Source organism: the organism of the source record quoted next, unplaced genomic scaffold (genome assembly GCF_019419815.1).
Source record: "Pyrus x bretschneideri cultivar Hongxiangsu unplaced genomic scaffold, Pyrus_bretschneideri_v1 Contig45, whole genome shotgun sequence".
Lineage (NCBI taxonomy): Eukaryota > Viridiplantae > Streptophyta > Magnoliopsida > Rosales > Rosaceae > Pyrus > Pyrus x bretschneideri.
This window is the reverse complement of record NW_025999779.1, coordinates 157,444-222,971: the sequence shown is the minus strand read 5'-3', so window position 1 is coordinate 222,971 and position 65,528 is coordinate 157,444. Positions and strand designations below refer to the sequence as shown.

The window sequence follows — 65,528 nt, the reverse complement described above, 5'->3', positions numbered from 1 at the left end:
GGAACGATCATATTGATTTGCGACATCCATTTTCAAAGACTACATTGATTGATTTTCAATTTCAGGGACCATATTGATGGTGTGGATCAATTTTAGGGACTATCTTGATGGTGTAGGTCAATTTCAGGGACCATTTATAATAAAAACTCGTAAATCTTGTGGGGTCCATTTGTGTGCCACATTAGCACTTAACAAAATTTTTAATAAAATTGTGATGGAATAACCACATTGATCACCTATTTTTAAGGACTACATTGATTGATTTTTAATTTCAGGGACCATCTTAATGGTAAGAGTCAATTTTAGAGACCATTTATGATAAAAATCCTATTTATTTAGATATGACATACTTGAAAATAAAAGTATGGGAAAATGATTGGGGTGTTTATCTCTCTTACTCATTCCTTCTCATAACATCACCGGGTAGTAAACATGTCGTGCACTGATTCTAATTACTTTTTCTCTTTATGCACATGCATGTTTATTTCTTCTTGTTAATTCTCTAATCAATTTATTCAACTCCAATGTCCAAAAAATAGCCAAATGTCTCAACTTCAAAGTCCAAAAATAAGTAAATGTGTGCAGGTGACAAAAGGGGTTTGCAAAAGTCATTACTTGTTGTAAAAGAGACGATATACGTGTGGTGATACATAAATTAAATAAGACACAATACTTATGAGGTTTGGCGATTGTATCTACATTTTCGGAATTTTTTTCATTATCTGAAATAATAGGAAGACAAAGATAACTCTCACTTTAGTGTATATAATATCACTAAAGTAGCTCATAATTTTTCCCTCCTCTTTGGCCTCGAGTAGCACTCTTGCTCTCACATAGAGTTGATGAAAATTGGTTTGTCTTCCTTACAAACCAATCCCTTTATATAGGGAATTACAATGGAGTCATGAAATACTTTTTTCACCTAACATATGTATACTAATCACATTTATTTTAGTGGACACTTTCTCGTCCACCACTTGTTTTGTCTTCTTCATCTTCATGTTCTAAAAGACGCTAGGCGTTAGTCGAATGGTGGATTGGGGCCTAACGCCTAGGTGCCTAGACGAGGCTAGGCAGACTAGGCAAATTTAAAAAAAAAATTTAGTACAACTATATATTTTACACTATGGGGAGGGGAGAGTTCGGTTTAGCCACACAATGGACAACGTAATTTGGTATCGGATTTGCCGTCAACGAGAATCGAACTTGAGACCTCTCACTTATAAGTGAAGAAGAATACCACAAGACGTAGTACTGAGTGGCACTAGACGGATTTAATTCAATTTGGTCTGTAATATATATATATATATATATATATATTTAGTACAATGGTGAATTTAATAAATCCATATGAAAGAATGGTTACTAATCTGTAATATTTTATGAAATATTTTGTTCAAATATTATAAATTCATATTTATAGTGCATTTAAAGGGAAGGCTTTTTATATTAGCACCCCACAAAATGTTGAATATACCATACATTAAAATTTAATATTAAATGATTTATTTACCCTAGTATGCAATAACAATTTTGACCTTATAAGGTTTAAAAAAAAAATTAATTTCTAAATACACCCCAAATCACTTTTAACTTATTATTTATCTTCTTCAACTATCAAAATCCCTTCGACCTTGCATTGTTGAACAAAACCCTAATCAATGAAACTACAAACATGTTGATTGAGAAAAATTATTTTTGACAAATGAAACACGAAATCGATGTTTTAGAAACTCCATAAGAGGTAGGACTTCATATTCTTTATTGTTTTAGTGATTTTGACGACATCGATAATTATTTAATCTTGCTTTTGCTACGTTATTCAAACTTCTATGTTAGTATTCATCTTTTAGGATTACATGGATAACATGAAGAATTAAACACCTAAAATTACCACCAAATATTAAAAACAGACAACATGGGTTTTAATGGTGGAATTGAAAACAACCCACATATGCTTTAAATCCCAGGCGGCATCTTTTGTCAAAATTCTAGTCGACATTTTTTGTCAAAATTAAAAGCTTTATAAGATTAGAGAAATGTGGGGAATATAGAAAATATGGGATGCATGTAGAAAATGTAAAGTGTATATTGAGAATGTGAGGTGTGAAGGTATTATGGGGAAGTATGTGAGGTGTATTAAGATAATTTTTCATTGAAAAAGTAAATGTAAGGTGTCAAATCCTGGCCCGGACCCCCACCACATTCCGGGCTTGACTCCACCGTAGCACGATATTTTGCTTTGGGCCCCGACCACGCACTCACGGTTTTGTTTCTGGGAACTCATACGAGAACTTCCCAGTGGGTCACTCATCCTGAGATTGGTCTCGTGCAAACTCACTTAACTTCGGAGTTCCTACAGAACCCGAAGCCAGTGAGCTCCCAAAAGGCCTCGTGCTAGGTAGAGATGAGAATATACATATAAGGCTTACAAGATCCACTCCCCTGGGCGATATGAGATGTTACATAAGGTGTATTAGGTATGTAAAGTTTATTCAACAATTTATGAGGTGTTAATATAATAAGCATGAAGTTGTTAAGCGTGTGGGTGTAAAAACATTTAATCAACAGTTTAAAAAGTATTAAATAAAAAAGAGGGAAGGAAACCAAGACGCATGGAACGGAGGGAGGTGGGGCACCATTCTTAATACACGTTCAATTATTAGGATGCTAGATGTTCCATAATACATGTTCAGTCAATTAGGATGCTAGCTGTCCCCTTTTTATTGGAAAAAAAAAAATTAAAAAATTGTTAAATATAAAACGGTGAGACTTGAGAATGGTCACGTGGGTGGAAAAGGGAGAGGGAAACTCGTTTTCTTTCTTCTTCTTCCTCTCTTCTTCGCTGGAATTTAAAACCAAGAACACAGACAGAGCTCCGCATTGTTCCCGACTTGGCCATCCAGTCGAAAACAAAAAAAGGAATTGAAATGCCTAGATTGCCTAGGTCATCTAGTCGCCCACCTAGGCCTCCCAAGAGCCGCTCAAGTCGCCACGGTGCCCGCCCCATTCCTTTCTCAATTTTCTACCGACTACTAGGTTAATCCCGACAGTTGGCCACCGTCTAGCACCTAGGTGGTTGTCTAGGTTGATTTTTAGAACACCGGTATTCTCAACACTTCCCAATCAGATGCCTACATATCATTGATAGTCACCTTAATACAACCTTGTTAGGAAAGACCAAATGTGATACAATAGTACATGTGTGTATATGTTCAAAAAAGTTGCATATTTTGGATGCTCCCTCTTATCGATATCTCTCCCTGATTATAATAAGCTTTAATGAAGCAACTTGTTCAGTTGTTGGCTGTTGATTCTATATACCAGATTCTGAAATGTACACTTTAATAGAGATTTGGTGAATGAGTTCATCATATTACTGTTAGAATGAGATTTGTCTAACTTTGATTGCTTCAACCTTCTAAAGCTCATGTGAGAGGAAAACTTGGAGACATGACTTTAGTCTTGTCCCTTATGATAAATCATTCCATTTTGTTTTATCTTTATATCTGGTAGTTGGAGTTTTGTTTCTAAAAATAGATCACATGTGCTCAGAATATGAATAGGTCATTGGTCTTAATTAAACACATTCATGACTAGCTTCATGAAGATATGTATTTTTTTAGAGATATGAAGATGTAGCAACAAATGTTTGCTTCGTTAAGCATTGTAGGATCAATCTATTTCAATATGTAAGTACAAATCCTTTAAGTGAGCGATCTTTAGAGAGATTCAAATTTTGCTTGCCAAATAAAATCATGGATATTAGCGAGTGCATTGGAATAGAACAAGTACATATTTATAATTTGTCAGAGATAATAATTGATAAGCTTCATATCATTCATATACCTATATGTTGATATTGTGCTTCACAGAAAATGTAACAGTTGATTTAGTGTATTTTGCTAAATACAGTACGACACATATTTTACTATGATATGATACTTTGGGCTCAGTATGAATGTATCATTTTCCTCATGATGATGAATGATTTTTCTTAGTGTCTGAATATTGGTTAATCGTTTTAGTGCTCAACCAATGATAATCCATTGATATGGTGTTTTCCTTTTGATGGACAAGAATCACGTTGACATATTGCTCGATTTGCAACTTGAGACAAAATTTGTCTTTTAAAACTTTATAACATTTCTAGACTCTTCAAAAGTCTCAATCTAATATCAATTCTTGTAAGAGATTTAGTGTGTTGGATCAATATTAGAATGAAAATATTGACTAAGGCAATTTATACCATCTATTGGTGTTGAGTACAGAATTTGTGTTTTGCGCTTCCATAGCTTGTGTCGTATTCTTCAGGGATTTTCTACACTTTATGACACATTATCCTTTGGAATTTATACAGAGCAATTTGTTTCTATGTATACTTCAGGGAATTACCAATGGAGATATGCTTCGGCATTTCATAACCTTTCGTATAATATATAACTTTCCATTCATATGAAATGAACTCGTTTCATAATGGGAAATCATGCTTACAGGAGTATATCATGATTTTAGATTTCAACTAGAAACCTTGTATCATATTATGTGAGTGTATTTCACTGTATTGCAAATGCCCATATATAACCTTTTGGTTTTAACATCTTTAGGATTTGTATTGTTCCATTTTTCCACGTTCATAGTATATTGTAGTGGAATTTCCTCTTTCCAATTCGGCCAATATTTTTTGTTGATGTTTAACGAAAGAACGTGGCTTAATTGTTAGAAATATCCCCTTAAAGCCACTCGTTTGATGTAATATCTTTTGGAAAACTTATTTTGTCAAACTCTTATTTAGTTTAATGGAATGGCATTGTTTTTTGTTAATCACTATTTAATGTATTGTGTGTAATCAATAACATAATCCAAGGAATGTAATCAACTTAAGAGAGAAGTGATCTAAGTAAGTTAGATCAACGAGACCTTTCTCTTATGTTCATTCCTAAAATGATCTTAGCCGTAGGACAATCTACTAAGGCTAGCACGTGTTATGTCTAAAGGAAATTTTTTGTTTAACTAAGAACATTTGAGTATACATGCATACATATTAACACTTTCGAAACCTAGTGAATGGCTCTTTACAAAAAAAAAAAAAAAAGAGGAAATATAGTACGTTCATTACCCTTGAGCTCATCCCTATGTTACAAGGTCATGACCCAAGTGGAGGACCTCCAATTTCACTCCAAGCTCTTTGGATGCTTCCTTGTGTTTATGATCTATTCTTCTTGGATGGTCGCTTGTTTCTTTTTCCCTTGCTCCTTGAAGATTCGAGAAAAGCAACTCCTTTTTGTTCCTTTTGGTTACGAAAGACATTAATTGTTTCAGATAGACAATTTCGCTAAGAACCGAAAGGATGTAGCAGAACTCCATACTTGCAATGTCAAGTGCCAATCTCAGTCTTTCAGTGTCGTGTTACGCTTTGGACAACATTCAGTTTAAGGCGAATATCTCAGTTGAAAAAACCGAACAACAAATATCACAAAAAACCATCTTTATTGGAGACTTGAACGACTTTGATATGTAAACACAAAATTTGTTTTTTGTTTTTAGGGGGGGTCATGTACACCATGACTACAACTGTGTGCATAGAACAATTAATCAACTACCAAGCCTCCAAAACCTGAGGGCTATAAACCTCGAGGGCGATATGATTGGTCCATTTCCCGACACGAAAACAGAAGATAGGAAATTACGCCTCAAAAATGAGGGTAAAGAAGAATTCTAATCTTCAAGCTCTATAATCTTGACTACAGAGGCATCACCAACTTTCTGGCAAACGACTACACGGTCGTGTGACTTAACCACTCCGGATGCCTTTCCATGATCAAGGGCGACCTTTAGAACTGACTCGTTTGTTGCACTGGTAGACTCGGCCTGCAAAATCACATATGGGGCAACAAATTGAGTGACACTAGATCAATACCATGGTAAAACCTGTAACAAACTAAATGTTTGATAGCACTATTACTTGTCATGCTTATAAACAAACATGCATTATTTACTGAAAAAGATCCACGCAGGACCAACGCAACATTCCACCTAAAGGGTAATTACAGGTTTGCATCTATAGTCAAACTCATTACAAACAGGTAGGACAGGGTCTGAACACTCGGGCCGAGAAATAACAATACAGGTGAGTGGTGATTAAAATTGGATCTCAAACCCATTCTTTTCACCACCAAGGGTGTGCCAAAATAGAGAAAAGGATACTTATTTGCCAAACATTCGTGGCTCCAAGTACCATGCAGACCTAACTCAATGTTCAAGTGTAGTGATCAAGCTAGTTTAGTATGAATATAGATACTCAAGACCCTCTATCACGTTAACTAGCAGAAACCACAGATCTATAAATTTACATACGACCTTCGCTATTTACAGGAATAAGGTACTTACAGGATGTCGAGGATCAGCAAGCATAGGGTACAGACCCCTGACTAGAAGTGATTGCCTTGCCTGCAAATTGGTATGTTATTGAGAAAAAGAAGTTAGGAAGAGGTTACAGATTAAAATGATAAGAGAACAGATAATAGAAGAATGGGTATAAGTAATATGCATTTTTTAACATGCAAACTTCTAAAACGAGTTTTAATTCTACAAAAAAAGTCACACTTCATAGATATCCCATTTTTTACCCAAGTCAGAAATCATTTGAAGCAGAGCATAGCATTCTTACTAAATCTGATCATGTGCGATATTTAATTAGCCATATTACAGCTGCAATTTATGAATTCTAACATTGTCTTTCCCATAAAGCATAATGGAGTTAATTAATAACGAGCTAACAAAAGTATAGACCTGGATTTTGACATGACGCTTAAATTATGCATGAGATTTAGAAGCTTTTTACGACTCACATTTAGCAATGTCGTGATTAAACTGGTAAACATCTTTACTTTTCTTGGACTCTTTAGTGAACAGATGCATAGCATCAAGACCTTTCCATCTCACAAGAATGGATAACAATCTTCTATACATCAAACTTTGCACATGTAATGCACTTCCAAATAAGTTTAGGAAAAAGAACCACAAAATGGCATGCATTATGATAGACTTCATAGCAGTAATTGAACTAGAAGTTAATCAAAGACTCAAGAGTCAAGGGCACACCTCAAAGGCTCCAGTAAAGCTCCACTTAAGCTGATTTGTCTTGAGTCGGGGAATGACAACTGAAAGAACTGGCATTGTGGGTCGATACTTTGCAATCAATCTGCATAATACGAACGACTTAAAAGAATTGAGGACATTCGCCAATAAAAAGAAGCATAAATTGATTGTCTTATTAATGCCAAACATCAGAATAAATTAATTACAAACAGATAACTCTGCATTTCCAAGGATACCAAATACACACCTCGCAGCTCTTCCAGAAGAAGTGAAGCAAATAATAACAGATGCCTTCACCTTAATCGCTGCTCGTACCTAGACAGTGATAACATTGGCAATTCAAGTACCAAACAAAATCATGCAATAATTTCATCCAGAATACTAACTACAAAAGGAGGCAACATAAAATTATCAGAAGAGCAACATATTAAAAGTCATACCGCAGAAGACGCAATAGATTCCAAGTGTGTCATTGGCTCTCCAACATATTTGACAGTCCTCTTAAAATACAAGTCTTGGTTGAAAACCTTCTCTGCCTGCATGGATTAAAATTGGGAAAGACTATACTTGTAAAGGAAATGAAACAAAATGTGGTTTTCATACTTAGTGCATTGCGATAAGCCAATTTAATGACATGTCCAGCACAGGCAATCATCCTCAATATACTAAAATGATATGCATTGATATAGAAAGTTACCAAACAAAGAATTAATAAAATTACAAGTAAAAGATTACCTCAGCACAAATTTTACCAACAGTAGAGATTGTATCGACAGGGTACAAACCACGAAGAGTCTCAGCACCCAGAAGAATTGCGTCACTTCCTGCACCCACAAGACAATTAAGTTAGGAAACAAAGAACGTATTTTTCTAGTCAACAGAGCACTTGCAAACAATGGCAAACAGTAACAAAAAATAAGAGAATATCTAAGACATTAGTAGATGCAACCATAATAAAGTAAACCCTTCAATGGGCCTTAACAAGTAGTCTCTAAAGCACTCGTTGAGTCAAATAGGGACGCACCATCCAATACAGCATTTGCAACATCAGTTGCTTCAGCACGGGTTGGCCTCAAGTTGTCGGTCATACTATCCACAACACGAGTAACCACAGCAGGCTTTCCAGCCATGTTACACTTATAAAGGGCAGCCTTTTGAAATAAAAAGACCTGTAAAAGACAAAAAGTTTATTCACTTCTTTTAAAACAAATAAATATTTAAACACCTTCTACTTCAAAATTAAGGAAATTGACCTTCTCTGGTGGGAGATCAATGCCCAAGTTCCCACGGGAGAGGATGATACCATCAGCTTCTTGCAGAATCTCATCAAAATGGGTTAATCCCTAATGCATAAAAACAAGACAAAACAAAACAAAAACATAAATATTCAGTACTCAGCATTGTCATTGGAAAATTGAGATTCTGAACTGAAAATAGATGAACCTCACCTCCATATTCTCAATCTTAGCAAAGATTTGTGTCTGACTGAGGTCGCCCAACTTATTCAGGAACTCACGAGCCTGCATTATACCATTAACAATACTCAAGTTATTCCCACAACCCACTTCAAAAATGATGAAATAATATAAAGTATTCAGATGTTGAGACTTGATACAAGGACATGGAACTTGGAATCACACTTACATGGCGAACATCTTCTGCATGCCTGGTATATGACAATGACAGGAAGTCGATTTTGTTTTTAAGTCCCCAACTACTTATAACCTTGAATTAAGCATTGAATTCAAGCACTCAATAAATCAGTCAAGGCATCAGGCCAAAATGAACTAATAGAGACTTGAATCATTCTATACAAACCTATTAAAAGTAGTCAGGGCAGCAAGTTAAAATAACTTACCTCCTTATCTTTATCAGAGAGAGTAGGCAGTTCAATGTGAATTTGAGACGCATGCAAAGTGAACAATGAACCAGCCAATGTTGCAGAATTCTTAACAGAACAGACAACATCATCTCCTTTTATTTCAGAAACCTGATCAATTGAAAATAAAAATTATCAGCCAATCATGACCTTCCAACTTCCCTCAATGATTATGTAAAGTTCCTTTAGGTTTGTTCATATACTAATTTACTCCGAACAACTGGACCATAGTGAAGATTTTCTTCAGTGGAAACAGGACTTTTCAGATTCAGGGGTGGGGGAATTTCAGGGAAGCAAACTAAAAAGATTTCTTTATCAAGTTTATTCTCCAACTATATATGTTTTACCTCCAACCATACAGAAGTCGTTTCACTTCCAGTGAACAGGTACTGACCAACAAAAATGGTATCTCCCTTCTTCACCGCCTGCAAAAACAATTTGAAGATTGACTTGTGATATTATGGAGATTTTATGTCGGTATGGACTACTACAAAAATGAATAAATAACATAAACTAAAACAACATAATAATAGAAACTTGCAGTGTCCAACTCATTAAGAGGTAAAAGAAAAATTTCTATTATCTTAAAGGGAGACATTTTGAGATAATCCCTACTGTCACCATGAGAACACATAGGTCTGACTCTGTCTTCCATATATGAACACGTAATTCAAACTAGTGATGGCGCCACTCAAATTACTTTATTGTCATCAGGAGATCCATAATTTCAAGCATTACCAGCAGAATAGAAGTCTATTGGTGATGTACAACAAAGAGAAAACAGTACTGGGAAAAGTTCTCCAAACCGTGGGCCATCAATCAACTTCATATTCACAGGCTTAAGTTCATCAATTTTAGTCATTGTTACTAAAACCTCACTTATTTTGGTGAAACGCAATGTCCAAAGCTATGAACGTCTCCACCGGATTTCAGCATTATAAGTAGTAAGAGACCTAAACCTAACCTTGACTAGTTTTTGAACCTGTTCATCAATTTTGTTATATATTCAACCAAGTCCTGCATGCCGTGATAAAATGATAGGTGCTGGCAAACCTTTGACAATCCATCAAAATTGATGGGCAATAGCTCTGAGGATGGTTCTTGTCCACGATCTGGTGTCAGAACAACGAGTCCATCTCCAAGGAGTGAAATAGGATTCCCAGTTTTGTTGGCGACTTGCAACTCAGCACCCACAGTGTCCAACATAACCTGATAAACAGCCAAACATTAGCATGCAGTCACTAGCTTATTCTTCCTATTACTCAGCACACAAAAAGGAGAAAACCACAGTTGTTAAAAACACAGTTAGTAAATATTTTGATGGCAATCTCAGATGTTAAACTATGAAGATTTGTCCTGTTAGCAATTCATAATTGAGTTTCTCATTTCTTTCAAAAATGCTGACCAAAGAACAGTTGAATGACTCTCAAATAGTCCCAAAGATCAAAACTAAACAAGCAGAAGATTAATCCGATGTCGGGATTCACTGAAAAACAAGGATCAACAGACAAAAATAAATGCCTTCATTCATTTATTAAACTGTTTACAACTGAAAAACACAGGCATGCATGGGAATTGGCAAACAAAAGAAATCAACAAATCAAATCCCCTTAAAAGTTAAAAGAAAACATACAGCGCAAAGCTTCTTAGTACTCTTAACAGCGGCCTTGAGATTCTCCAGAGTCTCCTGGTGATATTCCGGGTTGCCCCACGAGAAGTCGAATCGGGCCACTGCCAACCAGACCATTCAAATCCATTAAACAAAACCCAACAAAAAAACGAAAGATTCAAAATTTAATTTGCTTTTGGCGAATAAAATCGCATACCAGACATTCCAGCATTGAGGCAGGAAGCGATAACCTCCACCGATCGAGATTTGGGGCCGAGCGTACCCACAATCTTCGTCATTGCAGGAAAAAAAGTCTGCAAAAATTACCAAAGTATTAAATTAACGAACAAAAAAAACATTCACAAACCAAATCTGAATCAAAAATCGAATTAGGGATTAGGGATTTGAGTTTACTTACAGCCTTGGATGGCTCGAGAATTGAGGCCATCCGGATTGGCTCTTCTAGAAGAAGGTGATTCGAATGCATCTTCGCTGCTTCTTGTTGCTGCTTGTGCTGATTGCTCTCTGCTTTTTGCGTGGAGAAGAAGAAGAAGCGGAACGAAACGAAACGGGGGGCGTCGAAACCTGATTCCTTTGGAAGAATACGCCTTTTTTCTGCTTCTGAAAAACGCTTATGTTTTAATTTCTTTGCGACGACAAAGAAATATGGAAATCCTCCCTGTTTTGCTTTCGCACTTCACTTTGGTATTTTGCCCTACTTTATTAAAAAAACCAAAACAGAGCAAGTATTTGTCGGCTTGTCCTGTACATATGTGCTACTTTTTTTTTTTTTTTTTTTTTTTTTTTTGTTTTTTAACTTTAAATATAGCTGATTATTTTCATGAATTTTTATAAGATAATTTTAACAAAAAGCTCTTGATACTGTTTAATTTAACAAAAAATCATATTTTTACACTAAAAATCAATTTTGATACTATTCACTTTACCATTTATTTTGTCATTTTTGTTAAAACTCAAAGTTTTCAAGTTCTTTTCATTAGTTTTCCTTTTTATAATTGTCAATTTTTCCTCTCAACTTTAACTTTAATCGATTACCTTTAAAATTTTCTAAATTGCCAATTCCCCATTCTAGCAATGGATTTTAAAATTTTCATCTAATTTTCATCCATCTAATTTTTTTTTGGCCACATAGATTCATTTGGGCCAACATATAGATGTCATGTGACGAATAAATAAAAACTAGCATACATAAGGTAATAGAACAAGTGCTAGCGTAAGTGGGACACAAGTTCAGAGCAATAAGCCTAAAGCAGTCCAAAGGAAAATGAAGCAACAACAGTACACCCGAAGGTGATCCTACGCTGGTGATCGTCTGTCAGATATGTCGGGAAAGCCCTCTTGGAAACCACCGAACGTGCTAGCCAACTAGAACCTGGAGGGGCGCAAAACAAAAACGTGAGTGGGCAAAAACAAAGCTTTTCGAAAACCATTTAACAAATAAGTTCTAACCCCTCGCGGTAAAACCTGTATACTTCCCAGAAAATAAACATATGTACATATATATATATACCAATCATGCTTCAGGATATGCCATGCCAAATCACACAATGAAATGCAAGTGCTCAGGTGAAAATCATATCAATATCATATAGTCTGGCAGTCGGAGTCACCTAACGTGACCTGTACGGCTGAATCTAGAGCTCAAATCTCAATAACTAACTAAACCTGCCCACGAGTCGGAACCACCTAAAGTGGTCTGTACGACAGGCCTGGGTGTAATACATATAAACGCTCTAGTGCTACGATCACGTGAAGGCTGTGCGAATAATCGCGGGTCACCTACGAGTCCGAACCACCTAATGTGGTCTGTACGACAGGACTGTGCACCTAACTTGGATCCAAGCTGAGCGTGTGGTGCGGGAGGTGCAGGTTATGAGCTCTCTAAGCATCTCGAATCGCTACTGAATGTAAACATGAATAACACTTACCTGGCACTTACCTATGCGTTCGCAGCACCCAATATGCATATGTATATATATACAACTAATAAGGCAACTAACGATGCATAAATAACGATAATCTAATGCATGGCATATGGCAAATGACAATTCAAACCAATTTTTGAGGAAAAATACAAGTATATAGGTATATACGGAAAACCAAAAGCCCACTCACTAGTAAGTGGAAGGGTCGTAACCCCCCTACCTCAAGTGACCACGCTCGTCCTCGGGATACGTCTCACCTATATGCGAAACAACTGTAAAAACGTTAATTTTAAAGCACATAACCAACCTTTAGAAATAACTTCTCATACAATGCTCAAATGGGGTGTATGAATACACCAACGTGATCTACTCAACCTCAGGAACATCCCCATATTTTTAAAATAATTTTTCACCGTTGCACGCACCGGCCACGCGCAGGCACGTGCCTGGCACGCTGACGGCATCAACTGACGCCGTTAGGAATATTCCGTTATCCCTAACGGTTTCCGTCAACGGCGTCAGAAAATCGGGAAAATTTCAAACTTCGATATCTCTTGACAGAATATTCCATTGTCTTCTCCGGTGAGCCTCCGGCGCCGGAAAATCGAGAAAATTTCAAACTTCGATATCTCCTTCGTTTTTCAACCAAATTTCACAAAATTGGTACCAAAATGAAGCTTACAACAAGAGGAACACAATCATACCACTTTCAAGTGCTAAAAACCACGAAATCTCATCTGGAAAATCACCCCAACTCCGGCCAACCTCGAAACTCGTGATCCCGATGTCCAAAACCTTCAAACGAACCACCCCGAGCCTCCTAAGGATCTCACCAAGCTTCCTACAAGCTTGAAATTCCCTAAAACGTGAGAAGTTACGTGTGCATGAACAGTACTCGAAATCGGGCATCGCGGATTCGACGTGAAAACGAAGGTATTCTTACCTGAAAAAGGTATGGTTGGACTCCTACAAGCCTCACGAGCATGAATATGGTCTTGGTTTCCACGATCTGTGAAGGTTCGATGGGTTTGTGGGTGTGTCCGTACGTTTCAAAGGAAATGGGAAGGGAATGGGGACTCGGGACAGTGTGCAGGAAACAGGAGGAAAGGTTGTGGTGTGTGGGAAAGTGTGTGGCCTACAACATGCCAACCAAACTCAAAAACAACTAATAAACGTGAAGAAATCGAACTAGGGGCAATTTTGTCTTTTCACACGTACGTTGTAATATTTCTGGGACGGGCTGTCACAATGTGTTATTCACGTGATCAAAATGAATGAAAAATTTTAAAATTCAACGTTAAAGAAAAAATTAACTATTTATATAAGTTCAGAAGTAATCGACTAAAATTAAGTTATACTAACATTTGCCTAACACATTTTGTGTGTATGATCACATTTTTTTTTAGAAAATGAGACAGAGAGAGGGAGAGAGAGAACGTGAAGTGAGTGATAGGTTTTTGTTTTTGGTTTTTTTATTTTTATTTTTTATTTTTTATTAATATTGGAAGTATTTTAACATCACATATAGATGAGGTAAATTTAGACTTGTGAAATTACATTATTGCCCAATATTTTTTTTGTGTAATATAAGATTAAGTAGTCTTTTCATTCCTTTTTAGTTGATAAAGAAAATTTCATTAATTAATAGAAATGAGAAAATTAACTAATTCTAAAAATTCAAGAGATAATTCGTTAAAATTAAAGTTCAATACACAAGTTTAGTAAGGAAATCGACAAATCTGCTAAAAGAAAAACAAGAATATATTTTATTTTTTCAATCTTTTAACATTAAATACACGTATCCGGTCGTGTGGCCCACGTGGCAGAAGTGGAAGTGCGTCGTCAGGAGCTTGGTTTTGGTTTCGTGGGGGAGGGCAAAAGGTGCACCTCACGCGAATCATTAACGCGTGGTGCGAGTTTCCTCGTGTGTTTTTTCTGTGCGTTGGAAAAATATAGCACGTGCTTTGTAAGGTGGTTTGGTTTAGAACTGGTTGCTGCCTACTAGCTTTTGAAACAAACAGCTTTCTTTTTTTATTTTATTTTTTATTTTTGATCTAAAACAAACAGCTTTCAGCTTACCGCTTCTGCCCCACGAAACGCAACAAACAGCCTAACTTAAAAGCTCATGGGACCCACACATGTGTTTTTGTGCTTGTGTCCCTATTTTTAAAAGTTGCTATGGGTCATCAGTTAGTCAAATTCTAGGGGCTGGTTATTTTATGTGCCGCGTGCGGTCGTCCATGGCCGACGCACCCCTTCGAAAGTTGATTTTATTGCATCAAGCTTAGGAAAATTTTTGTATGCGGTGAGAACACAACTTAGTATTTCAAGTGTTTTAATATAATAAGTTGAAAAAGAATTTTATTTAATTTTCAATCAATTGTACTAAAATATTTAGTCTATTAAGACGTGTTTCAGGCACACTAAAATCTCTCTCAAGCTTTAAATTTTCGTACGACCCGCTAATCTAGTACAAAGTGGCAATTACTCTCTATTATTTACATATGAAATCATCTATTGCATTGATTATAACACTAGGATAATGTGGGCATGGTTTGAAGTTTTGAAAAAATAAAATTCGATTTTGACAAATGAGCGCATTGCGGGCTACACATGGGAGTATAGGACAAGCCCCAAGAACGAAGGCTCATAAATGAAGATCTATGCTATGAGCCCACGGGTATCATCAGTTGTCCACCAAAGTCCTCACTCTCATACTACGTGTGGAGAGGGAATACGTCATCAACCTACGAGCATGTTAAATTAGTTATCCTACATATACGCATAAGATGCATAACAAGAAAAGATGGGTTAGATTTGTGGATGCTAAGCTCGACTCTAGAAAATCATGGTTCTACATAAATGATGTGGTTATTGATAATTGAATTATTACTTAAGTGTTGATTAACGTGCTTACTTCCGATTTATGACACATCATTTAGTTTGCAAATTTAGTTTAAAAATTTAGTCTCCCTAGCATTACTCATACATGCCTAAAAGGCTAACTGATAGAGAAAAATTTCTAAGTACCCAGTTTTCAAGCTGGTACTCCACATTAGGCCCGGTAAACAAGTCATGTTTGTCGTGTTCGTGTCGTTTTCGTATAACACATATTATCTTAACAGGTTGTGTCATCTCACATTCATCATCTTAACGTGCTCTTAATAGTTCAGGTCATTTTACCTAACAGATAAAATGACCTGACATGTTACGACCCGTTAATTTTTTTTTTTTAACTTGCACATACCAAATTGCCATATAAATAGTACTTCAAAACATAAAACACATTTGTCTTGAAGTACTACATACTCTAAAATAAGTGCCTAATATAAAAGCACCAACACACTACTATAAAATATCAAATGTGCAAGGATATGCAAAATGAAGGAGTTTTTCTTTTCAAGGTTGTGAAGCCTTTCTTAGAAGTTAAAACCTTGTTAATGAAACTCAAAGCTTGCATGTTGTTTTTCGTTTTTTACAAAATCCTTCAAATTTCATCGATCATCATGGAGAAATGGTATTCAAACTTTGGCTTGATCTATTGTCGTCAAGAGTTATATTAATGATGTTTTCAGTAAGGCTTGTCAATCTCGTGTGCACAACAAGCTTGAATTGTATTTGGCAACAATGAACAACGATACTGATCTAGTACTCTAGCCCCAATACTAAATGCAGATTTTAATGCAAAAGTTGAAATGGAAATTATTAACACATTTCTTGCTAACCGAGAAAGTATCGGATAATGAAAGCCCTCCATTTGTCACCAAGAAAGAACATCTATGTCTAAAATTATTAAATTAATAATTTTCTTATCGTGTAACGGTGTACTCATATATATATTTGGATCGACCTGTTTTCTTAATATGTGCTTATTGGGTTATTCAATAACAACCTGATTCATTATCGTGTTGACCTGAAAACTTGTTAAATTCATGTCCAGCCATTTGCGAAACGCGATAGCAAAAGATGAAACGAAGCAATAACCAATTAGTCGTCCACATCAGTTTTGGTCCCACCCACGTTCCCATTTAGCTCCATGAACTATTTAACCTAGGGGTGAGCATGGGTCGGGTTGGGGCCTAAATTTGGAGGGATTGGATCGGACCTGTTTTAAAATGCAATGGGGTGGGGCAGGTCGAGTAATGGAGTTTCTGAATCTGGAACCGAACCTAACCGAACCTGTTTCTGGCCAGGTTCACGAGTCTAACAAGGCTTGCAATTCACGCTTGAGCCCAGCCACATCATTAGCTTCAATTGGAGTTGCTGACCCTCACACACAGATCGAACTAGAGAGACATCATCTTCCTTACGGATCCAAGACATCCCCCCTTGCCATTACAAATTACACCAATTGATAAATCAAAACAAAATTATACATACCAGAAGGAGATTTTCCCAAAGGCACTTATTTTGCTTCAATTACATAATTGAACTTCTTCTCCCAATTGGCAAGGACATCGATCTTCTTCTCTGTGAGGCCATTGAAGGAGGCGGTGATGTCCTCGTCCTTCTTGGTCATCTTTGCCATAGCCATGCCGACATCTTTGAGGTGAACATAATGTACAGACTAATGAAGAAGACAAAGTTACGACGGGAAAAAATGGTGGTTGGAGTCGGACAGAGTCCAGTGAGACCTCAAGGCTCAAGTTAGAATTTGAGATAAGAGACCAAGATAGTAGAAGTGTGTTAGAAATGAACGGTGGAGATGTGTTTGAGATTTGAACCGTATACATTTATTCTCCACTATGTGTGTGAGAGTTTTGAACCATTTCCATTTAATCTATTGGTCCAAACTCCTGAGAAATAGGACTCGCCCCTCCCCGCCTTTTACTTGGACCCGCTCCGCCCAATTTTGTATATAAAAAACTATGGAACCACCTCGAACCCTCTCGAACCCACCCCGACACCATTACTACGAGTCCCTACCCGCCGGTCCAATATCCGTTTGCCCACCTCTAATTTAATCCTTATTCATTACGTTGACCGTCACGAAGCCGTCAAGGCCCCATCCCACACTGATTCACGTCTTACCCGTTCCGTAAAACAACCTCGTGTTTCTCTCTCACTCCGCCCCAACGTCTCATCCTGCCTTCCCTAACGTCGTCTATTTTCCAACCCCTCTATCCCTAACGTCGTTTTTCTAATAGCCTCATGTGACGACGACTTCTCTCTTCTCGGTGACGACTCTAACGCTAACTGTCACTCCCTCACGCGCCAACATCCCACCACGTCCATCAGTCCTACGCGCCTCCTCACCGTTTCTGACACGAACTCCCCTAGTCCACATCTCAACTTGCACTTAAGGACAAGGTCAACGATGGAGAAGGCCATGCAGACGACTACGAAAATGCAGCCGCATGTGCGTTTTCGTCGAATCCGTTTGGTAGTGGCACTGATCAGACCGACGTCGTCGCCGGCGCTGAAGAGAAGAGAAAGGACCACTCAGATGAGTACAGCGACGGAGGAGGCGGCGGTGAAGTAGGAGCTCTGTACAGTTACAAGAAATCGAAAGCCTTGGCGTCTGCGAACGGAGATTATAGAAAGGACAGAGAGGAGTGAAGAGACACAAAAATATTTGTACCTCCTCAACGCCTACCTGGACAAGTTCACGCAGTTGAATCGAGGAAATCTGAGAGGCAGAGATTGGGAGGAGGTAGCGACGATCGTAACCGAGAAGTACGAGAGGCAGAGGAAGAGCATCGAACAGTGCAAGAACAAGGTTGATAACTTGAAGAAGAGGTACAAGCTTGAGAGGCAAAGGATGAACAGCGGCAGCGTTTCGACGAATCACTAGGCCTTGGTTCCAGAAGATGGAGCAGATCGTCGACAATTCAGTAGCGGCAAAGGCCACCTCCGATAATGATAAGGGTGTTTCTTCTTTGGGTAACACTCCACGGCAATCAAAGAGCTTTGGGTTAGTGCTGCATTTTTGTTAGGTTATTGCTGCAATTGGTTGCTCAATTACTTGTGTTGTGTTGTTTTTCAGCAGATATGGAACGACAGTGTTGAGTCCTGTAGGTCAGATGAACAACAAGGTGAAATCAGCTCCGAGTATCAAATGTTGAGAATTAAGTTGCCTACTAGCATTAAGATCAATCTGCAGATGTTAATCCTGCAGTTCAAATCGAGAGGAAGCTGAGAATCAAGAGATGAACAACTTGCCAATTTTAGAAAGGAGCCGTTGAGTTTGAATTGCAACGGCTAGTTTCATTTTCCATTGTTAGAAAGTTCACAGTTGGTATTTTTGTTTTATTTAGTCGTACTATGCATTCTCATCCCCGTCCAGATGGATGGATGATATCCTCCAGAGCCCTTAGTGGCCGGAGAAGAGTACTAGATCCCTAAAATGTAGGATTAGGTTTTTGACCAAGTTGAGGGGCATATAGCCTTTGTAATTTCATTTTCTCAAATATATGAAATATACAGACTCTTCCTCTCATTCTTATTCTCTCTCGAAAAACACAGATTTATTGAAACAACAGTAAAAAGTTTCAATCTTTTCTAAGATTATTAAATCTATCAGCATGCCTGGTACCATTTCAAACATGGTATCAGAGCTCTAGGTCTGATTTCGAAGAAGGGACGTGATTCTGTGAAGATACAAATCCAGAAAGGGTTAAAGGTGGTACCTTTATAACCATTTGTGCTGTGCTACCTGAGAAGATGGCCGGATCAAGCTCCTCCGGTGGTGATTTACGAACACCACAATTTAATGGGTCAAACTATGATTTTTGGGCCATTAAAATGGAAACCATTCTCATAGCCTATGATCTATGGGATGTGGTTGAAGCCGGTCTTGCTGAACAACAAGCCCCCGCAGAGGATGTCTCTGAGGAAGATGGAGAAAGCGAGACTGAGCACCTTCCAGTTGAAGGACCAGCTGTCTCAAAGGAGGTGAAGATCAAGAATGCCAAGGCTCTGAGTCTCATTCAAGGAGCCATCACTGATGAACTTTTTCCCAGAATCCGAAATAAGAAGACGGCAAAGGGTGCTTGGGAAATTCTGAGGAAAGAATTCAGAGGAGATAAAAAGGTAAGAGCTGTGAAATTACAAGCCATTAGAGCTGATTTTGAATATTTAAGAATGAATGATGTTGAATCTCTGGATGATTACTTGGCTCGGTTTTTTGAGATAGTAAACAACTTGAAATCTCTAGGAGAAGATGTAACAGAAAAAAGGATTGTTCAAAAGCTGTTGATGAGTCTAAGTAGAAGGTACAAGTCCATAGTGTTGATTATTGAAGAAACCAGAGATCTAGATACTATTAGGATTGAAGAAGTCCTAGCCTCAGTGAAAGTTTATGATAAGAGGGAAGACTTGCATGATGAAAGAGACAAATACACAGGTACTGAGAGGGCTTTCAGTAGTCTTAAAGTTGGAGGAAATGGAAATGGCACTGGAAATTTCAAAGGGTCTCAGTATAAATCAAACCCAAAGTTTGGTCAGTATAAGAAGGGAAAGAACTGGGGTCAGAATAGCAGCTGGAATAATGGCAGTGGTGGTGGCTGGAACAACAAGTTTGCTGCACACAACAAACAAACCAGTGGCAGTCAAGGAAATGTGAAACCACTATGCCAAGTATGTGACAAATATCATTTTGGTATATGCAGATATAAAGGAAAACCCAAGTGTGGCAGGTGCAGTCGATTTGGTCATCTAACTAAGGACTGTGATAATGGTAAACAAGTTGCAAATTGTGCAAAGGAAGAAGATCTGGTCACAGGAACAATGTTCTATGCTTGTCATGCAAGTTCAATTGCATCAAGTAAGTCTGTGTGGTTTGTGGACAGTGCTTGCAGTAATCACATGACTTCTCAAGAATCCTTATTGATCAATCTTGATAAGTCAGTGACCTGCAAAGTAAAAATGGGTACTGGTGATCTTGTTCAAGCCACAGGAAAAGGGACACTTGTAGTTGAGACAAGAAGAGGGAAAAGATACATAAATGAAGTGCTGCTAGTTCCAGGATTAGATGAAAACCTGTTAAGTGTTGGTCAAATGATGGAACACGGTTATTATGTTCTATTTGGTGGTAACATGGCTGTGATATTTGATGATAGCAATCTTGAAAATGTGGTAGCAAAGGTGGTTATGACAGGGAACAGATGCTTTCCATTGTCCCTTGAATCTATAAATGCAGTAGCTAGAAAAGCTTCAATTGAAGAAGAGTCAAGGATCTGGCATAAAAGGCTTGGTCACTTGAACTTTAACAGTCTGAAAAGGATGCAGAGAAAAGGATTGGTGCTTGGATTACCTGCATTATCTGAGATGAAGGAAGTTTGTGAGAGCTGTGTCTCTGGGAAGATGCATATAGAACCATTCGATAAAGAGAAAGTGTGGAGAGCTAGTCAACCATTAGAACTGGTATACACTGATGTTTGTGGACCAATGCAGAATGAATCTGTTGGTGGCAACAGATATTTCATAACATTCATAGATGACTTCTCAAGAATGTGTTGGGTGTATTTTCTAAGGAACAAATCTGATGTGTTCAATGTGTTTAAGAAATTTAAAGTCTTTGTTGAGCTACAAAGTGGTTTCAAGCTTAAGAAGCTGAGAAGTGACAGAGGAGGTGAATATACCTCCCATGAATTCTTGAATTTCTGTTCTAACATTGGAATGGAGAGACAATTAACAGTGGCATACTCCCCTCAGCAAAATGGAGTTGCTGAGAGAAGAAATAGAACTATTTGTGAAATGGCCAGATCAATGATGGCTGAGAAGAACATTCCTGTGGATTTTTGGGCTGAAGCAGTTGGAACTGCAATATACTTGCAGAATAGGTGTCCTACAATCTCAGTGAAGGGTAAAACACCATTTGAAGCTTTCACAGGAAGAAAACCAGGTGTAAAACATTTGAGAGTGTTTGGAAGTATTTGTTACAGCCACATTTCATCAAACCTGAGACAGAAATTTGATGATAAAGCAAGCAAGGGAATATTTATGGGGTATGGCAGCTGTGAGAAAGGTTACAGGATCTATAATCTTCAAACTAAGAAGATCATACTCTCAAGAAGTGTTATATTTGATGAGAGCAAATCATGGGATTGGGAAAGCAAGCAAGAAGAAACTGTTTTCATGCCACTCAGTTTTGAAAATGGAAATCCTGAGATAACTGAACCAGAAGGGCTCATTCATGAAACTCAAAGCTGTGACTCTCCAAATCTCACTCAATTAGTGTCTTGTGATGAACATGTCACTGGAAGTAACAATGGCAGTAACAGTCAAGGATCAACACCAAGTAATACACCTGTAAAGCTGAGAAGCTTGGAGGACATTTATGCAAGATGTCATATGACTATTATTGAGCCTGAAACCTATCATGAAGCTATTGAAGACAATGCATGGAAGGAAGCAATGAATGCTGAGATTGAAACCATTGAGAAAAATGGAACTTGGGAGTTGGTGGAAAGACCTGCAGATAAGCCTGTCATAGGAGTTAAATGGGTGTTCAAAACCAAACTGAATCTAGATGGATCAGTTCAAAAACACAAGGCTAGGCTTGTGGCAAAAGGGTATGCTCAGAAACCTAGTATTGACTATAATGAAACCTTTGCCCCAGTGGCAAGGTTAGATACAATTCGAACTTTAATTGCACTTGCAGCACAGAAGGGCTGGAAGTTGTTCCAATTAGATGTTAAATCAGCCTTCTTGAATGGAGTACTTGAGGAGGAGGTTTACACTGAGCAACCAGAGCGTTTTGAAGTCAAAAATATAAGTCACAAGGTCTATAAGTTAAAGAAGGCTCTCTATGGTTTAAAGCAGGCTCCTAGAGCCTGGTACAGTGAGATTGACACTGATCTCACAAGCTGCAATTTCAAAAGAAGCATCAGTGAGGCTACCCTATATACTAGAACTGATGATGAAGGAAACATGATCATAGTCTCTATATATGTTGATGATATAGTATACACTGGAGGTAGCAATACATTGCTCAATGAGTTTAAAAGAGACATGATGCAGAAATATGAGATGACTGACTTAGGACTCTTACATCACTTCTTGGGAATGAGAGTTCTACAAACTGAAAGAGGGGTCTTTATTCATCAAAGCAAGTATGCAAAGTCCTTACTTGCAAAGTTTGGCCTGGAGGATTGTAAGTCTGTGACAATTCCCCTACCCACTAGTGAGAAACTGAAGAAAATTGATGGAAGTGAACTGACTGATGAAGGTTTATTTAGGCAGATTGTTGGCAGTTTGTTATATTTAACTACAACCAGGCCTGATATAATGTATACTGCCAGTTTGATATCAAGATTCATGCATGGTCCCACGAAAAAACACATGGGAATAGCTAAAAGAGTTCTCAGATACATTCAAGGCACTCTCAGCTATGGTATTGAATTCACAAGGGACAATGAGGCTGTTTTGATTGGATTTTGTGACTCAGATTGGGCTGGAAGTGAAGATGACAGTAGAAGCACATCTGGATATGCATTTAGCTTTGGAAGTGGTGTTTTTTCATGGGCCTCAGTCAAGCAAAACACAGTTGCATTGTCAACTGCAGAAGCTGAATATGTCTCAGCAGCTGGAGCAACAGCTCAAGCCATCTGGTTAAGATTTGTGTTGGATGATTTTGGTGAATTGCAATCTGATGCAACAGCATTGTTTTGTGACAACATGTCAGCAATATCAATGGTCAAAAATCCGGTCTTTCATCAGAGAACCAGACACATAAACAGGAAATATTATTTTATTCAAGAAGCATTGCAGCAAGGATCCATTGATGTGAAGTATTGCAGAAGTGAAGAGCAATTGGCAGACATATTTGCCAAAGCCTTGCCCAAAGATCGATTCAATTATCTGAGGATGAAGTTAGGAGTAAAGCCAGTAAGAAGCTTAGGAGAGGCTGTTGAGAATTAAGCTGCCTACTAGCATTAAGATCAATCTGTAGATGTTAATCCTGCAGTTCAAATCGAGAGGAAGCTGAGAATCAAGAGATGAACAACTTGCCAATTTTAGAAAGGAGCCGTTGAGTTTGAATTGCAACGGCTAGTTTCATTTTCCATTGTTAGAAAGTTCACAGCTGGTATTTTTGTTTTATTTAGTCGTACTATGCATTCTCATCCCCGTCCAGATGGATGGATGATATCCTCCAGAGCCCTTAGTGGCCGGAGAAGAGTACTAGATCCCTAAAATGTAGGATTAGGTTTTTGACCAAGTTGAGGGGCATATAGCCTTTGTAATTTCATTTTCTCAAATATATGAAATATACAGACTCTTCCTCTCATTCTTATTCTCTCTCGAAAAACACAGATTTATTGAAACAATAGTAAAAAGTTTCAATCTTTTCTAAGATTATTAAATCTATCAGCATGCCTGGTACCATTTCAAACATCAAATGGCGAAGAGTGGTCTTCAAAATCAGTAGTGCTGCTCTTGCTGGCATTGCTCCAAACAACATCGACTCGATGGTTTCTATTCTATATATGCAAACCCATTTGATTTATCTCATTCAAATGCTGATCATCTTAGCTTGTGATTAGTCAGTCTCTGTGCCAATCTGTTTACTTCTCGAGAGCAAGTTTCATAGCGTGGGTTGATGATTGGGTAGCTGGCAATGCTGTTTGCGAAAGAAGTTGCATTGGCCTGTCGCAATGGCGTGGAGGTATGCATTGGTATCTGTATGATCGTTTGTTGTCTGCAGTGTTATGTTTTTTTCCTTTCCTTTTGAGTTTGATCTGCAACATTTGTTTTGTTTCTTGCTCGGTGTAAAAGGTGGCAATTCTTGTTGGTGGTCGCAACTTCTTTTGTGGAGATGCATGGGTGACGGCAACCGAGTTGGATAGAATCATAGAAGTACTGCATACCAGATTAGGTAAATACCATTGCTACTTTTGCATTTTAACTTCATTTCGCCTTTTCCTTTGGATTTGTGGTATCTGGAATAGGCTACATAGAACTACTGCATACACCAACTGGGTAAATATGCCTTAAATTACTGACATGATCTAGTGGATGCATGTCCAATGTAGCTTGTGTCCCATTTGATCTGATCTGATCTGGTCTGCTTCGTTTTTTTCTTTTTCATAAAGCACTAGAGTAAAATTTGGATCATAATATAGAGCGCCCGAGAATGTTATATCATAATGACCAGTTTTTGTTTTATTATCTCATCTGTCTCGTGTGAAGATTATGCATGTTCCACTAGAAGTTGAAGATACAATTTTCGTTTCTACTTCTTCAGTTGAAATAGCGTTTATGCTGGAGGGATGTTACAGAAATGGTGTAATTATAGAAGCTTGGGTCTATGTCCTATCTCCACTCTTTGATAGTTATGCTAATTATAAATTGCTAGATATATATGGTACTCAAAAGATGATTGTGATGTGTAATGATGGCCACTGTAATGGATTCCGTATTGCTCCAGTCAGCACTGGAGAAGATGGGAGTCCAGACTCGTGTTCAAGCTGCATTTTCGATGCATGAGATTGCTGAACCGTACAGTAGGCAACGGGCCATCAGGCATCTTAAAAAAGGCAGCGTTGCAATTTTTGCTGGAATTGGTGCTAGCACTGGAAATCATCTCTTTACCACTGACACGGCTGCAGCACTTCGAGCTTTGGAGAGTATAGCTCTTCGATCATTCACACTTCATGTTCAACATATTGCATTCTTAAAATCACACAGAACTATTCTACTTCTGCTCAAACACCTGCACACATGTTACACGTATAAATGCATGCTTCCCACCCACATGTTTTGGACTTTATGCAAAATTTTGTGATTCTCGTAAGTTCTCAGTTAATGCAGAGGCAGTACTCAAGGGTACCAATGCAGATGGTGTCTATGACTGCAACTCTCAAGACAATAATTTTACATTTGATCACATCTCTATGAGGGAGTTGGTCACAAGAGGCGCCACCTCCATAGACACGATGGCACTGACCTTCTGCGAAGAAAACGGGATTCCGGGTAAGTGTATTTTGATTTTCTTGCAATTCTGTTAAGTTGAACAATAGTGAGACAATTGAGTCGTCATCAAGCTTGTACTCAGAAGCTGTGTGAACTCCGATCAAATGAATTGGATGGTGTCTTTTATTATGTACATGGGTGTTGAACTTCATAGTAATCAATTTACAATTTTATGTGCAGTTGTGGTCTTTAATCTGTTAGAGCCTGGAAATATATCGAAAGCACTGTGCGGAGAACAAGTTGGTACCCTGATAGATCAAACTGGAAGGATTAGCTAATATTTTAGAACTCTGAGTTGTTGTATGACTAGGTCTAATTTCCTCAGATTACTAGGTCTAATATTTAGAAAAATTATTGGCTTCTAAACCTCCGTTAGCTGAGACTTGGCTGCATATCCTCGGCATATATCATTTGCCACCGTAGTACAAGAAGGTAGAGTACAAATTATAACTATCCTGTCTAAGTTATGCATGTTACTTGGAGGATGATTGTTGATGCAGATGACTGACATTTTTCCTGGTCAGTTTGTATTAATAGTGGTGTGAATAGAAAAATATGGTTCCGAGTTACTACAGACTGAAATTGTCGTTGCATATCTATCTAAAATCGTATTGAATCTTTTGAATGCATCTCGGACCTTCCTGCATTGCTTTATATTGCTAAATGATCAGTTTCTATCAACTTTTGAATGCATGAAGATGTTAATTGTGAGATTATTTGTTCACTTGTAGAGTTAAATTTGAGTAATACATGTTGAAATGGTACCAGGCCATGGTCGATTTTGTTTTAAAAAAGGTTTTAACTTTTAGAGAAAAAACTGGGATTTAAAGATGAAATGAAATGTAGGGAGGCGAGGGAGAGTGAAGCAGATTTCTCTTTGCATATTTCTTTTAACAAGAAAAAACCCTAGCATATAGAGGCTTGGATAGGTTTGATTTCAGAAACCAATCTCAGCCCTCTAGTGCATCAGGCGCTGGGATCCTTCCACTTGGAACGGATCCAGCAACACAGTACAATAGAGATAAGAATAAAACACAGCTGTTCATCTTTCCTAAAATAGAGGGCTAAACTAGTTGTTACAAAATTTAAGCCTAACGGCTACTACTAAACAAGGAAAGTCTCTTCATCTTCTTCTTCATTTGCAGGATTCAAACATTTGCAGGTTAAACTCAAATTAGTGAGAAGCTTAATTCTCAACAGCCTCTCCTAAGCTGCTCACTGATTTCACTCCAAGTTTGAGTCTTAAGTAGTTGAATCTCTCTCTAGGCACTGCCTTTGTAAAAATGTATGCAAGTTGTTCCTCACTTCTGCAGAACTTCACATTAATCTGCCCTTCTTGTAGTGCTTCCCTTATAAAGTGGAACTTCCTGTTTATGTGTCTAGTTTTCTGGTGAAAGACAAGATTTTTCACCATGGAGATTGCATACATGTTGTCACAGAATAAGGGTGTTGCATCAACTTGCATTTCCCCAAAATCATCGAGCACAAATATTAGCCAAATAGCCTGGGTCGTGGCTTCTGCTGCTGAGACATACTTGGCCTCTGCAGTTGATAAAGCAATTGTGTTTTGCTTCACAGAAGCCCAAGAGAAAACCTCACTACCAAAGCTGAATGCATATCCTGAGGTGCTCGTGCAATCATCCTCACTCCCTGCCCAGTCTGCATCATAAAACCCTACAAGAATTGCATCTTTATCTTTTGTATACTCAATTCCATAGCTCAGTGTGCCTTGCACATATCTCAGAACCCTCCTTGCAACTCCAAAATGTTTCTTTGTAGGACTATTCATGAACCTTGACAACAAACTAGGAGCATACATCAAATCTGGTCTAGTTGCTGTCAAATACAGAAGGCTGCCCACAATTTTCCTGTATATGCTTTCATCTGCCAATTCACTTCCATCTACCTTCTTGAGTTTTTCACCAGTTGGTAGAGGAATAGAGACAGGTTTACAATCTTCAAGGCCAAACTTCACAAGTAATGATTTTGCATACTTGCATAGATGAATAAATACACTATTTTCAGTTTGTAAGATTCCCATTCCTAAGAAATGATGAAGTAAACCTAAATCAGACATCTCATACTTCTGCATCATCTCCATTTTGAACTCACTGAGTAGTGTTTTGCTGCTTCCAATATACACAATGTCATCAACATATATTGAGACAATAAGTATACCACCTTCTTCATCAGACTTGATGTACAAAGTAGCTTCACTTGTGCTCCTGATGAACTTGCAACTGGTGAGATATGCATCAATCTCATTATACCAGGCTCTAGGTACCTGTTTTAAACCATACAAGGTCTTCTTCAATTTGTAGACCTTATGGCAAGCATTTTTAACTTCAAAACCTTCAGGTTGTTCAATGTATACCTCTTCTTCAAGTATGCCATTTAAAAACGCAGATTTCACATCTAGTTGGAATAATTTCCACCCATTTTGGGCAGCTAAAGCAATAAGAGTTCGAATTGTATCCAACCTTGCCACTGGTGCAAAGGTCTCATTGTAATCAATTCAGGGCTTTTGTGCATACCCTTTTGCCACCAGTCTAGCCTTGTGCTTCTGAATTGTTCCATCTAGATTTAATTTAGTTTTGAACACCCATCTCACCCCAATAACAGGTTTATCCATGGGTCTATCAACTAGCTGCCAAGTGTCATTCTTTTCAATCGTATCGATTTCTGCATTCATAGCTTCTTGCCATGCTTGATCTTGTGCTGCTTCTTGATAATTTTCTGGTTCAACAAAACTCATGTGACATCTAGCATATATCTCTTTTAGACTCCTTAGTTTACAGGTGTTGAACTAGGAGATGAGTTTTGATTCAGTGATTCACTTCTGCTAGTTGATGCACTGCTAGAACTCGAACTTGGTTGAGAACTCTGAGCAGTTTCAACCTGAGTCTCATTTGGACTTTCCTGCACATCACCATCATACACTTGATTCTAAAAAACAAGAGGTATTGCAGGTGTTTCAACTTGCTTGTATTCCCAATTCTAACACTGATCCTCATTGAATACAACACTTCTGGAAATGATGATTTTCTTTGACTGCAGGTCATAAACTCTATACCCTTTTTCACAGCTTCCATACCCCATAAAAATATCTTTGCTAGCCTTTTCATCAAACTTTTTTTCTTAGCTGTGAAGGTATGTGTGTATAGCATATGCATCCAAACATTCTGAAATGTTTTATACCAGGTGTTCTACCTGTGAAAGCTTCAAATGGAGTCTTGTCCTTCATTGAGATTGTAGGACATCTATTCTGCAAGTATACTGCAGTTCCAACTGCTTCAGCCCAAAAAACCACATGAATGTTCTTCTCAACCATCATTGACCTTGCCATTTCACCAATGGTTCTATTTCTTCTCTCAGCAACTCTATTTTGCTGAGGGGAGTATGCAACTGTTAATTGCCTTTCCATTCCAGTGTTAGAACAGAAATTTAGGAATTCATGAGAGGTATATTCACCTCCTCTGTCACTTTTTAGCTTCTTAAGCTTGAAACCACTTTGTAGCTCCACAAATGCTTTAAATTTTTTAAACACATTGAAAACATCAGATTTGTTTATGAGGAAATACACCCAACACATCCTTGAGAAATCATCAATGAATGTGATGAAATACCTGTTGCCACCAGTGGAATCATTCTGCATTGGTCCACTGACATCAGTATGCACCAGTTCTAGTGGATGGCTTGCTCTCCATACTTTTTCTTTATCAAATGGTTCTCTGTGCATCTTCCCAAAAACACAACTCTCACAGATTTCCTTCATCTCAGATAGTTTGGGTAGACCAAGTACTATTCCTTCTCTCTGCATCCTTTCAGATTGCTAAAGCTCAAATGACCAAATCTTTTATGCCAGATCCATGACTCTTCTCCGATTGAGGCTTTTCTAGCTACTGGATTTATAGATTCTAGGGACAATGGAAAGCATCTATTCCCTGCCATAACTACCATGGCTACCACATTCTCAAGGTTGCTGTCATTAAAGATTACAGCTATGTTACCACCAAACAGAACATAATAGCCATGCTCCATCATTTGACCAACACTCAACAGATTTTCATCTAGTCTTGGAACCAACAGAACTTCATTGATATATCTCTTCCCATGCTTTGTATTCACTATCAGTGTTCCCTTGCCTGTTGCTTGAACCAAGTCACCAGTCCCTATTTTAACTTTACAAGTAATTGATCTGTCAAGATTCAACAGTAGAGATTCTTAAGAGGTCATGTGGTTGTTGCAAGCACTATCCATAAACCACACAGATCTATCCTGAGCTATTGATGTAGAGTGACAAGCATAGAACATTGTACCAGTGGTCAAATCTTCTCCTTTGCATAGTTAGCAACCTGTTTGTTATTGTCACAACTCTTTGCAATGTGGCCAAATTTGCTACACTTGCCACATTTAGGTTTTCCCTTATACCTACAAATGCCAAAATGATATTTATCACAAGTTTGACACTGTGGCTTCATGGCACCTTGACTGCTGCTTCTTTGTCTGCTTTTGAAAGTGTTTTTGTTGCCCCAATTTCCACCATTTTGGTTGTTCCAACTGGAGTTACCATTACCATTCCAATTGCTGCTTTGTGATCAATTTCTCGCTTTCTTGTTCTGTTGGCATTTATGGTTCTGTTTACTCTGTGCACCTTTATAATTTCCACTAGTGCTGCCATGAATACTACCTCCAATTTTTAGGCTACTAAATGTCCTCTCAGTACTAGTAACTTTGTCCCTCTCATCATGTAAGTCCTCCCTTTTGTCATAGACTTTAACCGAGGCTAAGACTTCCTCAACCCTTATAACATCCAGATCTCTAGTCTCCTCTATTATAGACACTATGGACTTGTATCTTCTACTTAGACTCATTAATAGCTTTTGCACAATCCTTTTCTCAGGCACATCCTTACCTAGTGATTTCAGATTATTCACTATCTCAAAGAACCTAGCCAAGTAGTCATTTAAGGCTTCACTATCATGCATTCTCAGATATTCAAACTCAGCTCTAATGGCTTGCAGTTTAACAACTCTTACCTTTTTGTCTCCTTTGAACTCTCTTCTCAGAATTTCCCAAGCTCCTTTAGCAGTCTTCTCATTTCTGATGCGAGGGAAGAGCTCATCTATTATAGTTCCCTGAATGAAACTCAACGCCTTGGCGTTTTTGATTTTGTCTTCTCTAGAGATGGTGGGTGTTTCCATTGGAACTTGCTTAGCCTCACTTTCTTCATCTCCAGAGCCTTCTTCCTTCTCGGGAATTTCCTGCGGTTGTACTTTGAGTTCTACCACATCCCATAGATCATGTGCTATGAGGATAGTTTCAATTTTGACAGCCCAAAAATCGTAGTTTGCACCATCAAACTGTGGAGTTCGTAAATCTCCATCGGTAGAACTTGATCCCACCATTTCTTAATGACTCTCTGTGAACCAATCAACAAAGGAACCACCTTTAAGGTTTTCTGGGTTTTCTTCGAAGCTAGATTTCACTCACAGTATCACGCTCTTCTTCGGAATCAAACCTAGAGCTCTGATACCATGTTAAAATGGTACTAGGCCATGGTCGATTTTGTTTTAAAAAAGGTTTTAACTTTTAGAGAAAAAACTGGGATTCAAAGATGAAACGAAATGCAAGGAGGCGAGGGAGAGTGAAGCAGATTTCTCTTTGCATATTTCTTTTAACAAGAAAAAACCCTAGCATATAGAGGCTTGGATAGGTCTGATTTCAGAAACCAATCTCAGCCCTCTAATGCATCAGGCGCTGGGATCCTTCCACTTGGAATGGATCCAGCAACACAGTACAATAGAGATGAGAATAAAACACAGCTGTTCATCTGTCCTAAAACAAAGGGCTAAACTAGCCATTACAAAATTTAAGCCTAACGGCTACTACTAAACAAGGAAAGTCTCTTCATCTTCTTCTTCATCTGCAGGATTCAAACATCTGCAGGTTAAACTCAAATTAGTGAGAAGCTTAATTCTCAACAATACATTTGATCGAACATTCATGTCCCCAAGCACAGATGCATGTCTACAGATCCCGACTTTAGGGTTATGTGGTGCAAATTAGGGCAGGTTAGGCTTCCACTCTGAGGATTTAAAGTGATTTGAAGATAACCATCACAAATAATTCCTTTCAACAAGTAGATTTACATAATAGCAAACTAAATGTTAATCTTGGTGGCAAGAGAAGCTATCTCCTTACCTCTGACAATTTTAAGAATACAGGGACTTGCAGATATTACAGAGACCACAACTACACAAAAATAAGCTAAGTAGCAGCAGCGATGCGCAGCGAGATAATGCAGATGAAAACTGATACAGAAACGAGGGATGGCTTTGTCAATCAGGCCAGCCCGTCTTCAGTGGTGACGAGAGAAGGCGAAAGCGAATTGCGGGAATCATCATAGTCTTCTCCGAGTGGGGATCTCTCGACTCGGATGTCCTCAATCATCTTAGCTACTTCGGACATTGTAGGCCTCTTCTCAGGCTGAGGCACCACACAAGCCAATCCCACATGGAGCATTGCAACAAGCTCCTCCTCAATGTTCTTGTACCTCAGAAGTTCTTGATCAAACACCTCCCCAGTCCACTCCTCCTTCACCACAGACCTCACCCATTTTGGAAGGTCCACCGCGTCCTCCTCCTCTTCCACACGGGGATGGGCGGGAGAAGGGTACTGGGATGGAGCTCTCCCCGTTAGAACCTCCAGAAGCAAGACTCCGAAGCTGTACACGTCCGCCTTCTGAGATAGCCTCTTGACCTCCGCCTGCTCAGGAGCTCGGTATCCTCCCAATCTTGCAATGGCGTGAACCGGGTTGAGAAGCAGAGAGAGGCCGAAGTCGGAAATGCAAGCGACGCCATTCTTGTCAAGAAGGACATTGGAAGACTTGACATTGCCATGCGGTACTTTAGCAGAGCTGTATTCCGCATGAATCCTGGCAAGGCCACGAGCCGCACCCAACACCAAGCTGATCCTTGTAGTCCAATCCAATGGAATTCTACCCGGACCCCGATTCCCTTAATTACATCCAAAGAAATCATCAAAAATCAAACAAAATGCCAGATGTGCCCTAAACTGAACACTAAACTCTATTAATGACTAAAGTGGATTATATTACAGTAAATCGTATTAGACTCAAACTGCATTATAATGAATGAAATCTTATGTACTAGTTCAATTAGTAAATGAAACTGTAAGTAGTGGTCAAATTACGGACATGTTAAAGACTTCAAACTTACGCAAGTGGCCTTTTACCATAGTGAAGATAAGGTGTTGAGCCCTTATCTGACAGTAAAAATTAAAATTCTGTCAATAGCTAATCTATAAAAAAAAAAGGACTTCAAGCTTACTTTTGTCTTCCACTCAAAACTCAAGGGGTCTTGAGTGCAAGGATACGCAAATTGAGGTAAAGGGGTGTCAAAAAAGGCTTCGGTGTAATGCTAAAATAATCATTTTTAAGTATAACAAGTGTCTTATTGTTATGTCGTCAATATCTAATTGCAATTATTGGTGTCGATGTTTAATTTTGATGGGTTGAACTGTTGAGCATTGAAGCAAACGGGCTACGGATGCAACAACATGCATGTTGATATGAAAAAGCAATAGGAATAATATATTACCATGCAGAAGTGAGTGCAAGCTTCCATTAGGGAGATAATCATAGACAAGAAGCTTCTCCTCCTTGGCATAGTAATAAGCACTCAGCCTCACCACATTGGGATGCTTCACCTTTCCAATCACATCCATGTACTGCTCAAACTCCTTCCTCTCGCACGGGTTCGCGTCCTTGAGCCGCTTCACAGCCATGGTGCTCCCGTCGTCCAGCACCGCCTTGTACACCGTCCCTAGGCTTCCTTTCCCCAACATCTCCGCCGACGCCCGCAGCAAATCCTCCAGCTCAAACTGCTTCCTCCGGTCGAAAAATACCAGCTTGCTCCTGTCCGTTGCATTTGTACCGTCACTGTCCCCGCCACCCCCGCTGTTCGCGTACACCTTCTTCTGATCGCCTCCGTAGCTGCTCCCGCTCCTTCTCTTACCGCTCTCGCTCCCGGCCATCGAACTCGAGCCGCCGCGGTCTCTCGCGCAGTAGTGGGCCACGATGAATGACACGACCACCAGCATGGCCACGCAATTCGCGATCACGATCGCAACGATTGCGCCGGGGCTCAGCCCCTTCCTCCGTTGCTTCTTGTTCGGCTCGTTTGGGCTCGTCGTCTGAGGCAATTGGCTTGGATTTGACGGCACCGTTTCGGATGAAGCCGCCGAGGGCGGATCGCGAGTGCCGGTGAATGAACAAGCCGGCAAGGGGCTCGGCCCGCACAGCCCTTCATTCCCGGAAAAGCTTTCATCGCCGAACTTCTTCAACAGACCCTCCGGCAGCCTTCCGTACAATTCGTTGTTGGTGAAATTGAGCTCCTTGAGGTCGGCAAGGGAGGCGGAGAGGTCGGGGACTTCGCCGGAGAGGGCGTTGTTCTGGAGGCGGAGCGTTAGGAGACTGGTCAGGTGGGTGAGATTGTCTGGAACGGGTCCCCGGAGGTTGTTGTCGGAGAGGTCAAGGCGGAGGAGTCGCCGGAGGAAGGAGATCTCCGACGGAATTTCGCCGGAGAGGTCGTTGCCTGCGAGGTAGAGGAGCTTGAGCTTGGTGCAGTTGACGAGAGGAGAAACGGTGCCATTGAGGCGGTTGTTGTGGAGGTCGAGGAGGCGGAGCTGGTCGAGGGAAGCGAGGGAGTCGAGTGGACCCCGGAGGTTGAGGGAAGGGAGGAAGAGAGCGACTACGCGGTCTTTATTGGTGGAGCATCGGACTCCAGCCCAGCCGGGGGTGCATGCATCGGAGCCGGTCCAGTTGGAGCGGAGGTAGCCGTGGCTGTCGGTCTGAAGGCGGAATTGGTCGAGGGCCCAGGTGTCGTTAGGTGGCGGAGATGAGAGTGAGGAGTGGGCGGAGGCCAAGAGAAGAAGTGAGAGAGTGAGGAACGCGAAAGGCTTGTTTTTCTTCATGGTTTTTTTGCTTAATTAGGCGGGAAGAGGGAGTGAAATATGACTAAAGACTAAAGAGAAGTGTCTGTTTTTAAAAAGCAAAAGAAATATGACTAAAAGACTAAAGAGAGTGAGTGAGAGTGAGACGCCCTCCTCTTTGTCTATGAATTTGAAAAGAGAGAGGGGGAGGGGGAGGGAGAGAGAGATAGGAGATTAAGTGGGGTGGGGGAAATATATGAGTAGTTTCTCTTTTTTTTTTAAATTTTTAGTTACTTTTTGTTATTTGATAATTGAAATGATATGATTAGGGAATATGGTGTCCTTTGAGAGAGAGAGAGAGAGAGAGAGAGAGAGATGGAGGAGGAGTATGATTAAAGAGAGAAGGGGCATGGTTGTATGAATGATTGCTGTTCTCCACTCCTTCCTTCCAGATGGAATGAGTAAAGGGTTTGGAGAGCAGGGTGGTGTCTCCTTTTTCACTTTTCTCTTGGCCAAGTGAAATGAGAATGGGGACCCTAAAAAGGAGCACCATGGTATGGTAAAGCAACCAAAATTATAAGGAGATAATAAATCACTTTGTATGTTTTTAGTAAATAATTTGTATGTGAGTTAAGATTGCGATCTGAAGGTCGGTAGAAAATGATATCTTATCAGAAGCAAAGCAAATATTGTTTTTTTTTTTTTTTTTAATCACAAGCAATCGAGTCTAATAACTGATTGTAAACTTTGACATACATAATTTAATAATTTGTATTGCAACAATCAAAATGCCATGAGTAGTTATGCTAATATATATAATCAGTATCGCCATTGCTGATTATGGCTACCTAGCTAGTTAATTTTGTACACAAAGAAGCAGGCAACACTGATCATTTACTACCACTTGAAACTCTTTGGGTGCCATTCAGTCATTGACAAGAGTAGCTAGCTAGGCTCACCAAACTGCTATATATTCATTTATCCATCAATCAAATTATCATATCAAACCTTTGACTGGCCTCTCTCAGACTGTATAAAAATTTTATAGTGCTACGGAACATGGAATTTTTTCGGGCATTTTAATTTTTAGGTCTTGATTTTTGTATTTTCTTTTAGTGAAACTTGATTTTTGTATTTTAAATAAAGTTTAGGGTTTAGAGTTTCAGGCAAACCCTCATAATGTGGCGAAGGGAGGATATTAGAGGAAACAGTGAGTGGAGATTCCCCAGCGGAAGGCCGGGTGAGGGGAGACCTTCACGTCCGATTCGAAGGGCAGGGATATCCTGACCCTACTATCATTATGCATTTGCAATGTTACTTGGTTTAACTCTATCCTCGGCATATAAGCTAAGAGTGCCTGGGTTGATAAGAAAAACTTTAATGGAATTGCTAATGGGGATATATACGTTTATATATACAGATATGTATGTTTCCTTCTCTTATTCTTTCTCTCATTCTCTCACTTGATAATTAAGTGGGGTGATGGTAGAATGAGAGAGGGGATATTATTGAACACAAAACATTAAACATGCATGCATGATTTATAATCATCTTGACATTGGACTACCTTTTGAGGCTTTTACATAAAGAAGAAGGTCCATATATATATACACATAATTCAGTTTTGCCTGCTGTTGCTCATTGTCTCATGGATGCATGATAGATCCTTCCTTTTTCCAGATCACCAAAGCAAAAGCTTGGTACGACTTTGAGTCTTAAGAAAGCAAAGTTGCTCTCTACCTACCAAATCCTAAATTTACCATCTTTACCAGCAAAAAAGCATCCTAAACATGATTAGATTGCTGTCCTATATATAACCATTGAACTGACCAATCAGTTTCTTTGTAACAACTGCATGCATACAATTTATTGGAGTGCGGAATGCTACAGGATACTGGATCCATCACAAAAATAGTAACGAGTTTGACATGTATAGCACTACTCTGCGACCTCAAATTTGGTAAAGAAATTTACCTAAAGAAAACTAAATAAATTTTTGTCGTTCGGAGCTTTTAGTGAAATTATTCCTCGTTATTGTCCTGAATTTATTTTCTTAAATTCTTCATTATGTAATATTTATTCCTCTCTATCATGATTAGGCATTTTCCCTGCATCTGTGCTTTCATTTAAGTAGTACCAGTATAATTGCCAAGTGCATTGTCCTAAGAAGTTTGCTAGCATGGAGTTTTGACGACACAAATGACATACCCAATAACTAATTAAGGAAACTATTTAATAACAGTTTAATTGTTCCATTAGTCCTAATTAAATTCATATATGCAAATCTTACTGCCACATATATGATTACCCAGCCTACCTCTGCATTTCCCTGTTGTCAGGAATCATCTTGAGACGTACGCAGTTGATACTGTCTCGAAAACTGAAGGACATGCTTACAGGCTACAAACTCTCTCTCTCTCTCTCTCTCTCTCTCTCTCTTCTTTTTTACTTTTTTTTGCTTCATGTTTTTGGTTTGTTTTTGTATTTAATTATGAAACATGCATAAAAGAAAGAAGAAGGCTTTGCTTCTCATGATGAAGAAATTTCATTTAAATTTACTAAGTGATCAATTACAAAATTTCGTATTTATAATAAAAATAGTTCATATATAATTTTTTTTTTAAATTATCTCTAAAAAAAATCAATTAAAATTATAATTATTTAGTCAATCAATTGTAAAAAATACATAAACAGTTTGTCATTCTTTTATTAAATTTGCACATCTATTTTTATATAGATCGATAATGAAACAATTTATATTTAATTGATTTTTTTACAAAGCTAAATTTTACAAAATAAGTCATAATATAAACCATTCCAATCTGTATAAAGTTCCACGAACCAAGCACGTCGTAGGTTTATGAGGAGCTCCACTTTATTTGGTGAGGAGCCAAGTTTATTTAAAAAAAAAAAAAAAAAAAAAAAAGGAGAGACTGAAGGCGTGATTGGCGTTCCAATTTGCCTCAGACACTTGCTGAATCAGCAAACCAAAAGCAGACAAAAGCTGTACTCAATAAGCAAAAAGCAAAAGTCAAAGGACAAAAGCTTATTAGAAAATGAGGATGAGGATCCCATATGGAGGGATCTTCACATCTGGTTGTTCCTCGTATATTATGCGGTTAATTTTTGTTAAGTACTATTTGTATTTGATTTTAAATAATAAAATTTAAATAATTTCTGACCACGATATGAACGGTTAGTATGTGAGAATATCTAAGATCTCCACCATTCCTCATCCAGAAAATGAGACAACGAGAGCAGTGGTTTTTGTATGTTTAAGAAGTTCCAGGTACAAAATAAGGCCAAAGTTAGAAGATTCAATTCTTGTATTGTTTCCTTGGAGAGCATGTGTGTTTCAACTTTCAACTTGGGCTTTGGATTTTATGTGAAAGTCAGAAGAGGCAAAATACTAATAATCTTAGCTAATCAAGAAAATATGTTTTCTCATTATTTATTTATTTATTAATAAACGATATTAGATACACTAAAAGAAAGAGGATGCTCTTAGCATTACAATGAGTTAGTAATAATGTGGTTTAAAATCGTATTTGGTGATAATCGAATCTAAGACCTCTTATGTGAAGAAAACACTAGACCGTAGTACTAAGTGGCAATATGTTTTTTATTATTCAAAAGAAAATATAATATTCAAAGAAGAAACAAAATACATGGTTTGGATTCCAAACTTTGGAATAAATATACAAGCTGTACAGAGCAGGCTTTACCAATTACCCAACTTCTTATAAGCCAACCTTACAAAACTTCCTAAAATTCCAATGCCGAATAATTTTTTATAGAACAGTGATTTTCTCATACAATTTTTAGCTTTTCACACACTTTTTTTTATTTATGTTCGTCAAATTGAATAAATCAAACGAAATCAACAGTCAGGATAAAACAAGAGTATGTAAGACGCTAGAAAGAGTGTGTCTTTATTATTTTCCTTTTTACTATCATCATTAGAATATATATATATATATATATATATATATGTGTGTGGTGTGTGTATTTTACATTAAGAAGTAAAAAGAATATTATTAAATCGTAGTATTAAATAACTTAATTGAGTGGCACTAAGCTCTTATTTAGGATTGCAAAAATATGTACTTATCAACCGTTAAAAAAAGATTATTGAGATTTATTTTTAAAATAGAAAAAAAAAATTGGTGGGGATTTGAATATCAACATTTAAATTCGATTAAACGGCTTTCTTGGAGTTGATGTGAAGAGACATTTTTTCTTATAACCAGTGCATAATTTTAATGGTGTCATTAGTCCATTAAATATTTTACATGCAACCTTATCAGTTGCATGAGTATCTCTCCACTCCTATGACCTCTATTGCACTGCTAATATATAAACAATTATGCATTTAGAGGCTGATCAGCTCAATCAGAAGTAGAATGAGAAAAATAAAAATTCTGAAAATTAAGAAGTGTCAATTTTATTCGGAGTAATTAAATGACACACCCCGAACCTGAATATCCAACGTAGACACTCGAATCGAAGAGTGTTTGTGACAGCCTGTCCTGGACTTTTCGTACCGTAGGGGTAAAATGACAGTTTTGCCCCTAGTGTGTTTGTTTTGTTGTGTGGTCATTTTGGGTTTTGGTTGACTGATTTTGGACCACACACACACCCACACTCATTTTCCTCTGCTTTCCCTGTCCCGTATCACTGTCTCTCTCTCCCTTTCCTTTCTTCCTTGTACGGACAAGGTCAAACCACTCGAAATCGTGGTAGATCAAGGAAAAAAACTATACATTTGTGCTCGTGAGGTTGTTAGGAGTTCAACCATACCCATTTCAGGTAAGGGAACCTTCGTTTTCACGTTGAACCCGAGATGTTCAAATCGGGGTACTGTTCATGCACACGTAAATTCATGTGTTTTTGGGAATTTCAAGCTTGTAGGAAGCTTGGTGGGGTCCTTAGGAGGCTCGGGGTGGTTTGTTTGAAGGTTTTGGATGTCGGGATCGTGAGTTGCAGGTTTGGCCAGTTTTGGTGGAGTTTTCCTGGTGAGATTCCGTTGGTTTTAGTGCTTGAAAGTGGTAAGGATTTGTTCCGCTAGTTGTAAGCTTCATTTTGGTACCAATTTCGTAAAATTTGGGTGAAAAACGAGTGCGATATTAAGTTTAGAAAATTTCCCTGTTTTCTGGCGACGGCGACGGTGCCGGAGTTTGGCCGGAGAAGACGATGGAATATTCCGTCAGTTTGGACGGAATATTCCTAACGGCGTTAACATAATCTGTTAGACTTAACGGAATATTCCTGACGGCGTTAACTGACATCGTCAGTGTGCCAGGCACGTGCCTGTGCATGGACGGCGTGTGTGGCCGTACCTTGGCCGGCGCGTGGGGACGCGTGCGGTGTCAGAAAATTATTTTCAAAATATGGGGATGTTCGTGAGGTTGAGTAGATCACGTTGGTGTACTCACACACCCCATTTGAGTATTGTATGAGAAGTTATTTTGTAATGTTGGTTATGTGCTTTAAAATTAACGTTTTTATAGTTGTTTCGCATATAGGTGATACCTATCCTGAGGACGAGCGCAGTCACTCGAGGCAAGGGGGTTACGACCCTTCTACATACCAGTGAGTGGGCTTTTGGTTTTCCGTATATACCTATATACTTGTGTTTTTCCCATAAAGTGAAATGAAGCGTTTATATGTTTTATATGCCATGCATTATGTTTGCCCATTTAATTATGCATTATTAGTTGCATATATATATATATATATGTTTGGTGTTGCGGACGCACATGTAAGTGTCAGGTAAGTTATGGTTTATGTTTATGTTTAGTAGTGATTTGAGATGCATAGAGAGCTCATAACCTGCACCCCCGGTGTTAGTTTTCCCGCCCAAAGTAGGGCATAGTCCTTTACGTGATGTTCACCTCCTGCACCACACGCTCATCTTGGATCCAGGTTAGGTGCACAGTCCTGTCATACAGATCACTATAGGTGGTTCCGACTCGTAGGTGACCCGCGATTATTCGCCCAGTCTTTACGTGATCGTAGCACTTGAGTGTACTTATTTCACCCAGTCCTGTCGTACAGACCACTTTAGGTGGTTCCGACTCGTGTGCATGTATAGTTACTAAGTTGGAGATTTGAGCTCTAGATTCAGCTGTACAGGTCACGTTAGGTGACTCCAGCTGACAGATTTCATGGCATTGATTTGACATTACCTGAGTACTTGCATTTCTATGTAAAGGCATTGATATGGCATATTTCTGAGCATTATTTATATATATGTGCATGCTCTATTTTCTGGGAAACTATACAGTTTTACGGCGAGAGGTTAGTACTTTTGATATTGAAATGATTTTGAAAAGCTTTGTTTTTGCCCACTCACACTTTCTGTTTTGCGCCCCTCCAGGTTCTAGTTTGGATAGCTCTGTTGGTGGCTCTCGAGGGATTCACGGCATATCTGACAGATTATCACCAGTGTAGGACCTTTGGGTGCGTTTATTTAGTGTTGTTTCTTCTGGACTGCAATAGGTCTTCCGTGCTCTGAACATTATTTTTCACACTTATGCTTGCACATGTATGTTATTTACGTAGTGTATAGCTTGGTTTTTATTTATTCGTACTTTTATTATTATTTCTTAGCTTCCGCACTGTGCATATGGTTACGTCACTTCCACGTGACGGTCATCATGCCCTGATCTCGGTCGGGGTGTGTCATGTTGGTCGAAACCGTAATGTAAAAGTGATTTGTAGAAAGTATGAGAATGAGTTAAAGAAAGTGTATAAGATAAAGAGTTCTTTAGATATAAACTCTTGCAACTCTTATTTCCTAGACAAAAACTCACCTAGTTATAAACATCCAAATAAAACCCAAATTTGAAAATGACTATCGAGTAGAAAAGTAATTGACCAATTATTACAAAATATTTACAACTTGTACCTCAATATTCAAAATAAATGAATAAATATAATTACTCACCTTAATTACTATGAACAAATAGTTATTGCACATATTATCACCCCTAACATATATATGTACATTCAAATATATATATATATATATCTATATCTATATGTGCACAGTACTACTGATTGATGCGAAAATAGTTAAGCACACAAATTAACCCTCTTGTTGTCAAATTGTAGTAAGGATGCAAGTAGGGATCGTTCTAGACCGGGGATTAGGAGGGCTTGCTAAAACCTCTAAACTGACTCAAAAACATAAAAACAAAGTTAAAAACGTTCACAAAGACTCAAAGGACTCAAAACAAGTTCAAAAGACTCAAAACTGCCTAAAAACACTAACTAGGCAGTTTCTGACCTTAAACACAAATTTGGACGAATTTGAGATTATAGGTTGATTCAAAACACTTTAAAACACAAACTAAACAGATTCTAAACACTATAGAACAAGAAAGTAAAGGGGGGTTTTGATTTGACGAAAATTGAAATAACAAAACAAGTTATAAAACTAGGCAGATTGTAAAACGAATTTTGGAAACAAGATGATGGATGGATTAGTTAGAGGTCCATTCTCCACACATGACACATTTGTATATGAATCGATTCTCCAATTGCTTTTCACTAACTATGATGCTCAACACCCCAAGTTAACCGTGATGCACTAATTAACCCTCAGATTTTCCTTATGTCATTGAATTGGATGATGCATGCGACAATTCAAATTATTCTCCAACGGTCCTCAACATGAATGCATAGAAGAGATACAGTGAGAGATCATTATGCTCTATGAAAATCATAAGTGTTGACGAGGCAATTGTAACTATGAATGCATGATACTCTTGCCAAGAATTCAATTAACGCGGTTGTGACTAGCAACCTTCACTACTCATGTTTATAAACTTGTGACGATTAGGTGAAACTCGTTTATAAACTAGCATCAAGTTCATGCATGAAAACTAAGTATGCATCCTTAATCAACATACAGGAACAAGTTATGAATAAAACAGATAATTGAATTGCAATCACAACTTAACAAATCACAATTGGAAGAAATCAATTCATATCTCAAACATGTTCATGGCTTCAAACTTTCCCCTAACTAATTAGGGGTTTAGCCACTCATGATTACAGCAAACTTAGAAGATAATAACAAAGTAAACATTGAAAACAAGAACGAAGTACACCTAAGAACGCTCCAATCTGCAAGCATGAAACGTTCAAGGCCTCCTTCCTCTCCTAGTTGCTGCGGCACAAGGGTTTAAGGTGAGTTTTGGGGATTATGGATGATGTAGAAGGATGGATTTAGGGTTGGGACGGATGTAGGGGACGACAAGGCTTGGTTTTGGGCAGAAAATATGGAGAATTGTGAAGTATGGATGAGTTAGAAAGGTGGGATGAATTTCTGGCGTGAATGGTGAATGAATGGAGAGTTTTGTGGCTGCAACAAGGATGTTTATTTATATGATTTCAGGAATTAAAACCCTAGGTTATTTAGGCAATCAGAAATTAAGTCAAAGGCTCTAGAAATAGGAAAGAACCCTCTCCCTTGCACGGCAAGGAAGAGGAAAGGTCAAGGGAGGTGCACGGCAAGGCTTGCATAGGAAATAAGTAAGTGTTTAATTCCCCAAATCAATTCTAAGAATCAGGAATTAAGTTAAATCCCTTTAGAATAGGTAATTGAAATCAGGAATTAGGGGAAAAGGCTAAGTCTTGCGGCAAAAGGGGGAAAAGAAGGGGAAAGTGCAAAACTTGCAGATTTTGAGTGAAAGGGAATGTATAGGTGCGGCTAAGACTTTTAAGAAAGGGATTGTGACATAATCTTGCAGATTTTGGGAGAGAAAAGGAAGGTAAGGTGCGGCACAATTTAGGACATGTCTAGGGCTTCTAGAACATGTGATTTAGGCAACCAACATTATTCGGAAACTTGCACAATTAGAAACCTTTCAAGAATAGAAACTCCCCATAATAGAAACTGGTTTCCAATTCTTGATTCCTCCTTCTTCCTTCGATTCTAGGCCCACTTGATCTTCAATGTCGTCCAATACTTTGGCTCCAAGCATAAGCTATCCATCCTTAGCCCAAAAGTGCTCCAAAAGGCTCCAAAATGCACTTCTTTACTCCTTTATCCCTTAGAACCTGAAAACATACGAAAATGGCTTAAAAGACTTAAAGAACTAAGAAATAACAACGTAAATGCACAAGAACAAGCCAACTAAGTCGCCTAAATATGCTCCTATCACTGACACACCTTGACTGAGATTAGGGCATACTGGCCGTCACGTGAAGGTGACGTAACCATGTGCACAGTGCAGAAGCTAAGAATAATATTAAAAGTAAGAATAAATAAAAACCAAGCTATACACTAAGTAGATAACATACACGTGCAAGCGTAAGTGTGAGAAACAATATTCAGAGCACGGAAGACCTAGTGCAGTCCGGGAGAAACAAACACTAAATAAACACACCCAAAGGTGGTCCTACACTGGTGATAATCTGTTAGATATGCCATGAATTCCTAGAGAGCCACCAAAAGAGCTATCCAAACTAGAACCTAGAGGGGCGCAAAACAGAAAGCGTGAGTGGGCAAAAACAAAGCTTTTTAAAATCATTTCAATATCAAAAGTACTAACCCCTCGCCATAAAACTTGTATAGTTTCCCAGAAAATAGAATATGCACATATATATAAATCATGCTCAGAAATATGCCATGTCGAATGCCTCTAAACAAAATGCAAGTACTCAGGTAATGTCAAATCAATGCCATGAAATTTGTCAGCCAGAGTCACCTAACGTGACTTGTACGGGTGAATCTAGAGCTCAAATCTCTAACTCACTAATTATACTTGCACACGAGTCGAAACCACCTAAAGTGGTCTATATGATAGGACTGGGTGTAAATAATTACGCTCAAGTGCTACGATCACGTGAAGACTGGGCGAATAATTGCGGGTCACCTATAAGTCGGAACCACCTATAGTGGTCTGTACGACAGGACTATGCACCTAACTTGGATCCAAGATGAGCGTGTGGTGCGGGAGGTGAACATCAAGTGAAGGACTGTGCCTTACTCTGGGTGGGAGCACTAACACCGGGGGTGTAGGTTATGAGCTCTCTAAGCATCTCAAATCACTACTAAACACAAACATAAACCATAACTTACTTGGCACTTACCTGTGCTTCCACAGCGCCAAACATATATATATGCAACTAATAATGCATAATTAAATGGGCAAACATAAAGCATGGCATATAAAACATTTAAACGCTTCATTTCACTTTCTGGGAAAAACACAAGTATATAGGTATATACAGAAAACCAAAAGCCCACTCACTGGTATTTAGAAAGGTCGTAACCCCTTTGCCTCGAGTGACTGCACTCGTCCTCGGGATAGGTCTCACCTATATGCGGAACAACTATAAAAATGTTAATTTAAAGCACATAACCCAAACCAGGTAAAAACTTCTCATACAATGCTCAAATGGGGTGTATGAATACACCAACGTGATCTACTTAACCTCACGAACATCCCCAGATTTTTAAAATAATTTTCTGACACCGCATGCACCCTTATGGTCCGGCCAAGGCACGGCCACACACGCCACCCACGCGCAGGCATGTGCCTGGCACACTCACAGCGTTAGTTAACGCCATCAGGATTATTCCGTCGTCTTCTCCGGCTAACCTCCGGCGCCGTCGCTGGCAAACTGGGAAAGTTTCCAAACTTCATATCTAACTCATTTTTCACCCAAATTTCACGAAATTGGTACCAAAATGAAGCTTACAACTAGAGGAACAAATCCTTACCACTTTCAAGCACTAAAACCAACGGAATCTCACCGGAAAAACTCCACCAAATCCGGCCAAACCTGCAACTCACGATCCCGACGTCCAAAACCTTCAAACGAACCACCTCGAGCTTCCTAAGGACCTCACCAAGCTTCCTACAAACTTGAAATTCCCAAAAACACATGAATTTACATGTGCATGAACAGTACTCCGAAATGAACCTCTCGGGTTCAACGTGAAAATGAAGGTTCCCTTACCTGAAATGGGTATGGTTGAATTCCTAAGAACCTCACGAGCACAAATGTAAAGTTTGCTTCCTCGATCTACCACGTCTTCGAGTGATTGGGTTCTTGTTCGTTCATATGAAGAAGAAGGGAAAGAGAGAGAGACTTGGGACAGGCAGAAGATGAGACTGAAAGTGTGGGGGTGTGTGTGTGGTCCAAATGCAGCCAACCAAAGCCCCAAAATGACCACACAACGAAACAAAATCACTAAGGGCAAAACCGTCATTTCACCCCTACGGTAAGAAAAATCCGGGACAGGCTGTCACAACTACATATGTGTTCAAACAAATTATACCAATTAATCTACCTATTTGTAAATTTATGATGAGCAACAAAGATATATTTTGTAGGTAAAATTAATATTGAATCAAATAACTTTTCTTCATTATGTATAGGTATTTTATTTTGTATATATCATTGTATATATTGGGCACATTTTATTATTATATGGTACAAATAATAGGTGAACTAGTATTGAATAAAGTAATATTATTTTTGTATGTAGGTACACTATTTTGCATATATTGGCTTTGCTTTATTATGTAGAAAAATTATTTTGTATGTACTTTACATTTATTGGGTAAATTATTTTACCTTTTTAAGCAATCTAACTTTTTAAAATTCGAATAGTAGGTGCATTGAATTAGATAACATTTTTTTGTAAGTAAATTATTTTGCATGAAATTTTACGTATATCGAGCATTTTGTTGTTATATGTGTGCATGTGAAACAATTTACCTACATTTATATGTGAAATATAATTTGATTGACTAAACTGAGCTAAGCATGTATTATTACATATATTAGCCATGTTTTATTGTTATTATATATTCGGCAATGAATGATTATTTTTTTATGACACATCTTAACCCGGAATGTCCACTTGGACTCCGAATCGAGCTGTGTTGCCTAACACTAGGAAGGTGACGAAGTCATAAAAGTGTGGTGATGTGGAAAATATGAATAAATTTAAACTAAAAGTGACTAATATAAGAGTGCGCATGTGAGCGGGATTGAACCCATTTCAAACATGATGTCAGAGTATAAGTAAAGTACAGTAAGAGTAAAATAAGAATTATACCTTTGGAAGTATTCTCCTATATCAACATTTGCCAATATCCTCATCGACACAAAAACTCTACCACTAAAACCTGAAGGGGTGAAAAACAAGGGTGAGTGGGCCTAAAAATAAAGCTTTGTAAAACCTTTTCGAAAATGTAATAACCCTTCGCTGTAAAACAAGTATAGTTTCCAAATATAACATACTACGTTTTGTATAAAAATACTTACCGTAAACAGTAATATCTCAGAAATGCTATAATTCACAATATTCTACATATAAAACATATAACATCCAGTGTTCATCAACATATGTTGACACACGAATTTATGCAGAGATATTCTGACATGAACAAAACTAGGTGTAATAATCATTTACTCTCTAGTACTACAATCACGTGAAGATTGGTGTTATGCGCATCATATACGAGTCTTAATTGCCTATAACAATCTAGGACTAGACTGGCACCTACCATGGATCGAAGGTGAGTGTATCGGTGTGATGTGAACAAGTGAAGTCTAGATTTTTAGGTTTGGCTTTCCTTGTCAACAATGTAAGTATACCACATGCTCAATCTAGCTTTAGGATTTTCTCTATTTATAGGATGTGTCTGCTAGGAAGAAATGTTCAAGGATGTGGCACAACTCACTTCAAAGGGTTTGTTCATGCATGTGCATTTCATGTCCACATTCTTGCTTTATTCTGACTAGCTTAGTTGTTTGGTCAGACTTGCGTGCGATTTCCAATAAGTTGAGCATGCAAATTAAGACCTACTCATAGGGGCTTCTTGACTTTTTAACGATAGTCAGATCTCAGCCTTTAATCATTTATGATCAGATTGTAGGACAACATGTGTCTTTGGTAGGTGAAAAACAAACCAAAGCTTAGGTTTCCTTCGTTCATAATTTATTTTAGAGAGAGAGTGTGCCTTCAAAGCTTTGAGCTTGCCTTTTCTTCATTTATGGAACCTTAGCTGCAAAACAAATTCATGCATTAGACACCTAATCATTGTATATTAGGGTTGCATTGTTTTAAGGTTTTTACATTAAGTTCTTGGTTTGGTTTTAAGCTATAAATCCTTTTTTAGACCAAGCTTTTGGATTCAAGATAGATTCTTCCTTCAACTGTTTGACTGAAGAATTTGACTAGTCGATTGAATCTAGATTTTTATGAGCACATCATAACATCTTATCATTTCTTTGATCGTGTTGATATCGATGCTACAAGGTGAAGAGCTCAAGAGGAGTTGCCACTTCATGAAGATCGAAGGAGTTCTTCTCATGTAAAGCAAGGTTGCACAAAGGTAAAGCTGCTTCGTAGATAAGGATCTAGGAATTGAGCTTGTGTGGTCTTTGTATGAAACTTATTTACACTAGTGGATTGGACTCAGTGGATAGTCCTCGGTGTTTTAATCAAGAGGTGGGGTTTTCTGGCCAAAAACATCTCGTGCAATTTATCGCTTTTCAAGTTTACTTATCTTACTCTTTGCTTATGTATATATGTTCATCATTATTGGCAAATAAATAAGTCCATGCAACTAAGATTGTCAGACTTAAAATGTGCACAAAAATGGATCTTAGTTAACTAGGAACACTTCAGTAATTTGAGCCTTGAATTAACTACTTCCACTGTGAGTAAACTAACATTATTGATCTTAGTTGATGAGTGTTGCTGACTAGTCAGACAAGCACGTATATAAATTTTAAATTACAGGTTATTCCACCTGGTACCAATTTCAGAACAAACACGTGAGGCTGGCCGTGGCCCGAGCGAGTACTAACACTAGTGTAGTATGCATGATGAGCAATTAACATAAATATGATCATGCCACGGTAATTCAATAGTTCTAATCAATATAATACTATTGATGATAGTAAATATAATTAAGGCATCTCATAATAGTACACATACCTATGCATCCCGTATGATTTATAATAATTTCATAATTCTCATCATTACGACATGTCTTATAACGTTAATTTAATTATGGCATCATGTAAGAAATGCTTTATTAAATATATGTGTGTATATATATATATATATATATGTGTGTGTGTGTGTGTGTGTGTGTGTGTGAATGGAAACTAATTAAAGTTACTTGCGAGGTCGCAGCTGTTCAAATTAGAAAAGCCAGAGTCTCCGATAATAATCGTACCTAACTATAATATTGGGGCCCATTATAAAATTCAATTAAAATGTTTGAATTTAAAAAAACTGATTGCGGATATCGAATCAACGCATTGAAATACGTTAAGAAGGTCCCAGGAAAAATTTGTAAAAAATTAACGGGAAAGTCAACGGTCAACCAAAAAGTTAGCTGAGACACCTAGGCAGTCAACTACGTTACAAATTTGGAATTTCATTAAGTGGATGCCAAAAACAAATTCAGAGCATCAAAATTATGGAAACCTATTGATGAAACAACCATTGTTCAAAAGATTTTGAGATCCTTACCCAAGAGATTTCAAGCAAAGAAGGTTGCCATTCAAGAGTTTTAGGACCTAAATAAGATCAAGCTTGGAAAATTGGTTGGGAAACTCATCACCTATGAGATGGAGCTTGATATGGATGAAAATGACTCCAAGAAGAGAAAAGAAGTGGCCCTTCAAAGTGTTGTGAATAGTGAGGGTGTAAGTGACTTGTATGAGTAATCATTAGAGGTGCATCTTGCCCTACTTGTCAAACAATTTCGAAGGATTCTCAACAATAAAGGAAGAGAGTTCAAAAAGATTGGGGAGCCCTCTAGAAACTCAAATCATCAATCATATGGAAAGTTCACTTTTGGTAGAACACAAGGATAATTTATAAGACAAATCTCCCTCAAGAGAATCTGGTCTCTGTTTTTCTTAAGTGAGAAAAGAAGTTCTTCGTCCAGCTGCAAGACGTAAAAGAAAGCGCTACTTGGGAGGCAACCCAATACACTGAATAAAACAAAGCTTGTTCATTGATCTCCGAGAAATTACAAGTGCGAAAAAAAAAAAATTGTATCTAACAAAGAAAGAGAAAGATGGAGCCTTCACAAAGGTTGTTTATGTGAAGCCCCACTACGTGGCAAAACTCTAGGAGCGGGAGGCATCGGAGCAGGAGGCATAGGAGCGGGAGGCATCGGAGCAGGAGGCATCAAAGATAGATCATTCGAGGCCCCAATACTTGGTGGAACGCTAGATGATGCAGGAAAGAGGTGCCTCTGGAAGAAAGCCGCAAGCCTTTGACGGTCACTTTGAATTCGACCTTCAGATTCTTGCAGCTCATCAAGCTTCCTCTTCATGCCTGTCGAATAATTATTGGCAAGCACGTGCAAACTTCTATTCTCGTACTTAAGCTGTTTGATCTCTTGCTTAAGATTTTCCACCTCCGCCATCAATGATTCAACTTGACGGGATCGAGCAAGTAGGCGTTGGCCCATGTTGGAAACAGAGCCCGCACACTAAACACTGAGAGCTAGGGACTCTTGAATGGCCAACTCATCGGACTGTCCTGAAAGCAACCTACTGTCTTTAGGAGTGAGGAGGTTCCTAGCTACTATCGTAGCTGTTGTTACATCCGTCATCACAGAGTCTTCACCTGTAAGAGGGCCATTAGGAGATAAGAAAGACGGGCACCATACATTACCTTGACGCGGCGCAACCGGATCACTGCTGAGACTCAAATCTAAGCAAAGGTTAGATGGGTTAGCCATTTTCAAAAATGTTAAAAGAGAAGGGTTGGATGGAGTAAAATCTCAAAGGGCCGCAGACGATTTTCACGGATGGGCAATCTTCAAAGTGTGCATGTTAGAGGTGATCGATCACCTCTATAAAGGGAGAGACGACACAACCACCGATTCAAATTGAAGAGACACCACTCTTCAAAGCTGGATTTTCCTGCGTAAATTTCGCCAACTCTTCAGACGAAATCTCGGCTTTTCAGATAAAGCGTGCAACTTTGTCAAAAGATCTCTAACAAAGTTGAAGACGCGTGGAGGTCATCATCCCAGCTACACACTTTTGCCGACAAGCGTGGGTGACAAAGCCGCAATCTCGGCTTTTCAGAAAACGCGTGCAACTTTGTCAAAAGATCTCTGACAAAGCCGCATCCGCACTACTACTTGCCATTACAATTCCTATATACATCAACATTCATGGCAAGGCATACATCCAAAAACGCATGACTTGTCTTCTCGGCCGAGAATGTAGCTGCAACCAAACCTCTCAACATGATCAGTTTTCTTATTCTCTTGAGAACACCTATTCAACCATTGATGTACCCCCAAAGAAGATACCAGATGCCTGGAGTACAGATGAGGCAAGAGGAAACGGTGGATCGAAGCATGTGGAGACAAGCGCAACAAATATATGTGCTGATTCATTCGCTGGTTCTTCAAAAGAAAAGTATCTCATATCATCAAGGGCGAAAGCAAAGGTATCTCATATCATGATCTTTGCCTGTCTTTTCCTTTGTCCTTGTTATTACTCGCATGGCAAAGTGAAGTGAGAAATCAGCCGGCACTTGGAGTCAGTCTTCCGATCTGGAACCAACTACCTGGAATCTATTCCCTGGTTGCTTACCTAGTGTTGCTCTCGAGTAGTCATCTTCAAAGGTTGATACACTTCCAGAGAAGGGACCACATTTGCTTGGAGAACAACTAAGATGAGTGACGAGGAAACATCAATCTTGTGGATAGTCAGCAAACGCAACAACTGCATATGCTGAGTTATCCTCTAACCCTCTTCAATACGAATTGGAAAGATTGAACAAAGAAACAGGTCATCACCTCCACCTCGTGCTTGCCTGCCATGTGTCAGAATCCTCCAGCTCAGTTCAAGATTAGCCTGTGGAAAAACTCAAGATCAAGCCTCAATGCAATCACCAAGGAGAAGATGGAATTTACACTCCATAACCAGATTTGCGTCCCTAAACTCTTCTCTTTGTTAGATAAATTCTGCCATGTTTAATGAGTTTAGTTGCTGTTTATGTGTTTGCTTGTGTTTAGTGTGGTTTCAAGCTTAAAACATTGAGGACAATGTTTGATTGAAGTGTGGGGGAATTGGTAACTAAGTATGTTGATGCAAATTTGTTGGATTTTATCACCCATAACTTCAAGTGTTGTTCCTTGCTGTTTTAAAATGTTTTTAAGCTGATTTAGAGTGTTTTAGTGTGTTTTGTTTTATAACTCCGAAAATCACATAAAAATTTGAAAAACATGTTTTGAAAAGCCTAAAAAGAGTGTTTTGAGTCGTTTTTGTGTGTTTGTGTCTTAGGGTACCTTCCAACGCAATGATGAGGATTTGGTTTTTAATTGCATGACTGTTAAAAAGAGTTATAAACATGAAGAAAAGTTTGATTTACTCTTGGTATATGCTTGGTTATGGTTATAATGTATGACTTCACATGCAATCATAAAAGAAAAATTAGTTTTTGTAACATGCTTGAAGGAAGGAACTCAAACAAACGCTACAACCTTGTGAGACTTGAGCCTAAACGTTATTTGGAGAGTTAAAATCTGTGCATTATTGTTTTCTAAAGTCGTTGCATGATCTCATTATTCTTTGCTTGGTTACTACTTAGAAGGCGTTTCATCATATAGTTCCAAATGCTAGAACTCATGCCCATTTCATTCAAAGCATGTTATTGATTTGCATAACACATATTCAAGAAGAAGTTGTGTAGTGACCACCACCAAAGCCAAATTGTCGTGTATCCTACTTCATTATATGTTTAATTTAATCCCATTGAGCCTTGTTAAGCTTACATTCTTTGTTAACCCACACTATCCTCACCTAGCCTAGATTAGGACCATCCATACCCTTATTCTTGAAGCATAGCAAAGCATGATTTGAATTGAACTCCCTTTGATTAATGTTTGGCAGAACCCAAGTGTGGGGGAAGTAGGTTTCATGTGAGTTAATGTGCCATAGGCACGGGTGGAAAAGAGAAAAGGAAAAAGAAAAAGAAAAGAAAAAGTTGTGAAAAAAAAAAAAAGGAAAAAAAAAGAGTTTGAAATAAATGAAAATAAGTTCACATGTTTGTGGTAGTTGAGGAAAGGGTCCAAAAATGTTGAATATGGCCCTGAGTGTTGCTTAGTTCTTCCCTTTGTGTTAAAAGTTGATTTCTGTGTTTTAAAGTGAGTTCTAAGTTTCGATTTCATTACTTTGCTTGCTATTGCTTTAAGAACCTTTGTTTCCCTCTATCTTTCCATTGTTAACCAATACCCTAAGCCCCATTACAACCCTTGACTTCTATCTTGAGTGTTGTGCATTTCAATTTGTGGAGTTTGAAGTTGGTATGAGCTTATGGTGTCACTGGTTCTCGCATCTAAGTCGTAGCATTCCATTCATGAGATCATAACTACACATGCTTATTAACTCCAGAAATTGCTTTCTTTGTGATACATATATGTGAGTGTTCGTTTTCATGTTTACATCAATCTTCTCACATATGACTAGATTAGGGTGTGTAGTTAGAAAATCTGAGTGAAAATTGAGCGCATATCTTATAAAGAATTGAGCAAATTCTCTAAGGCATGTTACTACATTCAAAACATGGTTTTAAATGCTTAATTGTGAACTAGTATGTGGTGACTATGATTAAGAATGTACTTAAGTGTGAAGATGACTAAAATCTGTGGAGATAATGAATTTTTAACATGTCATGCGCATTGAAAATCCCTGAGACCATTGTTGGAAGGTTTAGGTTTTGTTTTGTTTTTCTGTTTTGCTCGAGGACTAGCAAAAGCTAAGTGTGGGGGAATTTGATAGGAGCATATTTATGCGACTTAATTGGCTTGTTCTCGTGCATTTACGTTGTGTTTCTTTAGTTATTTTAGTCCTTTATGCCATTTTCGTGTGTTTCTAGGTTCATATGGCTAAGGAAGCAAAAAGGTACATTTTGGAGCATTTTGGAGCAAATTGGGCTTAGAATGGATAGCTTATGCTTGGAGCCAAAGTGTTGGACGAAATTGAAGCCTTGTATGCACTTTAGGACATAAAACAAAGGGCCTAGCCCAATCAAACAAAGCCTTAGAACCAGCAAAACCATCTATTCCCTCTTTAATCCACATGCATTCATCATCATTCACCCTAGCTTTAATTCACATGCTTTCACATTCATTTCCAGCACCAAAGAAGCCTTTGCCGTGCACTCCCATCCCATTTCCAGCTTTCCCCTTTGCATTTCCTGCTTCCCACTTCATCATTGTAGCCACAATTCCACATGCTTTCCCATTTCAATATCATTCTTCCAAAATCATTGCAGCAATTCTCCCTTCATTGCCGTGGCTTTCCCACTTCCATTCCAGGTTTCCACCAACCAACCTAGCTGTCATTCCACATGCATTCCCTCCTTAATCATGCAGCCACATTCTCTCACATTCTCTCCCATTCTCTCCCTATAAAACCATGCAATCCCATCACACATCCACACCATTCCACACCTCCATTCACCACAGAAATTAGACCATCTTCCCCACACAACCCCTAGCCGTGCATTCCCTTCATTTCCAACATCTATCCTTCCATTTCCACCACCTCCTATCCCTCCAAAACACCACCCAACCATTCCCCACTCCATTCCACATACAAACACCACCCCAAAACCTATCCTTAGACCTTGTGCCACAACAAAGAGGAGGAGAAGGGCCTAAACGTTCATACAATTCAAGTTTGAGTTGTTGGAATTTTTAGGTGTTTTCTTTTCCTTGATTTCAATGATTAAATTTACTTATCTTTGTTTTGTACGTATGAGGAACTAAACCCCCCCTTGGCTAGGGGGGGATTCGAAATACATGTTTATGCTTGCAATATGATTTGATTACTTCTAATTACGTTTCATAAGTTGTGAATTCAATTTACTTATCTATGTGAATTACTTTGATTTGTGTGTGTTGGTTGAGAGTGCACGCTTAATTATCATGCATAAATTGGATGCTAGGATATAAGGAAATTTAACCTAATCGTTATGGAATTATATTCACAAGTAGTAAAGGTTGATGATCTCAATCGCGTTAAGTAAATTCTTGGCATAAGTTTCATGCAATCATAGTAACAAGTGCTTCGTCAATGCTTATGGTTTTCATAGAACTTAATGATTCTTGCTTGTATCTCTATTATGCAATCATGTAGGGGACTTGTGGGGAATGTTTTGGGTTGTCGTATGCAATCATCCAATTCAATAACGTTAGGAAAATCTGAGGGTTAATTAGTGCAATTCACGGTTAATCTGGGGCATTGAGAATTCATGGTTTATTGAAAAGCAATTAGAAATCGTTTTGTGTGCAAGTATAACATGTGTGGAGATGAACCCCTTAGCTAGCTTCCCATCCATTCAATTCCATCAAATTCGTATTTACAATTTGTTTTCTTTACAATCTGTCCATTTTAGTTTAATTTCGTCAAAACCTCAATCCCCCCATATTTTGTTTAGTCTTAGTCAGTACAATCTATCTTATTTTGAGTTTTGCATTCTTTGAGTCTAGTATAGTGTTTTAAACTTGTTTTTACGTTTTTGAGTCAAATCCAAGTGATTAACAATCCCTCCTAATCCCCGGTCCAGAACGATCCCTACTTACATACTTACTACAATTGATAAAAATAGGGTTTAATTTGTGTGCGTATAATTCTCGCATCACTTGCTCTTTGTAATTCGTAGAAAATTTTCCTAAAGTAATTAACTCAAACGTGGTAACTTAATCGAACATTATGAACTCGAACCACCAAATTCGGTGTCCTAAACTCGTGTGTCACCGCACGTGCCGCCACACGCCACAGTACTACCCCACAAGCTGGGACATTCCATTGGCTGAGTTGGTCGTTGAAAATGAAATATTCCATTGCCAAGAAAAATATTTCGTCTTAGTTAACAGTAACAATGGAAATAAAGTTAATAGAATATGCCTGATTTCTGACGGAGATGTTGACGACGTCAGGAATATTTCGTTAGACTCAACGAATTATTTCGTTGTCTTCTTCATAGAGACAGGTTGTCGATGCAGTCGGTTGTCGGCTAGAGTTTTGTCGGAAACTGGGATTTTTGCCTGGACTTAAAAATGTTATATTAGAGTCATTTCATATCCAAATTTTATACAAAATATACCAAATTGAAGTTAGGAAAGACTATATCACCAGTATACCTAATTCGAGGCCAAATGGTGGTTGAAGGTGGCTTGAAATTGGTTTAAAAGCCTTGGTCCAAAAATGGTTTCGTTGAGACAGTGGCAGATTCGAGCATGCAAAGCTTGAGTATGGGTCTAGGAATGGTGAGGAGCCTACTCGTGGTGTTAACCTCATCCAACTTAACGAGGTTTGGCCAAAAAAGCTCAAGAAAAATCCTTCAACTCGCCAGACATGGAGATTGTTAGTTTGTCTGTTTGAACTTCACAAATGTGAAGCCACTCTTCCCATGCAAGGTCATAAATGGAACCAGAACAACAAAAGGAATTGAAAGGGGGTAGTCTCGGGCCTTACCTTGACGGAGAATTCGAAAATCTAGCCAAATTTTTTCTCTGATTGGGAATGAAGGTCGTGGTTCCTCAGGTCTGGGTTCAAGGTCGATGGTTTTGTTCATACTTCTAGGTTCAGGTATAAGATAGGGAATGAGTTGCAGTGGTTTGGTGGAGGTGAGGCTCACCGGAGTGGCGAGTTAAGTGGTGGTGGTGGTCTCAATGTTTAGGGAACTAGAGAGGGATATGGCGAATGCGTAGAGATGAGAGAAAGTAACAAGTGAAAGGAGATAAAGTGACTTGAGGAAAGAGTTTAGAGAAGATAGAGGCTTAATGGGTCCCACGGGATGAAAAAACCAACCAGTTTAGAATAAGGTCTAAGAAAATATCTATAAGATTAAAATTACTAAAATGCCCTTGAACTTTGGAGTTTCGTAGAATCTTTGTTTTAACTCTGAATTCTGTCCCACTTGTGCTCTTGCATTCATGTCATTGAGTACTATAAGAACATGCTAATTTGATAGGTCATAGGTGTCACGATTGAAAAGGTCAACTGAAGTCAACACATTCCTCTTCTAGGGGCGTTTTGGTCATTTCACACCTTTGGAAATTATACTATAATTTCCAGAGCGGACTGTAAAATTAACTACAATTTTTTTATTAATTTTTCTGGTGAGGGCGTTGATTCTGTTCCTTAGAAATTTAAGATTAAATAGTGAGTGATGACTCACAACTTCTATGGTAGAACACTTATAATTTTACATCAAAAATATAATTTTCACCTTCCTCTTTTTGGGTTTTAGGCCTCATTTGAATCCGAAACAAAGAGGGTTATGACTTTGACACCACTTTTAGCCAAATGCCCTCCAAATTAAAAAGAAAAAACAATATTCTTATTTTTTTTTTCACTAAAAAGAGAGAGAAGGAAGCCTACCTTGCTTCTTGTCATGAACACCAGGTAACATGAACTAGCTGTGAAAAAGACTCTACAGAAGTACAGCTCCATGTTCCAATGGATGAATAACTAGAGGGAACAAAGGCATTATTCTTCGTATAATGACCATGTTCCTTTCTATTCCTTTCCCCAATTTTTGGTACAAATAAGGACGACGAAAATGTACAACATCAAAATATGAGAACTCGTAAGGTAGAAGTACACAATTATAGTGGTGCACCATGCTAATAATACTAGGCATGTTAAGTTTTTCTTTACCTGTCTTTGTATCAAAGTTTCTTTTCACATGTCCTTGTATCATCGACACAGGGCGCCATAGTAATAGTATATATGTGGAATACAAGTTGTTCTCCCAAAATACAGACGGTGTTCTTTGTCAACTGGCTCAAGGTTGGTAAGGACATTATCGAGGCATTAAGAGTTTGGAAAAAATTTAGACTAACCTGGATATGTTAAGCCATCTCCAACCGATCTAGGCAGAGGGTCGAGAATAGCCCGAAATGACATGAAAATCGACTCCAACCGAGGGCTAGGCCAAAGGACTTGTGGGTCTTACCGGGTCAAAAAAGAAGAAACGGGCCAACTGGCAGGCCTAAACCAACTAGCCAGCCAACTAGCCTGGGCCGGTCTAGGATTTTGAATTCCAACGGCTATTAGCTGACGTCAGCTAGCCGTTATATTTGAATTATTATATATATATTTTTACAAATTAAAAAAAAATTTTAAAAATCTAATTTTTTCCCTATAACTACATAAGTCATTAAACAACATTAAATAAAATTAAGTAAACTTAAACAACATTAAACAATATTAAACAAACTTAAACAACATTAAAAAAAGCATTTAACAACATAAAACTTAAACAACATGTAAGGTAAATCACCTTTGTGCGTCATCCACAAGGTTTGGAATTGCTTGGACAAGTGTTGCCCACTTTGGGTAGATGCCATCTACCAAGTACTACCCCATATTGTACTAACGGCCGTTGATGTAGTAGTCAAGTTGAGGAGATTTACCTTCCTTCAGGTTATTGAAGAGGGGTGAACGCCCAAGAACTGTAATGTTATTTTGGGATCCAGGGACTTCAAAGAAAGCATGCCAGATCCATGTGTCAAACGATGCAACCACCTCTAACACAATAGTTGGCTTTCTTAACCTTCTGCTAAAGCCTCCTTGCCATCTAGTGGGACAGTTCTTCCATTGAAAATGCATGAAATCTAATGACCCTATCATGCCCGGAAAGCCATGGTTTTCAGCTTTGCGAAGGAGCCGATCCAAATCTTCTTGATTTGGTTCACATAGGTACTCCTCTTTGTAAAGTTGAACAATTGTGTCACGGAATTCAGCAAGAGTATCATCCATTGCATCAGTTGGGGAGGCATAGTCCATCATTCGGAGTGGCACTCGAAATATGAGATGTAAAATTATTGAGATTCCTTTTCAACAAGAAATCTGCAAAGTTATCGACACGTGTCACTCGATATCCTATCCGAAAAATTATTGAGATTACATCTCGAAAAATTATTGAGGTAGTTTAATTTAAGTAACCATATTAGTTCAATTAAAATAATAAATTATGTTTGGCCTATGGCCCTTTGGCCCTTCGGTTGGAGATGATTTTTTGTCACAGGGCTATGTTTGGTCTATGGCCAGTTGACCCATCGGTTGGAGATGGTAAGAAATATAGCTTGACACTGTTCATTAAAATATTAATTTATTGGAGGGCTATAGGGCTAAAACAAGCTCTCTGACCCACCTTTAGTTGGAGATGGACTTAAATAAAAAAGCAGATTAGATAAAGGTACAACATTAAGGCCTAATTAGTAAACACCCTCCGGCAAACCCTAATCTGTAATTCTTTCAGGTTCTTCTTGTCGAAATGCTGCCTAAAATTAAGGCCAAAGTTATTGATCCATGAAATCAAGTACTCATTGTATCCACCTTTAACCTTTCCTAACTAATTATGCTTTGCACATGTTTAGTTCTCTAATGGAAGGAAAAGAAATTTGTTAGGGACTTTCCTGCTAAGTGGTAAGTTGAGTACGACAAGCGCTGTTCAGTTAAAATGTATCATGTATGACAATCTTTTATTTATAACTAGAATTCTATGCACAAGACAAATTTTTAAATGGACGCTATTTACCACTCAACTTTGTCACATAACAATAGATTAAAAGTACGTTGAAGTTAGAAATGAAGGTCAACTTTTGGAAATTTGTCCAAATTAGAAAGAAGATGATATAGTGACGAATCGATCTAGCTCATTCAACTTGACATAATTGGGTAGTTGACTTTCATTTCTTACTTCAACATACTTGGCTGAAGACACTAGACACCCTATCAGATCAGATCAAATCAAATTAACAGAGTTTTGGACTTGATTGCTCTCAAGCCTAAATTCAGCTTCATGACCCATAGCCACCAAACCTTGTACAGGGAACATGCAACATGTTCTGGGAACTACTATTTTGGGGCCACCTTTTGTAGCAATATACTATTTTTGTTTTGTATGGAAAAGTGTTGGGATGCCAGTTGTGTCTACACTACTCATCACTTGATAATCATGACCTCACACTATATGAATTCTTATTTGTAAAAAGCTATTCATGTTTACAAACAAATTATGCTGATAAATGCACATCTTTTTTTTGTTGTTGATGTTTTAACGAGTACTCTTTGCAAGGAGTCATACAACGCTCATTTTTGTCATCCTTCATATGCAGTTCATATAATCAGCGAGTATGAAAGCGAACTTCTACATACACATATGTGGTTGTAGACATCGAAATTTCAGTGAAATAAATGTTAACCAATACAACACTTATTTCACCTATATCATTCCCTCACTTCACCAACAACCTCCACTCATTTCACCTACATCATCCATTTACCTCACCTACAACCTCCACTCACTTCACCTACATCATCCACTCACTTCACCAAAAAAATGAATGGTGGTGATTCACTCTCAAAGCCTATAAATAGACTTCTCCATCAAGAGGAAGAGACACCAATTCACAAATACATTTCTCTACTCCCAAAATGGAAGAGAATACTCCCTACACACACCAAAACCTTGAAGCCTTAAAGTTCTAAAGCTCTCAAGAAAATCCCGAAGGATCAAGAAAGCACTCTTCGTTCTTCGTCAAATCCTCCTTCAAGATCAAGCCCCAACGGCCCTTGAAGAACTCCCACCAACTCAAGATCAAGCCCCGACGGCCCCTTGAAGAAAGTGTTCATCATTCATCATCCGTTCATCCTAAGATCAAGCCCCAACGGCCCTTTGGATCAACAACCTCAACAAACCCATACACCCATTCTTCAAGATCAAGCCCAACGCCCCTTGAAGATCCGTTCATCAACTGTTCATCCTTAGATCAAGCCCCGACGGCCCTTTGGATCAACAACTCATCCACAAACCTACACCCTACGAAGATAGAATCAGAGGATCAAATTACAAAGAGGTTGTAACCCCAAAATCATTAAACACAAAAATATTATTTTGTACACGTATTCTTGTTTCTTGTTTTAGGAATTTTTCGTGTTTACAAATTTGGCACGCCCGGTGGGACATCTCTACCTCTCATCTCTATCCTCAAATCATCGAAAAACGCAAATGGCATCAAGAAAGGATCAAGCTATTCCTGCAATCAAAGCAAAGAACAAGAACATCATCGCCGCAAGTGGTGATATTTCGGGCATCATAACCCGAAGTAAGGCAAGAGCTCTTTTTGCCGTGGCTTTCGCCCCTGCATTAACTCTGTCAAAGGAACAAGAGCACCTGAGGCACGAGCCTGTGTTCACCCTAGCCTCGCTAAGGGCATCAAGAGGGGAAAGCCCGAGGAAATACTCAGAGTCCCTACTCTCCGACGCTGATTCGAGCGGCAGTACAACCATGCAAGTCATGACCACAGGAGCAACTTTAATCGAGGAGCAGCTAGCTCAGATGAATGAAGCAATCGCAAAGCTCACACGAACTGTGGAAGAGAAGGACTTGCAGATTGCCGCACTCGTCAACCAACTAGATGCGCGGCCTGACGTGAAAGTCGGCCCAAATGATAGCCTAGTAAAGAAAGAAGTCGACGAAGAAGAGGAGCCTCCAGCAGAGAAAGTCGAAGAGAAGCTGAAGCTAGACCAAGCAACGGCGTTCATGGGATCTCTCTCTATCCAGCAACTACAGGAGATGATTGCAAGCACTATCAAGACACAGTACGAAGGAAGTTCACATGACTCTGTACTGTACTCAAAGCCCTACTCCAAGAAGATTGATGCTTTGAAGATGCCAAGGGGTTATCAGCCCCCAAAATTCATGCAGTTCGATGGAAAAGGCAACCTGAAGCAACATGTCGCCCATTTCATTGAAACTTGCAACAATGCTGGGACAAAGGGAGACTACCTTGTCAAACAGTTCGTGCGTTCACTGAAAAGTAACGCTTTTGATTGGTACACCGACCTCGAACCCGAGTCTATCAACAGTTGGGACCAGCTAGAAAGGGAATTCCTCAACCGCTTCTACAGCACTCGTCGTACTGTAAGCATGCTAGAGCTGACCAGTACGAAACAGTGGAAAGATGAACCTGTCGTCGACTACATAAATAGATGGCGTTCTTTAAGTCTGGATTGCAAAGATCGGCTTTCTGAAACCTCTGCCATTGAGATGTGCGTTCAAGGCATGCACTGGGGTTTACATTACATCCTCCAAGGCATAAAACCAAGAACATTCGAAGAACTGGAAACTCGTTCCCACGACATGGAGCTGAGTATCGCTAATCACGGGAAAAATGAGCCGATTACTAACTTCAAGAAAGACAAAGTATTCGCCCCAAATGTAGACAAGATTGAGAAGAAGCCCGCAAAGGAAACTTTCACCGTCAACACTACCCTCATCAAGACCACCTCAGCGCCCATCAAGATCTCCTCCAAGAAGAAAGCGAAGGAGATAAAGACAAGTGAGCCTTCTCGCACCCAAGACAGATACAAGAGCACTTTGAGAGAGTTGGAACAGAAAACGTACCCTTTTCCTGACTCTGATATGGCTGCCATGTTAGATGACTTGCTGGAAAAAAAGGTGATTGAGCTACTCGAATGCAAGCGTCCTGAAGAAATGAATCGCACAAACGATCCTAGGTACTGCAAGTACCATCGTATTGTGAGCCATCCTGTTGGCAAGTGCTTCGTTCTTAAAGAACTCATCATGAAGCCAGCACAACAAGGGCAAATTGAGCTCGACCTTGAGGACACGGCCGCAATGCATACCACTACAATTGCGTTTGGATCGTTTAATCCTGTGCCTCTCCAAACGACACCTGACCATTCCCGTGAATGCTCAAGTTGCACGGTACCTCCTACACAACCATCACTGGAGGGAAGCGACCAAGATGCACATGCTGATGATGAAGAAGGATGGATATTGGTAACCTACAAAAAGACAAGGAAACCAAGACCACGAGTCATACAGCCAAAGATGGAACAAAGAAGAAATCACCACGGTCGCATCAATGCGAAGCCTAAAAGAAACATAAAGCATGATAAGACAACATATGCTGGGGAACCTATAGAGCAGGAGCCACGCATTCCCGTTTCCTTGCATGAGTACTTCCCGAATGATTTTTTCCAACAGTGCACTACTGTGGCCTGTCACATGGTTGAAGTAGAAATAGAAGAGCCCTCAAAAGGCAAAGCTATCGCCACTGAGGTAGAAAAGACCCTCACACCTGAAGAAGGTCTGCCAACACACTTTAGCATCGAGGAAGCGCTACCATTGCCAAAAAAGATACGAAGAGCACTAGCTGCAGTCCTGGCAGGTCCCGACGACCACGAAGTGCAAAAAAGTAACGATGAAGGCTCGAAGCTTCAGCCACATGAATGTGCCACATGTTATGCCACCCATGACGCAATTAACTTCACTGACGAAGACCTACTGCTGGGATCAAAGCCTCACAACCGTCCTCTCTTCGTCTCAGGGTACGTAAGGGAATACAAAGTCAACCGCATGCTTGTGGATGGTGGGTCGGCCATAAACATCATGCCAAAATCAACAATGACCATAATCGGCATCAAGGTGAATGAACTGTCCCTGAGCCGTCTGCTGATCCAGGGTTTTAACCAAGGAGGACAAAGGGCGATGGGCATGATCCGAGTAGAGATGACCATTGGTGAGCTCAAATCAAGCACGATATTCCATGTGATTGATGCAAGAACTTCCTACAGCTTGCTCTTAGGAAGACCTTGGATCCACGCAAATGGGGTAGTGCCGTCCACCCTTCACCAATGCCTAAAATTTTACCGAGAAGGAGTGAAGGTGATCCAAGGTGACACCAAGCCATTCACCGAAGCCGAATCACACTTTGCAGACGCCAAGTTCTACATGGACGAAGACATGGTACCCGAAGCTCTTCCGGAAGAGATCAAATCCACGGGCAAAGCAGCACCTAAAAAGCAGGAGTGGCAAGCCATGCCTAAAAAGCAAAAAGAGCAGGTCGTGCCATCTTCAAGCAAAGACGATGACGAGTTTGCTAAACCTGCAACAACCAAAGGGAGTAGGATGCCGTCAGAAGGACCGAACGCACCCATATTCCGGTATATCCCGATGTCGAGAAGAAATAATGGTTAATCTCCATTCGAAACTAGAACAAGAAAAGCCGACACACAGTGGCACACGGATAATGTAAAGTTGCTCAAGACGAATGCAGTTTTGCCTCTGACACAGCTAGGGGGTGCTAAGGCCGCAAGCCTACCACAAGGCTTCATAAAAGCTCTACCAAAGAAGGTGGAATCAAGCTTTCTTCCAACCAAGAGGACCGAGGAAGGTTTCGACCCAAACGCCTACAAACTCATGTCAAAGGCCGGGTACGACTTCGCTTCTTCTGAGGCGGCTGGAAAGAAGGTTTCAAACACTGTCAATGACAAAGAACGTAACCTCACCAAAACTCAAAAGAAGTTGAAGGAGCATGGTTACGGAGTTGACAACATCAAAGCCGGACTTGGCTTCACACCAAATGCACCTGTGATGATTTCAAACAAAGCGAAAAACACTAACACTCAATACGTCAGCGTGAGCATTGAACAAGACCAAGAAGAACCTAAACCCGCCCCTCGGACGTCGGTCTTCGATAGGATGAGCCATTCAAGCTCCAGAATTTCAGTGCTTAATCGCATTGGTAGTCAAGACCAAACCTCTGTCTTCAAGAGGCTTAACACGCCAACATCCCAAAGCTCTGTTTTTGAAAGGTTGTTAAAGCCTAAGAAACAAAGCAACACAGCTATCTCTCCTCTGCAACGATCAGCTTTGGAAAGATTTGAAGATAATGAGAAACCTATTAGAAAGAGGAAGACAACACCAAAGGAAGAAAAGTTCGATGGGTTAGCAGAAAAAGGCGACGTTCGAAGCTTGATTCCTTCAAGGATGAAGCGCCAAGCAATCCTAGAGGTCGACACAAAGGGACCACTGAAGGTAAGAAGGCGTACTATCATCCACACCAGACAATCCTTATGCCAACAAGCTCGAGAAGACAACACTAAAAAGGAAGTCCAAGATGTTTTCCACATCACGATTCAAGAAGGTAAAGAAGATGAAATCCCCGAGGAGGATGTCACTGCTGCACCACCACAGCTCGAAGATGGGGGGCAAGCCACGGTCGATGATCTCAAGGAACTCAACTTAGGTACAAGTAAGGAACCAAAGCCTATCTTCGTAAGTGCATTATTAAGTACGGATGAGATAGAGGAGTATTATCAGCTGTTGTTAGAGTACAAAGACGTCTTTGCTTGAACCTACAAAGAAATGCCCGGCTTGGACCCTATCATCGCTGTTCATCATCTTGCGGTCAGTCCTGGACCACGACCGATAAAGCAAACTCAAAGACGCTATCGATCTGAGCTTATCCCACAAATCGAGGTCGAGATCGACAAGCTAATCGAAGCAGGCTTTATTCGAGAAGTGCAATACCCCAAGTGGATCTCCAACATCGTCATTGTCCTTAAGAAATCAGGACAAATACGTGTTTGCGTAGACTTCCGAGACCTCAACGATGCTTGCCCAAAGGATGACTTCCCCTTGCCAATCATTGAAATCATGGTGGATGCAACCACTGGCCATGAGGCATTATCATTCATGGATGGCTCTTCTGGGTACAATCAAATTCGCATGGCCCTCGAAGATGAGGAACTAACAGCCTTTCGTACTCCAAAAGGTATCTACTGCTACAAGGTGATGCTCTTTGGTCTAAAGAACGCTGGAGCTACGTATCAACGCGCAATGCAGAAAATCTTCAATGACATGCTACACAAAAACGTAGAATGTTACGTAGATGATGTGGTGGTTAAGACGAAGAAAAGATCAGACCACTTGAAGGATCTGCGAATAGTGTTCGAAAGGTTGCGAAAATACAACCTCAAGATGAACCCGTTAAAGTGTGCATTTGGCGTCACCTCTGGAAAATTCCTCGGCTTCATCGTCAAGCACCGTGGTATTGAAGTAGACCAATCAAAGATTAAGGCCATTCAAAGCATGCCCGAGCCAAGAAACCTGCACGAGCTGAAAAGTCTATAAGGACGGCTAGCCTTCATCAGACGCTTCATCTCTAACATCACAGGACGTTGTCAACCGTTTAGTCGCCTTATGAAGAAAGATGTTCCATTCGTATGGGACAAAGCATGCCATAATGCTTTTAAAAGCATAAAGAAATAT

General features: G+C 39.0%; 2 protein-coding genes and 1 long non-coding RNA gene across 3 annotated transcripts; all 3 read right to left on the bottom strand.

The window, feature by feature from the left end:
• Nucleotides 1–5,473: 5,473 nt before the first annotated feature.
• On the bottom strand, nt 5,474–11,168 carry LOC103927662 (pyruvate kinase 1, cytosolic). The gene is made up of 16 exons (XM_009336603.3): nt 11,008–11,168; nt 10,807–10,903; nt 10,614–10,711; nt 10,034–10,189; nt 9,328–9,405; nt 8,960–9,091; nt 8,746–8,826; nt 8,550–8,621; nt 8,355–8,444; nt 8,126–8,270; nt 7,837–7,925; nt 7,542–7,637; nt 7,349–7,416; nt 7,105–7,204; nt 6,391–6,450; nt 5,474–5,871 (listed from the first exon to the last, which is right to left on the bottom strand). Exons 1-16 carry the CDS (start codon nt 11,074–11,076, stop codon nt 5,719–5,721), a joined length of 1,584 nt encoding a protein of 527 aa, XP_009334878.1. The 5' UTR covers nt 11,077–11,168; the 3' UTR covers nt 5,474–5,718.
• Nucleotides 11,169–31,563: 20,395 nt separating this feature from the next.
• On the bottom strand, nt 31,564–34,447 carry LOC103927661 (leucine-rich repeat receptor-like protein kinase PXC1). The gene is made up of 2 exons (XM_009336602.3): nt 33,073–34,447; nt 31,564–32,469 (listed from the first exon to the last, which is right to left on the bottom strand). The coding sequence occupies exons 1-2, from the start codon at nt 34,445–34,447 to the stop codon at nt 31,796–31,798; spliced, it is 2,049 nt and encodes a 682-aa protein (XP_009334877.2). The 3' UTR covers nt 31,564–31,795.
• Nucleotides 34,448–55,029: 20,582 nt separating this feature from the next.
• LOC125469752 lies at nt 55,030–56,152 on the bottom strand. The gene is made up of 3 exons (XR_007251971.1): nt 55,910–56,152; nt 55,576–55,773; nt 55,030–55,479 (listed from the first exon to the last, which is right to left on the bottom strand). It is a non-coding gene; the product is annotated as an uncharacterized LOC125469752 (long non-coding RNA).
• Nucleotides 56,153–65,528: the final 9,376 nt, after the last annotated feature.

Coding starts and splice junctions, on each gene's coding strand:
- LOC103927661 (XM_009336602.3), bottom strand. CDS start 34,447: ATGAAGAAAAACAAGCCTTTCGCGTTCCTCACTCTCTCACTTCTTCTC. Junction 32,470..33,072: donor CTTGCACTCACTTCTGCATG/GTAATATATTAT, acceptor GATGTAATTAAG/GGAATCGGGGTCCGGGTAGA.
- LOC103927662 (XM_009336603.3), bottom strand. CDS start 11,076: ATGCATTCGAATCACCTTCTTCTAGAAGAGCCAATCCGGATGGCCTCA. Junction 10,712..10,806: donor CCTCAATGCTGGAATGTCTG/GTATGCGATTTT, acceptor TCTGGTTGGCAG/TGGCCCGATTCGACTTCTCG. Junction 7,926..8,125: donor TGCAAATGCTGTATTGGATG/GTGCGTCCCTAT, acceptor TTGTGGGTGCAG/GAAGTGACGCAATTCTTCTG.